The 72089-nt window shown below is 32.9% G+C and overlaps 3 protein-coding genes and 1 pseudogene across 4 annotated transcripts; 3 read left to right on the forward strand and 1 right to left on the reverse strand.

The window, feature by feature from the left end:
* Nucleotides 1-25634: 25634 nt before the first annotated feature.
* LOC105797091 (putative transcription elongation factor SPT5 homolog 1) lies at nt 25635-33830 on the reverse strand. Of its 2 annotated transcripts, XM_012627018.2 has the most exons (22): nt 33371-33823; nt 30653-30891; nt 30389-30535; nt 30136-30294; nt 29973-30056; nt 29693-29763; nt 29252-29606; nt 29001-29156; nt 28824-28921; nt 28700-28748; nt 28465-28617; nt 28239-28382; nt 28058-28151; nt 27755-27916; nt 27627-27675; nt 27441-27535; nt 27240-27318; nt 27078-27132; nt 26882-26999; nt 26664-26804; nt 26216-26313; nt 25635-26013 (listed from the first exon to the last, which is right to left on the reverse strand). In XM_012627018.2, exons 1-22 carry the CDS (start codon nt 33702-33704, stop codon nt 25774-25776), a joined length of 3120 nt encoding a protein of 1039 aa, XP_012482472.1. In that variant the 5' UTR covers nt 33705-33823; the 3' UTR covers nt 25635-25773. The 2 variants fall into 2 exon arrangements, with proteins under 2 accessions (XP_012482472.1, XP_052484058.1); XM_052628098.1 differs by lacking the exons at nt 25635-26013; nt 26216-26313 and having other exon boundaries at nt 26882-26995; nt 33371-33830.
* An 8828-nt stretch (nt 33831-42658) lies between these two features.
* LOC128039903 (bZIP transcription factor 60-like) lies at nt 42659-44191 on the forward strand (annotated as a pseudogene).
* A 490-nt stretch (nt 44192-44681) lies between these two features.
* Nucleotides 44682-49129, forward strand: LOC105797092 (probable glucuronosyltransferase GUT1). The gene is made up of 8 exons (XM_012627019.2): nt 44682-45154; nt 45257-45403; nt 45490-45554; nt 45642-45711; nt 46858-47076; nt 48188-48331; nt 48419-48554; nt 48641-49129. Exons 1-8 carry the CDS (start codon nt 44801-44803, stop codon nt 48868-48870), a joined length of 1365 nt encoding a protein of 454 aa, XP_012482473.1. The 5' UTR covers nt 44682-44800; the 3' UTR covers nt 48871-49129.
* Nucleotides 49130-57757: 8628 nt separating this feature from the next.
* LOC105797094 (psbP domain-containing protein 4, chloroplastic) lies at nt 57758-60725 on the forward strand. Its single transcript, XM_012627020.2, has 5 exons — nt 57758-58228; nt 59646-59749; nt 59837-59948; nt 60046-60273; nt 60396-60725. The coding sequence occupies exons 1-5, from the start codon at nt 57913-57915 to the stop codon at nt 60458-60460; spliced, it is 825 nt and encodes a 274-aa protein (XP_012482474.1). The 5' UTR covers nt 57758-57912; the 3' UTR covers nt 60461-60725.
* The last annotated feature ends 11364 nt before the right edge of the window (nt 60726-72089 follow it).

The following is a 72089-nucleotide window of genomic DNA, read 5'->3' on the forward strand; positions in this document are numbered from 1 at the left end:
TATGAACTTACCTGGAAAAATAGTAGACAACAAAACGTCAGAAACTAATCTGAAATTTTCCATTTTTCACGATTATCGTCCAACTGAATCAATTTTCGATCTAAATCATAATTTAATTCAATTATCAATACCAAACATTATTTAACAGACTACTATAGTCATGTATCAATTCAATTTCATTTATCAGATGTTCCCTCAAGCTTTGATTTTATGCAATTTAGTCCATAAAACTAAAATAGTTATATCTTTCAAATTTAAGCTTTACTTTCCAATCCGACTTCAATTCCATCCTTACCTAACTCACTAGTAGCACATATAATAGAATTTTCATCCCACTGTTTGCAAATTTTACACTTTAGTCCTTTACAGCAAAACTAATAAAAACTCTTCACAAAATAGTCATTTTCTCATTTCTAAGCTTAAAAGCTATCATTGAAACACGAAAATCTTCAAAAAATCATAAATGGAAACTTTCAAAACTTTGACAGTTTCACGATTTAACACCCGAATTAGCTAAATCAAGCTACAACGATCTCAAAAACATAGAAATTACAAGAAACGGATTAATTTAAGCTTACAGTGCAAGCTAAAAAGATGATAGCTTCAAAAAATGGCTTCCCTCGCAGTTTCTTGATTTTTCGGGTGAAGAAGAACATAAAAATGGATGAACATACTTTATTTTTATGTTTTCTTCCTTAATAATAGTTTTGTTATTATAAAATTAATATTATTCTAATTATTTAAGTTAACAACCATCCACTATAAGCTAAAATGGTCTAATTGATATTTAAAACCTTGATTAATTTCTATTTAAGCCATTTATCAGAAAAAATATAGCGATTAGTTTTTACTACTTTTACAATTTAGTCCTTGTACCTTAATTAATCACCAATTCAACAACATTACCTATCCGAAATTCAATTCATGTATACAATAACTTTGTAAATATTTAATAAAAATATTTACGAGCTTGGTTTATGAAAATGAGGTCCCGATACCTTTTTTTTCGACACTAATGACTTTAGGATCAAAACACTAATATCTTAACTAACTATCTAATTAACAAATTTGTCAGACCAAAATTCAATATAATAACATAATTAAATAATAAATATTAATTAATAATATTAACGGACTCAATCATTGAAGAATAGCGTTCCAAAACCACCGTTTCTGGCACCACTGAAAATCAGTTTGTTACATTGTTGGGCTCAAAATGACTAAAATAGTGCAAGGGCACTATCCAGGGACCTAGGTACCAGAATATAAAACATTACATATCAATTTTTAAATATATGAAATCAATCTAAACTTGTTCAATCTAATTTACATAACATTAAAATGTTGCGAAACAAATACTTTTATAAAAGATTTTTTTTTTACCTAAGTTTGAAAGTGCTCTAGTAGTAGTGCTCTAGTAGCACCTCCCACTTGTGTGCTACTCGAGACGAATGGGGGGTGTTACACTAAAGATCAATTACAATCAAATCCCTTAGCTATAAAATAGAAAAAATAAAATATACTAATAAAGACCAATGTAAAGAGACCTGTTAGAGATGCCTTCTTCAATGGTATCTTCCATGTTATCCCGATTCAGTCCAATCTTCAAGGAAAGTTCCTTTAAATGGATTGGTCTTTAAATTTGAGCTTGCATAAATCCTGAATACTAGCACCAAGTATTTTTGAATAAATATATCATTTACCTCCCAAAAGAAAGAGGCAAATGGTGTAACCTCTCAAATTCGACCTAAACGTTATGACCAATTCCAAAGGTTACATTAGCCATTGAAATGGCTAACAACAAACGTTCGGTTGTAAAATCACTATTTTATTAAGTTTCTGGAAAACTTAGCGTGGTTGCATAAATCTTGTTAAAAACACCGGTTAATTAGGTTGTCTTTTGTTAAGCTTAATTTATTAAAAGGTCGTGCCATTTGAAATAAAGCTTAGTTGATTACGTCAGAAAAATCCTTTATTAAAACCTTAATTTTATCATTGTTCAGTGGAAAAGTTATTGTGTTTCATTTTCATAGAAAATTACATATTTTAAGTCATATTAGGCTAGTTTCCAAATTTATTCAGTTTCCGTCAAAACTTGTGCATGTAAAAAAAAATCCCAGTTCAAAATGTCCCATACCACAGTCCATACTTAAATAAAACTTTGAATTCCAAATAAAATAATATCAAAATAATTAAAGTAATTTTTTAATAAAATGTTCATACCAAAAAATCCGTAATGAGACCTCAGAATGTCAAATCTGAGCCTAGTCCTGAGGGTTATCTGTAAGGAGTAAACTAGGGGGTGAGCTTAAAAAGCCAAGTGTGAGTCCATACAGTATTAGTATTTAATCAATCAAACAAACATTCATTTATTAAACAGATTAACCAATTTGTCATGGCATTACAACATTTGAGTATGGCATGCTAAATGATTCAATGCAATAATCTTACCCATTCATCCGCTACACACCAAATGCATAATTTCATGATTAACCATTCAAGCATTTTAATCCCTATATGCACAATTCTTCCTATACACACCACATCACCAGTTTGATTTTGAATTGGATATGTATTTAGTTACTAAATACATAACCAATTCAAAATCACATACAAACATTTACTAAATGGTTCATACCATGATTCCTTTTCAACACATCCTTTTCATTTATTAACCTTTTAGGATAAAAATCCTTTCAACCTTTTCATTTGATATCTATTTTGGATATATCCTTTTCAACCTTTTCATTTTATATTTGTTTCAAATATCTAATGTAACAACTTGTTTTCAAAGTGAAATTGGAACAAAGGTTTTGGGACCACAAATCCAATGTGAAAATATTATTTTATTATTTTAGAGTCTAGAATATTAGTAAGGTCATATAAAAATTTCATTAAGAAATTTTATCATTTGAATGCTTAATTTGGTAAAAAGACTAACTTGCAAAAGGTGTAAAATTTGAGTTCTACAAGCTAAAAGTACTACAAGGCTATGATATTAATTAGTTAAGGGATTTATGTGATAATTAGACCATTTTGATTATGGGTGGGCAATTATGTACATATTATTAAGTGATTTAATGTTTAATAATAAGGTTCATTAATAAATATATGATAGTAAAATAATTAAAACAAAGCCATCATCTTTGTTTTGTCCATCTACCACCGAATTTAGTCTAAGGAAACTCTATTAAAGGAGCTTGAAGGTTCGTCCAAGAATACATTGTGCATGTGAGTGAATTTCAATCCCGTTTTTAATGATTTTTATGTTTTTGGAGTCATTGTAACTCAGTCTAGCTAGCCCATGAACTAATTTGCAAAATTTTTTAAATGGTTAGGGTTTTTGTATGAATGTATTCATGTGGTTTTTTATGTTTGATGGAAGAAAATAAATCCTTGTTGATATATAAACAACTTTTGTAAAGTGATCTTTGTTTAAATTATCAATCAGGGATTTATTTGTAAAATGTTTAAAATACATGGTGAAAAGTGTGAAATAATGAATTGTATGAGTTGATATGGACCTATATGAAATTTGGTTAGCTTGGGTAAGGATGAAACTACATGAATTTCAAATTACGTGCTTAATGACTAAATTGAAATAAAATTAAAAGAAAAGGGGCAAAAGCATAATTTTATAAAAATATGATTTTGGATTGAATTGAAACTTTTCGACTACTAGAGCGGACATTACATTAGAGAGGTAATCTCCATGCTCACCAACCATTACAATCTCCACATCATCCTCAATTTTTAGAGTTACCCTCTTAGTCGCACAATCCAAACTAACTCGATACTCCACAAGCCAGACCATATCCAAAATTAGATCAAACTCCTCGAATGGTAACACCATCAGATTAGTCAAAAACACAACACTGATCTTTAATGGACACCTCCTATACACCTTATTAACATGTACAGACTGACCCAACAGACTAATCATAGAAATCCCACTAAAAGTATCCTCAGTAGGACATACTAGCTATGTATGAATGTGTAGAACCAACATCAATCAATGCAAAATAAGAAAGAGAATGGATAATGAATGTACCGGCTATCACATCAATTGTATCTTTGTCTTACGGCACCTTGCCGAATATACTAATGCAAGTTGTCTTGCCTTAGTCTGATTAACACCTCTACTCGGTGCTCTTTGCCCACAACCTATACCATTACAACCCCTTACTTGACCATGGCCCTAGGTGGCTGCTAAACTGCTCTCTGTGGCTGAACCAAACTCGGAGCTGGAGCTTGCAACTAATCAACCCGATAAGGACAGTCCTTAATGCAGTGCTCCATAGACCCGCACCGAAGGCAAGCTCCCAACCTCCTCCAGCACTCATCCAGATGGCGTCTACCGCACTCACCACAGATTTGAATCCTCACAATAGTAATCGGTGCCTCAACCTACAGAGGTCTATCAAACCTGGCCTATTTCTTGGGCCACTAAGTAGAACTAAAAGGACCTGAATCCCTCCTAGTCTTATTCTAACCCCTATCATTATCTCTTCTTTCGTGTTCCATATGCTTAATTTCCTCGATGATCTTAGTCTTCTCCAATATCGTTTCGAATACTCTCTCTTGCTACGGAGCCATTAACACTTTTAAGCCATATCGCAATCAATTCTTAAAGCGAACACTCTTATCATAGTCCATCACTCCCAAACTCTAAGCGTACCTGCTCAGCCTCAGAAATTCGGCCTCATACTTAGCCACAGTCCTATCACCCTGAGTAAGCTCAATAAACTCTAACCTCCAAGCCTCAATATACCTCGCCCCCATATACTTTTTCAAGAATGGCTCTAAAAGAAATCCCAAGTCACTAGCTCACGTTGGGTGCCCCACTCAACAGATTACCACCACTGATATGCTTCACCGCGAAGCAGGGATACCACCCCCTTTAGTTTCTACTCAGGGGTGCAATCTAAATCATTCATAATCCTCTCAATGGCCTCTAACCAATACTCAGACACTGTCGGGGTAGTCCTAGTGACACCCTTAAATAACTCAACTTCATTCGATCAAATTCATTCAGTTACCAACCTTCGGCACTCATATCCAGTTTGGGCCCCAACAACACTCTGAAGCACCTTCAACATGACTTGGGACAGTGCGTCGTCCCAAATAGTCTAAGCCCAAGACTCAGTCTCAGCAAGTAGGTGTCCCAGCAGTCTCGCTTGTATCTAAATTGGGCATGCTACCCAACGAAGATGGCTCAACTCGAGCCCCTCTACGGCGCCCACTGCGCCCACGGGTACCACGTCCACGTGTTCATTGCATACTCATTATGCTTAATTGTCTACAATTCAAGGTTTTATGCATTAGCTTAGGTTTATTATTAAAACCCTAAATCTAAAGTTTTATCAAATTTATCACAGTTTCTTTTCTAAAGAAGAAGAGTTTCTACTCTACAATCTCTACAGTTTTCATTTAACTAAAGTGACTAACTTACTTAGGTCGGTGCTAGAGACATGAATTCACTTTTTTAAAAAATTAATTATCAGAATTAATCAAAAATACAAGTTATTTAAAAAATTCGTAAAAATTTTGAACCCACAAATCACAGCCCAAGTTTTGAACTTGGACTCTAATACCACAAAATATAACACCCCACACTCGGCCTAGATGTTATGGCCAAATCTTGAGGAATTACATACGTTCATCTTAAAACCAGAAATTAAAATAAAAAATGTAACATAGAACAAAACTTGGTAATGATATTTTCCAGTTTTAGGGAAAAAAAACTTTTAAGTTAGTTCATTTTAATTGCAAAAAGCACTTATAAGATCACTTAGTTTTGCAACGAATTCTTTAAGTTATCTGAGTTTTGAAAATTGTAGTTTGATTTGGAATTCAACGATTTGCATTTTGGAATAAAATAGTTTAAATACGTTAAAGCATTTCAAAAATGAAAATTAAAATCCAAAACAATTAATAGTTCCCAAAAAGTCCAAAACAATCTAATTAGAAATAAAAATTTAATTTAACCAAATTATAAAATAGAAATTTAACCTGAGCACTTGCTACTTCAATCGTCCTAAGTTTGCTAGTTACCTGAGAGGATAACAAACAAAGAGTGAGCTAATGAGCTTTGTGTGTAACACATCCCAAGCAACATATCAGATACACATAAACATATATGTTTTCAAATACAATTCAAATACAGATTCAAATATAACCTCAGATACAGAATCATATGCAATGTCAAATACAGAATCAGTTCCTACCCCAATCCGCTACACACCATATTCGTCCATCCTTACACACCAGATAGGGTATCAAATACTCATCCACCCCCACACACCAATGAGTGTATGTCACTTTTCAAAAATAGTGCAGTCAAGCTGCAAGTTAATAATACGCGATAAACCGCCAAATTCAGATATATATAGTCAAGCCACCAGAATAGATATATGTGGTTTTAAACCACCATATAGAACATTTAATTAAACTATCAACACTTCCTCTGTCATATCAATATTCCCACCCCAATACCCATGCAAAACTAAAAAGTTATTAGATGCACATATTACATACATGTTATTCACTTCAGACAATTGTATCATGCTTTCAGTAATCACATAAACAGAGACAGAATATCATATTACATATTCTTATCACATACATATCATATTTCAGAACCTACGGAGTGTCAAATTTCATATCACACTCTAAAATCGACCCTAACTAAATCTTACAAAAATTGGGCTCACACGTTCATGTGGCCCACACGGCCCAACTCGTCCAGCTTATATGGTCCACACGGCTTGACACACAGCCAACACACACCCATGTGGCCCACACGACCTATCACACGGTCGTGTGGCATCGACATTCCACTTTTTGGCATTGCATCATTCGTTGTTTTATGAGTTTTTCGTTACGTACCTAGTTAGTTTTCGAAGAGCACACCACAACAAGAATTCCAGCACCTAAACCAACAATTAAAACCAACCATTTAGCATCATTACACTATATTTAAGCCACTAATTCAACCATAACTGCTATCAACAAAACTTAACAAAATCAGTCAGCCTCTAAACGAAGACTTTAATCACTTACCCTTGATAGAAACAATGGTCTAAGGCACCTACATCGCTGGAGGAACGTCGAACGCCTCGCAGTCTTCTCCTAATAGCCCATCAAAACAATTAGTCCAACAAACCTACTTCTTTGCGATGAAACAATGGCATACTAACATCAAAATATTCAAAACCTTACCGAACATTACAATATGCACAACCAATCCCAACGATAGAACCACAGCAAAAAAAATGACACAATATGGCAAAAGAAAGCTTTGGGGGAAACAAATAAAATTAGCACAGTTGTTAATTCACAGCAGCAACAAGAAAGAAAGGAAAGAACAAAAATCTGAGAGTCTCTTTTCTGATAGCAGTTGACATGAAACAAAATGAAAAGAATGAGGAAAAGTGGAGAGGTGGATGATTGAGTGGGGGAGTATTTTGGGGAAGGATTTTCTCAAAAATAAAAATAAAATAAAGTTTAAAAAATCCTAACTTATTAGATTTTCTGCTACTTATCAATGGACCAATGTTTGAATTTGCCCCAAACTCTAGCCATATAGGCGGCACACTAAGAGGAAAGTAAAAAATATTCTCATTTGCAAGCGCAAGGATTCAAACCCAAGACCAAAGGGTAAGCTGACACTTTACTACTGAACCAATAGGCTTATTCTATCATTAGTTGAGCAAAAATAATTTATAAACCAAATGTTCACAAATAAGGGTTTAGACAAAAATTTAAGGAACAAGATTCAAACCTAAAACCTCTCACACACTCACAACACTTAACCACTGAACCAAATTAATCACTTTGAAAAATTCTAATAATTCAAAAACTAACATTTTTGGGGTGTTACATTGAGAATGTCTATAGAAAATTTTTTATATAGATTTCATTTAATCGATCGATTTAATAGATTTAATATAGAATGATCCATCTCGCTCAAAGCATAGGTACTTTTCGGGAAAAGTTTTTTTCTATAATATCACAAGCTGTCTCAATTTTCAATTTTTTTTTTGTTGTGCAAGATAACCGTTTTCACACCAAATTTTTTCAACCATTAAGAGTTTTGAAGGAATAAAGAAAGGTTTTGAGACAAAAAGTGACTGAAGTACAATTTTACCACTTAAGTGCATTTTGGTTATTTCAAATGTAATCTACATTGGAAATATTATATTTTGAGATATTAAATCATTGGGACTAATTTGGAGCCATAAGATTGGATTTTAACATGGGGATGAAATTTTAACCCCACATTTTAGTAATTTTGATTTATTGGCTTTAACCCAATTTTTATGGTAAATAAAAAGAAGAAAGATAAGATATTTTCTAATCTTTTCTCCCTTTTTTTTCCAACAGCAATGTGAGAGGGGAGGAGAGCCTCTCCTCCCATTGTTTTCTTCTTCCTTTCTCTTCCAAGTAACACCCCCTAAAAACCTAAGTTTTGTTCCATTAAATATTACTAGAAAACAACCTTATTGTTTAATTTCCACCATCATCTTCTCCATTTGAGGCTAGGTTTTCAAGTAGGTTAGAGAGAGAAAGATATGTCTAGAGAGAAAGATCCAAGCAAAGTAAGAAATTGAGATTCCACTATCTCCATCTTTGATATTAGATATTTTTGTTTAAGAAAAGTTATTGGAGCTCATAGTAATTACTTTTATATGTATGTATTTGTGTTAAAAGAAGGATATTAGTGAAAGAGAAGGTATCAAACTATATTTGGAGTGGATCCAAGTGTTGAGAATGTGAAAATAAGTTTTGTTTGGAACTTTTTCTATTAAAGAGGTAAGTACCATGGATTCTCATAACTTTCTCTTAATAAGATGGTTGTGAAAATTGCTAAACTAGTGAAATAAAATATATATTGACTACATTTATTTCAAATGAGGTTAAGAGTACGATATGAGAAAATAATGGCTTAATGAGATATATGAATGGCTTAGTTATGATAAATTAAACTAGATAAATGTCATGAGACTTGATATCATAGCCAAATATGGAAGAGTGAAAATTGTTGCTAAAATGAACGAAAAATGAGAATTAAATCATTACTAATGTCTACATTGTTATAAATTAAAAAAAGGTTAAATTGGGTTCCTATTTAATAAGTCAAATGGTGAAAAGCACACAAATTTTAATGTGTATGTGGAAATATCATTGAGAGTGTTATGTGCTTGAAATATTAATAAATGATTATGTGATTTGATCTGTAGTTAAAATGTAAGACAATAGATGGATGCTCAAAGAGCTTCAATTGTGTGGATTTGAGATGTGCCTTATATTATAAAATATGATATGCCTTTATTTGTATGTGAATATGAGAAACATGTTATAAGTGTTAATGTGATTATGTGGTAAATTGAAATTTTCCTAAGTGAATAATAATGTAATACCCTAGTAAAATTAGTGATTAGTGAGCATACAATTGACATGCCATCGAGTTATTAGCATATGTATGTTAGAAGATGAGGTTTCAACCATGTTTAAATCCTTAGGGCCTAGATATTTTATGTGATATGGATCCATTTCTTCGATCTTCAGACATAAATGCTTTTACCATGTTATTCTAAGGTGTTTGGTTGGGATCCCATATATCCAAATATTGTCTTACTAAGGTTTTCTAAGGGAAAAATGAATTAAATTCCCAATGATAATATTTTATTATGAACATGAATTTCCATAAGTGGAATAAAATGATAAGAACTAAGGGTGGGACACTTGGTTTATGAGAAAACGAAACGAAAGTTTAACATATGTTAACTTAAGCGTAAACTAAAATGAGGAACCCATTAAAGCTAAGTGGTTAAATTATGGGAATTAGGCATGATTCAAATAAGAATGATGTAATTATAATGCCATAAATAAAAGCTCACTTTAAGAGCAAAAAGATCATAAGTGAATCACCCTAATTGTGTATTGGTAATAAAAGAAATAAACTAATGTTAAATGGCTAGAGTATTAATTATGTGCTAATAAAAGTTATGGAATGAAGTTTACTTCATATATATATATATATGGCTTAAGAGAACTTTTACATAAAACTTTACAAAAGACTCAATATACTAATGGTTAAGGCAAGCTAGGAGAGTCCACGAGTGTTTACTAAGCTTTCGAGCTTATCGCATTAGTTGTTTAAATGTGTAGATGAAAATTATTTCAAGAAGATTGTACTTGTGGCTTGGAGGTTTGGCATAACCACTTAAAGATTGGAGAGGGTTAGCCTATGTTATTGTATTAGAATATGTTAGTAATGGCATGTACATAAAGACTTAGAACCTTGAGGATTTTGTAATTATTTGTTTTATGCTAATAAGTAAAAAATAATGGCATGTACATAAAGGCTTAGAACCTTAACGATTTTGTAATTATTTGTTTTATGCTAATAAGTAAAAAATGAATTTAAATTTGATAATTTATAAGTTACACTTAGATTTTTGAATTTCTCTAGCATGCTCTTGTGATGACTATGGGTTTAAATGTCATTTGAAAATGGTTTTAAAAAAATTTACAACTTAATGATATATTATGATGTTATTTTAGGTTAGTTTAAAAGTGTTTTGTTCTGCCCAACTACTATGTCATTACATCATTCCTCGTAATGTCATGACATTGAACATACAAAGAATAACACTGCGACATCAACCCTCACAATGTTGTAACAATGGGCATGCAGAGAGTGGTGTCGCAACATCATGTAATACAGTGTTGAAAATTATATAATATCACAACACCATGCACCAAATTTTCTCCCACGTCGCTGTTTTGACTCAATTTGACTTTTGGTGGCTCGAAATTGACCCCGAACACCTCCAATCGCCTAGAAAATGTTTCCAAATCATTTTAAAATGGTTCGTAAGGATTAAAATTTGATTTTACCTAATTTTTATGGTTTTATTAAATTGTTTTAAAGTTTGAATTCTTAAATGGTTTTGAGATTTTCACTATGAAATGTTCTCAGGACTCCCCATTAGTATTTGATGGCTTAAAAACAATTTCAAATTATCTATAAATCTTCTAAATGTGTTCAATTTATTTTAAATAATAACAATATGTCATGGAAAGGTTATTTTCATAATAGCCTAATTTCGTATAAGCTTGGAAGTGTCATTTTAACATCTCATATACGTGCTGATCGTCGAAACGGATAAAGAGTGTTACATAAACACTTAGTCAGTCGCTTTAAAAACTTGTCTCAACATAAACTATGTGACATCATAGTGGACTTATCCTGTTTACATGAAATACAAGCACAGCAAATTTGCTCTACTAATTTAAGCATGTTAGGTAAAAAATTGCTCATGTAAGATGTCATAAGCCTTAGTGTTTACAAGGAATACAAGTAGAGCAAATTTTCTCGTACTAATTTGTGCATGTTAGGTAAAAAATTGCTCATGTAAGATGTCATAAGTCTTAGTGTTTACAAGGAATACAAGTAGAGCAAATTTTCTTGTACTAATTTATACATGTTAGGTAAAAAAAATTGCTCATGTAAGATGTCATAAGTCTTAGTGATACCAAAATGATCCATAAGCCTTACTATGGGCTTCTCTAACTAACAATTCTCGCATGGAACAATTCGGTAAGCATAGTCCACTATTGCAAAAAAAATCCATCATGCTTAAAGATTTTTTTTTTGAAAATGCCAACTGATGCTATTAATGAGAAAAGAAAGTAAATCGGTTATAGACCTTAAAGACTAATGACCCTACAACTGTCCATCCTTAATTGATCACCAAAAAGATGCTTTGAAACTCGCAAAAACAAAACAAAAAGTAATGGAAAGCACACAGAACAAACACAAACTTGAAAATGAAACAAACAAACTCAAACTTAACAAAGAAAAAAATCAAGCCTGGAATCCCATTCTTTTCTAGCATTTTAAACAACTTCTTTTGTGCATCAGCAACTCAAGAGACTGATTACCCATGAACAACCAATTTCTAACCTTTCATGCCCCAATATCTGTCAAAATTCTCGAGTTCATCAGACAGACCAAACGTCACATAGTCCGGACTCAACTAATCCAGTTAACCGCCATCATCTCAACCATTCCTAACACGGTTCACCAGTCCTTCCACCGTACGCGGTACCTCCTCCATCCAGTATTGGGGGTTTTCATATATTCGTCCTTCCAACGCCATCCCATGTGCCGCTTTATTGGCTTCCCTTAGTACATATTTGAAACACATTCTTCTAAAATTGGGTGTTCTCCCCTTGATTTCTTAAATCAGACTGCTAATACATGATCTATCTTCTTCTGCAGAGTTTAGTTTTTTTATTACGGTTAACGCGTCTCCCTCAACACATATATCTTGAAAGCCCATTTCCTCTGCCATTGTAAAAGCCTACAAATACGCCCTTGCATAGGCCATAATCAGATCTGAAATATTCTCCCATGGGTAAGTACACGAAGCCATCACCAATCCTTCCTTATTCTGCGCAATGATTCCTGAACATGATCTTCGAGAATGCTAATTAAACGAAGCATCAAAATTAATTTTTATAACATCATCAATAGATGGTTCCCATATAAAAATTTTAGTCTCATGCATATTCTTCAAAATCTCACCTATTTACGTTATTTCTAAACAATAAGCATTGATAAATCCCATAATTTCATGTGCTCGCTCCCTTATACCTTCATGGTAAATTTTGTTGCGATTGTACCAAAAAGCCCTGAAAGAAATAGCTCTGATTTTGCATGCTTCATTACTATAATTCTTAAACTCTAATGCTAACCATTTTTTCCAATTGGATTCTCTATTGGTTGTTGAATTAATCACCTCCAACTCCCGCAATACCTATTGAGTAAAGATGCAGTCTCGAAAAAGGTGGCTCACCGTTTCCTCTTCTGCTCGGCATTCTGGACAAAGCGTGTTCACCACAAGCTTACGGGCTCTCAAGTTTTGCAGTGTGGGCACAAATTCATTAGTAACCCTCCACATATGTATATGAATCTTGCTTGGCACATTAAGAGCCCACATTTTTGTAAAGAACTGAGATAGATATCCATATTGTATTATACAATCCTCTACTGTAATTAGCCACTTATATCCACTTTTGACTGTATAAATCCTTGTATTGTAGCCTCTCCAAATTAACGCATCTTGTGGTTTACTGCTCGCCAACAGGATTAAGAGAATTCTCTTCAGCTGCTCCTCTCTAAATAATGAATGAATAGCATCTTACTTCCAGTTAATAGATTCCCTCTCGATTAAATCAAACACCTTAGAATATCAAATATCAATATACTGACATTTCACCTTACCATTTCCAAGCCCCGGCAACTAGGCATCATTCCAAATATTTACTACATTGTCATCCCCAATTCTCCATCCCACCCCCTCCTCAAGGAGTCATCTAGCTCCCCAAATACTTCACCAGGTATACGACGGGTAAGAACTTAATCCTGCACTCATGAAGTCCCTTTTTGGGAAATATTTTTCTTTCATTACACGTGCAAACAAACAATTAGGCTACGTAATAATTTTCCACCTCTACTTCGTCAACAGAGCCATATTAAATACCAATAGTTCTTTAAAACCCAACCCTCCCTTCGCTTTGGGGACACACATATCACTCCACTTACACCAATGAATGTCTTTATTGGTTTTTGAGTTATGCCACCAAAACTTACACATTATGTTCTCAAGTTCACGGCAAAATGAAACTGGCAACTTAAAACATTACATCACGTAGATCGGAATAGCTTGTAAAATGGCAACTTAAAACATTACATCATCTTAACAAAGCGTTCTTTAATTCCATCAAAAGCATGCTTTTTCCTACGTCCAACCATTGTTGGCAATCCCAAATACCTCTCTGGATTATTAGAAATCCAAACTCCCAAAATTCTCCCCACCTGATCCTATATTTCTTATTTAACTTTACCACTGAAATAGATTAGAGACTTATCAAAATTAACCAATTTTCCCGACACCATTTCATGCTCATTGATCACGTTTTTCATAATATTTGTACCTTTAATCGATGCCTCTCCAAAAAACACACTATCATCAGCAAAAACATAAATGCGTCACCGAAATACCACTTTTCCCTACCCTTGCCCCAAAGAGCCTCCCCTCCCTCCTGGCCATGTCAAGTAATCGTGAAAATCCTTCATCACAAATTAGAAACAAATACGGACTTAGGGGGTCTCCTTGCCTTAATCCTCTTGTAGGCCGAAACTTATCCACATGCGCCCTATTAATCACCACTGTATATAATACACTAGTGATACACCTCATTATAAGTGAAATCCACTCCTCACAAAAGCCTATTCTACGCATCATTTTCTCTAAAAAACACCACTCAACCCTATCATACGCTTTGCTCATATCGAGTTTTAAAGCAAAGCCGCCATTCGAAGTCCCTCTTATTCTCTTGAAAGAGTGCAAAATTTCATATGCCACAAAAATATTGTCTGTGATTTACCTTCCTAGCATGAACGTCGCTTAAGTGTCATCGATACAATAGTTAAGCACTTGACGAAACCTATTGACTAACACCTTCGAAATAATTTTATAAATCACATTACAAAGGCTAATAGGTCGAAACTGACTCATTGATTTCGGCGAAATCTCCTTAGGGATAAGAAAATTGTTTGTATGGTTCGCCTCCTCTATATTCCATAGACCATTTAGCACATCCTAACAATACTTGGTAACTTCATCCCCTACTAGATGCCAATACTTTTGAGAAAATATTGCAGGAAAGCCATCCTTACCCGATGCCTTAAGAGGAGCTATGGTTTTCATTGCCTCAACAACCTCTTCTGCTTTAAATTCCACCATTAATTCCTCATTAAGCTCTTCCGTAATACATGGTGATATTGCTGAAAATAATCTATCACAATTGCCGACCTTTTTTTATGAAAACAAATCTTTAAAATAACCTGTAGTAATTTTAGATATCTCATCAAAATCATTAACCCAATTCCCAGAATCACTCTCCAACCCCTTAATCATGCTCTTTTTCTTTCAATGAGAAGCACTCTTTTGAAAGAATGTCGTGTTTCTATCCCCCATCCGAAGCTAGTTGATTCTCTCCAATTTTTCCCAAAATAATTCCTCCCTATTAGCTTTGAAATTCAACTCCAGTTTAACCTCTGTAATCTCTGCCAAAAGTACGTTACTAATCTCACAAGAACTCAATTCAAGTAGTCTAGAATTTAAATATGTTGTTCGACGCTCCCTTAATCCTTTCTCCTTTTTTGCCCAATTGCTCAACCCTTACACCCATCTCCTTCAGCTTCACCAAAATATCCTGCTCGTTCAAGTTCCAACCATGTTTAACTCTCTCCTCAAAGTCTTTAGCCAATATCCAGTTGGAATTGAAATGAAATTGACACTGTCTTTCCCCAAATCGCAACATCCCATCCCCATTTGTATCCACAACCATCGGACAATGATCAAAAAAGCTATGCTGTAAGTGGTTCACCGAATACCCTGTAAAAAGATCCCACCATTCTGGATTAGCTACCCCTCTGTCCAGTCTTTCCTTTATATTATTTCTGGCCAACCTACCTCTCTCTCATGTGTACCATTTCCCAGAAAAGCCTAAACCGCTCATTTCATAATCTTTTAGCACTTCTCGAAAAGCAACCATTTGTCTTTCCTCACGAATTTTCCCCCCTTATTTTTCAAAAGAGAATAGAATTTCATTAAAATCTCCCAGAATCAGCCATGACTTATTATTCCCACACTTCAGATACCTTAATAACTCCCACGACTCCTTTTTAGCATGCTTAAAGAATTTTTGAAATGCATCATGTTCATGTGCTTCATAAATGCTTGCAAAATTAGATTCGGTGGCATATAAAATCCTTAATATACCCAAAACCTAACAAAAGCAGGCAAAGTATAAAGTAAAGAATACCTTGATAAAGCTCCCGTCACAATATTTTTCTTATCTTTCTTATATCAAATAACTAGAGGAAAAGATTATATAAATCTAACCCACATCATATATCGCTTGTTTAACTTATCTTGCCCTCTTAAGTTCTTAAATGATTCATGATCAATGTGAATCACAAATTCTTTAGGCAAAAGTTAATGTTGCCAAACCTCAAATCCCTTATCAAGGCATATAATTCTTTATGATATGTTGAATAGTTCAAGTGTGGTTCCTCGAGTTTATCACTAAAGTAAGCAATAGGCTTATTATCTTGCATGAGGATTGTGCCAATATCTAAAAAAAAAAAAAACCATCACACTCAATTTCAAAAGTTATTTCAAAATTAAATGAATATTCTAGCATTACAAAGTTTGTATTTAAGTTCATTAAAAGCCAACTCTTGTTAATCAATCCAATTAAATGAAACATTTTGTTTAATAAGTTTTGTCAAAGGAGAAGCAATGGTAGAAAAATTACAAGCAAATTTGCAATAGAAAAAGACTAAACCAAGGAAAGACCTTATCTCATAAATGGATTTAAAGATAAGACATTTTTTAATGGCTTTAACCTTTTCGTCATTGTCTTGAAATCTTGCAAAGCTTATTATAAATCACAAAAAGAAAAGCTTATCCATGAAAAAGATGCACCTCTCTAAATTAGCAAAAAGTCATTCATGTCTAACACATTTAATATTGATTTAACATGGAGAACACGGTTATCCAAAGTTTTACTATAAATCAATATATCACAAAAATAAATGACTACAAATTTACTTAATAAAGGTCCAAGTATCTGATTCATTAATCTTGCGAATGAGTTAAGAGCATTATCTAATCCAAATAATAAGACCTGAAAGTAAACAGGTATTTCAAAATAATAAGAAAAGAATCACTCTTATTCTCGCAATATACTTCATGCAATAAAAGAAAAACTTTAAAATTTATTCAATTATTAAAAGGGTTGCCTAAGAGAAATAAGCCACATTATAAAGGTTTAAAATAAATAAATAAATAATCTTAATTAAAATCTATAAATTATGTAAATAAAACTTCTAGAAACCAATAAAAACTCTTTAAATGCTTTAATACTGTGTTAACCAAGGATTTGAGGATTGATGTAGATAATACAAGAAAATTAAGTGTTCAAATCGGATAAAATCCCCTTAGGGTGACTGGCCACACTAGTCCCAATTCATCCATCTATCTTTCTATCACACAACTCACTTTGCAATTCCATTCCTCTCCTCCCACCTTTACTAACGCCATCATTAGGGATTATTATTTTCACACTCTAAAAGAAAAACAAAAACTACTATAATAGGAAATAGCAAAGCCTCAAACACAAAAACAACTAAAAAATCCCAAAAAAAAAAATGAAAGTGTTCCCACTATCTTCAAAAATGCATAAAATGCTAGCAAAAATCTAGCAAACTCTTTAACTAAAGAAACAAATCCAATTTCAAAATCCTAAGCCTTTTATTGATTTTAACAGCAATCATAGTGGTGTTAAAGCTTCAAAAGATACAATAATTCATCATACAGATGATATATTTTATGTGTGGAGAGTTAACATACATATTGCATTGCCTCAACCCTCGCTAAAACTAAATCACATATCTCGCTCATTAATGCAAAATATGTGAATTTCAGCACTCAAATTACTTGTGTGTAAGCAAGCAATACGCGCACCATATAAACACATTATGATTTTTGAGGATTTACTATTACATTCATAAAAAAATCTTAAGGAAAAAAAAACTCTTCAGCATTCACCAAAAAGCGCCATCTCGATGAAAGCCATTTTGTGACCTCCCCCTCTCTTTAATGGAAAACCTAGAAACCACCTCATCTAGAGAATAACAAACGGAGCCACCTGGTTAAAAGGCAACCTCGACACCTCTCGCCAAACACCATAGGGCCATTGACCTACGAAATTGAGGACTAATTATAAGCTTTGGGAGGTAACTCCCCTTCCGACAACAAGAACTTACTTTTATTACACATAAGCCTTCACCAAGTACATTAACCTGACTTAGGGACACCTCAACAGGACAACACACTCTTCGTTCACCTCCAAGTTCTCATGTTAAGCACAATAAAATTCAATTTTATTTTTATATATTGATTTTGGTTTTATATATATATATATTGAATACAAAATAAAATACCAATTAGCTTTTAATTTCACCCCATTCATCTAAAAATCAAATCTGAAATTTCTAAATAAAATATTTAGTTTTTTTAATAGTTTTAACTTCTAAAAAAAACATGATTCAATTTTCAAATTGGCTAATATATTTATAAAAAGCCTTTAAACTTTTATATCTTTGTGCAACAAAGCCATTAGTTTTAATTAAGATAAAACTGTTTTGGAGAAATCCTAATACCTAAGTTACAAAAAATGGTTGAGATATTAAACTACTTTATGCATGATATTGCATTGTTGTCATTCATATATTTTCTTCAAAACATTGTTAATTATATGGTGTTTTCATACCAATATCTAATCTTTAATCTTTTAATCCATTTCACCAGTTCAAAATTGAAACAATAATGAATAAAACTATTATTATTGGATCTCAATATCCAATCCTAAGTAGAAAAGCGAAACAAACATTATACAACAGTGATAAAAGCATTGAAGGTGATGAAGAAATGCTTTTAGAGGATTCGGAAATAAGAAACTATTCATCTAACCATATTTCTCATCAAGAATTTCATGAATAAAAATTAAACAAAATTGACTTATTTAATTAAAAATACTAAGGGTGTACTATAAGAGTTCTTTTAAATATATTTGTCTTCCAAATTATGTAGATTTAAGATAAATATGGTATATGATTATGGTTTTATGAGGGCCTAGTATTTTATAAAAGAATTCATACATCAACCCCTTTTTTTATATATACAAAGTCTAAACTATTCATAATTCATCTCTAATCCTTAAATAAAAGAATAATGTATTTTAGCACGCCGAACTTACGTCCTCCTGCATTGATAATAATGTCAATGCCAACCCAATTAAAACTCAATCAGCAAGCCCATTTTTTTATAATAAAAAAAAACAAATATTATTTTGAGGGTATTTATGTCTTTTTTATATTTTAATAAATCTAGAAGTTACATATTCATGATGAGAATCTTGATATTTAAACTCAAAATAAATTAAATTTTATTTTAACTAAAGTTGTATGTGCATTTTATTTTATTTTATAAATTTATTATATAATTTTTTCCACTCACATTATAAATATGCCACAATAAGTATATATAGGATGTTGATAATATATTAAAAAAGATATAGATAATACTAATTAATACATTTGCTTATGGACTATAATATATAAATGAACATTTTTATTCTAATCACAGTAAAGTGGCAAAATAAGAGTTAGGTGATCTTAGAAATTCTCTAAATAGAAGCTTACAATGAGAAAATCTATGATGAAGAAAGATGTGTCTGTTGGAAAAATCGGATTAGAAAACAGTGTTTATAAAGCAGAACGGAAGTTTACATCTTTTCTTAAAATCAAGTATTGTGATATTTATAATAATAAACTTTTAATTGAATACACGTGCTTTATACGAAGGCAGTCTAGGTTGTTTCCTAGCTGTCAACCAATCGATCTTCTCTGTTGTCCTCGAACCCTGAATTGCTTTAAGCGTGTTCTTAAACAAATCGAATCAAATAATAGAATGAAAACTTTACTTAACTTTCAGTGGGAAAATTATTTTTTTCTAAAAATCATAAACTAAGAGTATTTTCTTGAAAAATAGAATTTATTCTTTAAAATAAATTTTCACTTTTTATAGAATATCGGTGCTAGAAAGGTTAGCTAATATGTTAACTCATAGTTCTTATTTATAGAATATCGGTGCTAGAAAGGTTAGCTAATATGTTAACTCATAGTTCTTATTTAGAGAGAAACAGTAAAGAGTTATGTTCGAATAATTTCTAATTAAATAATAATATTTTAATAGAAAATATTGTATTCTACGACAAGTAGAATACAGATGTGCAGTGACACACCCTTATTAGGACTAGGATTTGTTGCCCCACACACATAGGATCGGGCTTCTAGGCCTATCTTGTGTATTGGGTACAATTATATGTGTTATATGAATTTTTATTCAATACTTATGATTTATCCAATCCAATAACTATTTTCTATTACCGAAAATATTAATTAAACTAAATTAATTTTTTAATTAAATTATTTTCTCAATCCAATTCTAATTTCGTTAAAGTCATGGAAACTTTACCGTATTAGAATCCATGAGGAAATTAATTTAATTGTGTTATTCAACAAACTTATGATGACTAATTAATTTAATTCTCACTTTGAACTTCAACTATTTAATTACAATCAATTAAATAATAATTTAAAGAAATTAAATTAATTTCCAAGTCATCTTTTGTACTTTTTGAAGAAATGTATTTACTGCGAATAGTGATACATGCGATCTGTTTCTCTTTCTTTTTTTTTTCCATTCATTCCACAATTTATCAATTCTATATGCAATTCATTTCAAGTTATCTCTATAACACCTCTCACCCATCCCCGTCGTTGGGATCGAGTTACGAAATGCTATAGTACAAAACAGAATAGTTATAAATAATTAACAATTAAAACTCAATAACTTTAATCACTTCAATAATTAATCACTTCAATAATTTAATACAATTTAAAACTTTTCCCTGAGTCTTATACGAGCTTACATGAGTTCTAAAGTTGACCCGAGAACAAAAAAGGATCAAAATGCAACATTTTCAAATGCAATCCGATTGAGCTTTTATTAAGCTAACAAAGGGACCAATTGGACATATACAATAGGCTCTAGTAATTGCAATTATGTCTAGAAGTATCGTTTCGATAATTCGCAATTACTTAATCATGGAGTCAGTCCACAAGAAGTATCATGATTGAAAACTCATTATTGTATACTCTTTATGAAAGCAATTCATTCAATTGCTTTGTCCAATGACCTTGTCATGTGTGTGTTACCCTCATATGATATCTTTGATTCCTTTGAGTTAAATCCATTCACTCAATAGAATCATATTTTATCTCATTGTCACCATTATATCTTCTTAATGATTAATATGATCACTGTCAACAAATGACTATGATTAATTGCTCGTTCGAGAACAAGCAACCCATGGTCACGTTCCATGTTTATCAATGCACACAATGTCAATGAGAGGATATCGTTAACTCTTTAATTGAGCTATAAATTCCACTATTGCTAGTAAATCATGCCATATACCCAACATATTGGCCATCGGCTGGATCATTTTTAGAGCATAAGCCTCCACTTATATCAAAGCACATGAGTTACATACGCATGGTCAGTGACTAACTCAGGATTTAGGTAAATCACACCATGAATGTCACAAGTGAATTAATTTACAAACGGATTCAGAATTAATTCATCTTGGGTCTAGTCTTTGTGAGGTTGTTCTTAACTTGAACCATTAGGGAGTTAGAATAGTTCATGAACTTCTTCGTACTTCCCCAACTGCCAAGATAGCCTTCGTAACGATCTTCTTAGGACCAGTGCTATTGACAGAGATAAGAGTCTTCTGACAAGATTCTCGATAATGAGTAAATGAACAAAAGTTAGACATTGCCTTCATTTATGGAGATAATGTTTCATTATCATTGAGACTCTGGTGAACTATAAACGCAATGCCAATGGTGACTCCCACCACAAGAATGACTTAAACCCTAACAATTATCACTTTTCTCAACATCTTTGGTTTTTTTTTTTTCTAATGAAGATACTATATCTCTATCATTGTTTAGAAGTGGCAATAACCATATAGTAGAAAAATTATATGATACCCAACCAATCAGGATAAATAAGGGGAAACTTTTATTGGGACATGAAGCTTCCCTTCCCTTTGTATTTGCTTCTGTTGTTTGATTAAAGTCATTATACACGATGATTGTGTTTTATAGCAAGTGGGAGCTTGTAAAATTAGGGCTTTTTGCATGGAAAAACGAAAATGATGCCTTACGGATTGTTGCCGACAGGTTATAACATATTGATTTTAGACAAAGTGTTTAATTGATAAGTGATTATCATCTTTAATTTTAGAAAAAAAAACAAGTTTGAAATTGCTCTTTGTTGGAGTGAAATTTTTTGTTTGTCTTAGTTTTATTTTTAATTTGTTTTGGATGGTTTTATTTATTAAGATGTTAGGGCTTGAAGTGCAAAAAATATTTTTCAGAATTCAATCTTAATGAAAAATGTACAAAATTTTGAATTTTATCGTATGCATTTACCCTCCTATACAATAGGAAAATTATTAATTTGCTACTTAAAGTTGTATAATTATAAAAATATCTCAAATTATAATAACCTAGAAAAGTTGTACACTTTTTAAATCATAAAATTATTTTAAAACCTCTCAAAATTAAGATTTTTTAATTATAAAAAATCTAAAATTATAATCGCAATACAATGGTAAATTGATTCTTTTGAAAGTTTTATAAAATTGTTAAAATATCTAAAACTTATGTAAATTCTCTGCAATTTAAAATTTTCAAAAAAGAAAAAAGAAACTGAAATTTATTATTATTTTTCATATTATAATAATGCAAACAAATCGTAAATTTGTGAACAGTGTTGAGGTGATGAATAAAGTAGAAAAGAAAAAGAGAGAAGCATTGCCTAACCTTTTCAAAGCTTGTAAAGCTTTTTCGCTTTTCAGTAATGTAAAACCCTTTTCTCTTTTCTTATGAATCCCATTGATGTCTCTTTTCTTGTTAAAGATGTTTTTCTTTTTTCTTTTTTGGGGTTAATACTTAATAGTAATACTTAGAGTTTAAATTTTAAATTTTTTTGTGAACTTATTTTTTTATTAAATGATTTTATTACCATAAAATAAAATGGATCTAATTAATTTATCTATAAATTACTCAAATTGATAAATTAATCCATTTACTTTAATTTGTTAGACTTTAATTCTTGTACCTTGCGAAGATTGAAAAGTTAGTCCAATTAAAATACATTGCTAAGCATTATTGCCAAATTACTAACCTAGAAACCAATAGTTCTATAATTTATATGGAAAGAATTAGGAACATAATCAATTGTGTAGCAATTTATATAATACAATTTAACAAAAAAAAAAACAGCAATTTAAGTTTATCTATTTATGTTGATTGAATCTTAGTTTAATTGGTATAGGCATTATTGTCAATGCAAGAGGACGTGAGTTCGAGTGCGCTATGGGTTGGAAAGGAGTTATGAATAATTTTAAGTATTGAATGAGATATGAAAAACTATGGAATGATGTAAAATTGATATGGTGATGGAATGGCATTAGGAGACTTAAGTTTGAAGTTGGAAGATTTAGTGATGATTTCGGCATGCAACCCTCCTTTATATCATGACCAATGCCCCTAACTAAACTAATTATATGCTTCATTTTTCCCTGGACAAGTTAGGCTTGGGTCCTTAACTTTGAGATTTGTTTTTTAATCTTTGGAGTTACAATGATTGAGAAATATAATGATGTGCCATTGTCTGCTTCATTTTTAAATTGAACCCGACCGTAATGGAGTCCGAGACCTCTGCCCTCTCCACCACCCCCACATCTCTCCAAAATTGCCTCCACTAAAAACAAGTCTATAATGGTGTTTGAAAAGATGTGGATTTTACGCTACATCTACCTCTCATTTCTAACCATTGTATGGTTAAAATTCAAATGAATGTTGGTAATAATGTGTTTCAGGTTGGAATATTCCCCCCAAGAGATCGACGGAAAATGAGTTTTGATTGGCCCCCTGAGTTCAGATCTTCAGCTTCTTCGACGGTGGGGGGAGAAGGAACGATGGAGGAGAGCGGTGGCGGGGAGGAGAGGGAGAGGGAGAGGGGTGGGGGAAATATTTTTTTTATTTTTTTAGAATTATTTTATAGAAATAATAAGGTTGTTTGCTTATGTGGCTTTTTGCCACGTGTCGTTTGGTGATTGGGTAACAGCAGACTAGCAGTTGAGCAACGTGGGAAAAAATTTAATTTAGGTACCCAAATTGAAAAAAAGAGTAGTTATTTGAGAAAACAGGTATAGTTTAAGGGGTAATTTTTAAATTAAGCCTTTAGATTAAACAGAATTTAACGTGAATCCCTAGTAAGAAAGAAGAAAGCAAGGAAAGGAAAAAAGTGGAAGAGAAGACGGATGCATGAAAGAGATGATGATGGGATGGCGAGGGCACAGTGTCTGGGAAAACAGGGCAAAATTTTGAAATGGTCTGTCTACATGGAAGATGGGTTTAGAGAGATAAAAGTGATGGCATAGGATAGGATAGGAGGCGTGCGGTGGACCCCATGGCAGTGGCCCATCCGAACACCCTGCCACCGCGTGCCTACCCCTGCACCTGCACCTGCACCGTTTCCACTCCATCAATCCTTCTCAACTCTCACCTTGGGCTCTTCCTTGGCCCCACTTTCCTACATTGTTGCTTCCTGTCTTTTCTTTCTCACCCTCACTTTTTTACTTTCAATTACATAAAAAGGCAAGAGATACATATTTTATTTTCTCCTTTGTACTTACTCCACATGTCTTTTATAATGTCACATTGATTTGTATAAATCCTATTACCCTAATCGTTACCAACAGTATTATCTAAACTAGGCACACCTAAAAACTATTATGTATAAAATAAACTTTAGTTTAAGTGGGGCAAAAGGTATTATTGTGAAAACACTGAATATATTTCATTTTTATTTAAAAATAAATTAATTAACTTTTATATATTAGATTAAAGGGTAAGTTAACCTTCTTTTGTATAAAATAAATTTATTTTTATTGTTAAAAACTATCGTAACTAAAAAATAATCAAATAGTTAATTATGATATACCACGATATCTCATACAGCCGTATAGTTGCCAATTTTAATAATTGAAATGGATGAAATATTTAACAAAATAATCAATTTTCTCTTTAATTCAAAATACAATAATTAATTTATCAAGTAGAGTTGACAAAATGTAATCTTAATTCTAGTATAAGGACGTCCATAATACTATCTCATAATGTGAATGTTTTTCTAAATTGACTTTTATAGTTTTATTCAAATATATATAATAATAATAATAAACAAAATAGTCTTTTCGACTTCTTAAAAACAATAAATTTTAATTATTTTCTAACTAAATTAATACAGTTTATCACCACACTTAAATATTCTATAAATAAATTGTTTATAATGAGTCTACCACATTTTTTTGCTATGTTTTTAGTGACATACATAATAAATTATGTTTAGATTGAATACATAAAAGAAACAATTCGTTATCGGTATTATTTAAATAAATTGTGGCTAAAAGTATTCAAATCAATATTTTTTAAACAGTAGTCAAATTCTAATTAGTCCGATTAAAAATTTTAAAATATTCAAAAAATTCAAAAATCCAGATTTGATAACTGATTCAACCGTCTGTTCAGTCAAATTTTAATTAATTTAACCGATTTGCATAGATTTTCAATCTAATCAATTCAAAGTCACTTTCAAAACGAATCGCCCAATCAGGTTCAAACAACACTGGTTCAAACTAATATATAATTTATGTTAGAAAAATAGGTATGTAATAAGCACATGAAAATGTTATCAAGAATTGGGATCGAATTTATTCTTTGTTGATAAAAACACAAAGGACTAAAAGAAATTGAAAAACTTAACAAAATAAGAAGAAAAAAGTAGAAAATTAAGGAATAATATTGAATTAAAATAAAAATGAAATAAATGATAACTTCCCCTAAGTAAAAGAATTAAAATAATCATAATTTACATTGTTAACTTGAATTTTTAATTTTATAAGTAGTTTAAGAGAGGTTGATCAGTGTAATTTTGCTAGTATAACCAAGTCTAATATCTTCACGTCAAGACTGTCATCTATCCTAACAATGCCATCCGTACCATCAACGCCAATTAACTTACCGGTTACACCGCGAAGTGAGCCGCCCATGATTTTGATCTTGTCCGATTTCCTCGGTGGCACTACCTCCATCTCACTAGGCATCGCAATTACTGTATCACCGCTGCCATTTGGACCCAGAGCCACCTTACAGGACCCATCCTGTGGTATACGAACCCATCAATCCTCAATATAAAATTCTTTGTAATATTATTTGAGAGAGTATAATCTATGTTATCTGAACTCAGATGAATATCAGGTACAAATGTGTGGTACTCTAAAAGAAATGAAATTGTATTGGATAACATATCCTATGTATGAGGTTTCAACAAGAACATTGTCAACAAATGGATGGAAGACGTACCGAAAGCACTTCTTGGATGACTCCAAGAGACTCATCTCCAGATTTGCGCATGTTGACCAAAATATCTGGCATGAACCAAGGTCCTTCATTGTCAGCACCTGCAAGCAGCCAGATGTTAAATTGGTTGGAGGTATACCTAGAGTTCGCATTTTTCTGTTATTTTCTTAAGAATTTAGACTTCAAAGCCCTCAACAAATCCTACATAAGTACTCAGACCTAATTTATTAATAACTATCAAAATTGGATCTCAAAGTTCACAACAAAAAAATTAAAAATTTGCCAGGATAAGCTCTCATCAGCAACTGGCACCAAAATGTCTTCAACATTAAAAGGTATGAATTAAGTACACGAGTAAATTTAAATCCCATAAATTATCTACTAGAAAATTTGGATGAAGATTGTCCAGTTCCCTGGGGAAAAAACGAAGACAAGGAAACAGAAATAGCACCTATTACTGGAGACATCATATCAAGACCAGTTCCTGGTGTCATCGGCTGCCCTCCAGGTGTACCCGGAATATAGGATCCTGAGCTTGGTGTCATAGGCTGCCCACTAGGAGTTGATGGCATATAAGGACTTGGAGCGTTGGCTACAGCAAACATTGAAAATGAGTAACACTAAAAGACACTAAAAGATTCGAATAGCAAAAATAGGATAAAATACTACCATAAGCTGAACTGCTATCTCTCAGTATTCCAGCCTCACTGTAACTACCGCCAGGAGTACTAGCCCAACCTGAACCAGGAGTAGGTGCTTCATATGCCCTTGAAGGAGGACTTCCTGGCTGAAAGAAACATTATTACAATTAAAGAAAAAGAATAGTCATATCATCGATAGCCCTTAATTGTGCAAGAATCCTTACCTGATACTGAGGACTGGTTCCCCAAGAGGCAGGGTTTCCTTCTTCCCAATTATCCCTATTTTGCAATCATCATTATAAAACAATGAGACAAAATACAGCATGAACATAAACAATGATTAATTAATATGCGATTCTCCAAATGAATGGAATCTTCAAAGGAACCTGGGTGGACTCATAGGTGCACAAGGATTCCAGGCCCTGTCACGCATGGGTGTTCTCATGCCATCATGGATAGGTGTTGCTGCGGAGAACATAGAAGTAACTATATTATTATTATTTTATTATTGCTAAATAATAGAATCATGTAAAATGGAAGCATCAACACTAAAAGCATAGGAAAACGCTGATCGCAATAAAAAGTACCTCCAGGATCTCTCATAGGAGTCATGTATGGATGTAATGGAGTTCGTGAAGGGTGCATAGGAGTTTCACTTCCCATACCATACCGGGATGACTCACTGGTGAAACAAAAGAAACATAATGTCAGAGAGATATAGCAACATGGGTTTTCTCCAATAAACTTAGGAATTTTGAAGAAACCAAATTTACCGGTGGGGTGTTGAAATAACCACGTTATCAGATATGGAATTGCGATCAACTGTAGACATAAAACAAATTTTATAAGCAATAAAGATACTAAAAAGGAGAAAACATTTCAAATATTACCCTGGACTTGCCTGTAACAACCTTCATTTGAGACTCCAGCTCAACTCGAACTGATTGACCTTTAATATCTACAACACGTCCACGGTAACCCTTATAAGGACCCTGGCGAATTTTCACAGAAGTACCAACCAAAGCATCATGCCCTCCTCTTCCGCCTCTGTGCCTTCCTCCAGCTGTTTTAAAGAGGCAGAAGTTAATAGCTTCAGCCTTCTAATGAAATTTAATTGCTTGAACCAAGAAAATAACAATTCAATGAAATTCAGTAACCATAAAAGTTTGTATAAACAAGGATGCTAAGACCACCGGCAACATACAATCAAATGGAGGACCTCCCCTAGAAAATCTCCTCGGTGAAGGTGGTACACGGGATGGAGCCTTGAAGCCACCAAATCTTGAGAGAGAACCACCCTAAAAGATTGAATCAAATATGCTAGAATGAGAATGATTCAAGTTATACATGAAATAACATTGAAAAGAACAACAAAAAAAGCTTACATTTCTGTCACCATTGGAACGTGATCCTCCCACTATACAACAAGAATCAGCTTTAGCACATATAAAGCCAGCATGTTCAAGGTGATGCCGATCATACACGAACAGGACTCCTTTATATATGTGCTCTACAGGACCTTGTTCCCCCTAATATGATAAGGGAGGACAGTATGTAAACTGTAAACAAGTAAAATAACTGATAAAACAAATCAAATTCAAAAAATCTTACTTTACAAGGGCCTTCAAGGATCCTAACTACATCTTTCACAGCAACAGTATTCCTATATCTGTCTTGCACATTAAATTTCTTATCAACCTTACATTTGATTTCCCTCAATTTGACAAGAGAAACCTCTGGTCTTTCTGGGACACCCTTAAGAACCTAAAAGAAAAAAGTACAACACTAAGAGCATATTCAAAAGATGACCACTCAATATCATGCCATTCAGGAGAGGTTGATGCACCTGAAACGCTTCGCTTTCTACACGTATAATTACACCAAAGCTATTGTTACTGCACCAACAGAATGAATAGATTAGGCTCCCAAATTAACACTAAATAGAAATTCTTCAACAAGGAACTACTTACTCTAGTAGCACAAGATCATGAAGCTCATACTCTCCAATTTTTGTAATACCAGTAGTCACTTCAGAGCTCTCAACAACATCATCAGCAAAAACACGAATCTGATAAAACAAATGCCAATCGTTTTTCTAATAAGATAATCCTTAGATCAGAACCAGACTCGAATGGTACTTCACTCACATGTTCCTTGGTCGTATCGGATAAAATGATGAGCACATGCTGCTCCACCTTAACAACCATGCCAGTTGCACCTTCCTTTGTCCCAGACACAACCTTCACATGATTCCCAGGCTCAAAGTACTTACACAGCTCTTTTTCGTTAACAGCAAGAGTTTTCTGCAAAACATCATTAATGGCTAAGAATGAACTTGCATGCACACCAGTAACCAAAATCTTAATTCAAAGAACACAAATAATGACTGAATTCTTACTGGAAGGCCTTTCATTTCTGGTCTGATATGGACATTCTCTTCCTCAACCTTTTCAACCCATCCCTTTAAATTTTTCAAATCCCCCTTGACAACAATCACGGCGTCACCCTTCATGAAGTGGCCTTTCTTCCTGTTTGCGAACAAAGTTGACAAACCAACCATTTCAACTCCATTCGTGCTAGGTGCCCGGAACTTTTCAAGTTCATCAAAAGTCGGTTTTATGTTTTGAGCACTAATTGATTTCATGGACACTGTTTTATACAAGAATCCATCTTTGAAAAGCATGCCATCAATATTCTCAAAGTAATCACCAGTAACTGGATCTCGCCTGCGTTCTACACGAATATGAAGTTCCCTAGGAAAACAATTAATATAGGTTATTATGAAGAAAGCACAAGTGTAGCAGATTTTTCACCAAAGGTTGGAATCATTTGCACCTACCTAGCCTCATCAACATTCAATAAACGAGGAGGAGGGACAAAGGCTTTCTTCTTTGCAACCTCTCTGCCTTCCTGAATAAAATAGTAGAGAGTGGATCAAGGATAGTAGAACCAGGCAACTGAACATTATCAGTTTAATATTTTCCTAAATCTGCAATTTCATATATAGACGGATAAAGCTCAATGGCTGCATAAGAAGATTAAAACAAAATTCTATTGTAAGGTTTAACATGCACAATCCATGAGATAGGCACCTAACATAAATGTAGTCCATTCCATACCAATTTATTTGCAAGAGCCTGTAAGTCAATCCTAGGGATCAATTTCACAGTGACTCTCTGCCTCACGTTATCCACATCAACTACCTGGGAAATGGAAATTAGGATGTCAGACTATAAAGTTTAAGAGAAGAACTCATGGAAGTGACATGGATAAAACTCATACTTGAGCAAGATCACCCTTATATGTCCCAATCTTCATTCTGACCCAGGTATCTCTTGAAAGATCAATTGCTTTACTTTCAACTGATAAAACATCAGTCATTTCTCTTATTGGAACAAGCATAATCTTTGCTGGAAATATATTACGTAGACCTTTGACAGCCTGAAGAAGATCAAAGTTAGTCAACAAAAACATGTTTAGACATCTAGCTATGCCACTCATGAAAAATAAAGCCGACGAAGAAATAATCACATACCTCTCGTACATGGGCTTCCTTGTCTGCTTCAATATAAATATAATTTTTGAGGTGATCAAGAGCAATAACAGACCTGATCTGCAATTCAACTCCTTTATCAATGAACTTCTGCATGAGGCAAACAGCAGTCTCTCGTTCACGACCAATCTAGCATACATAAAGATTACCTTAATTTCCATGAAAAAATGTCCCAATAGTCATTAACCACTACTGTCCATTTTAAGAATTCCAAAACTTATATTGCAGAGAAAATCATTAGCATACCGCACATTTCACCATCCACAGCTTTGGATCTCTTACTGATGGCAAAAGTGCTTGCTGTTCCACATCAGTTGTCTCCTCATCATATTCTGTGTGACTTGATCTAGCATACCTAGCCTGAATGCTTCTCTCAAGAGCTTCAACATCTTCTTGTTCATCCTCCCGCATTGGTAATGGGCGACGGTGCATCCTTCTACCAACATCTTCATCAGGAAGATCAGCTCCAGTCTCAACTATGAAGTCTGCATTTCCAGTTGTCAATATACCAGCAACATACAGAAAATTGAGGATAAAGGGGCCAGCACAAATAGAAGATTGAACAGTCACCAAACTCAGATATGCCATCAGACCATTTATAACCATAATGAGGGAAATAGGTTGCCATGAAACGATCCCATAAAGGTTTATCAATCATTTAATTGTGTTGATAATGAAATGCCTCTCCAGCTAAACTAAGCCGCACTTATCTTTTTGGATCAGGGCAGAGTGTGGGATAATTGAAAGCAATATAACTTTGGAAAGACATTAAAGAAGGTAAAGAACAATCGATATCAACCATGAGATACACATACATAGTTTCCATTCATCATTTCAAGCTGTTACTGCATGACCTCCTAATAACCAATTGATTTTAGGTGAAATTGTCATATATGGTAACCAAAAAGATTCTCAAGCACAATTTTCTAAAGACCAAGAGGCTTCATAGGGGAGGAACAAGAAAGTAAACCAATTAATTTAAATTCCAAAGCAAAGAAAAATTCTTAGAATTTGCAGAGAATGAGTGCTAAGCATCCCAACAGATGTACAGCTTACAGCAATAGAACTGCCACACGAGCGAACCAAGAATTACAGAGAAATGATTTTTTTTCCAGCCTGACTAGCATACAAATAGGGGAGAAAAAAGAATGCAAACCAATAAAATTCAATAGAATGATTTAAATTCCAAAACAAGGAAAAATTCTTAGAATTTGCAGACGAATGGGTGCTACATATCCCATCAGAGGTACAACTTACAAAATATAATGGAGTTCTTCGCAGAAAACTTCGGAAAAACAAAAAGTTGGAAAACTAACAGCTCGTTCAGATTTTGATAATTACCAAAGTAGCAAACTTCAAAAGCATCAGATGCTCAGTGTTCCAGCACAGTTAAAAATGAAACAGAACAGCAAAGAAATAGAGAAAGTAAAAGTATACACCCAGCAAAGTTTTTTTCCTGCCATGCCTGGCAAATAATAATCATACAAATGACTATGAATTCAATGAAATTAATCGGAATCTTTCAGGAGAAAAAAGTTCAGAAGAAGAATTGTTGGAAAAATAGGAGCTAGTTAAGAATCAAATAATTACAACAAAAGGAACTACTGATATTACTCCTGTGGTTCCATTCCATGATTGCATAGTTATCAAAATGACATACAACCAAGTAAATGGAATACTGTTATTTAAAAATTTTACTCGGTAAACAGGCCTTTCAAGAAATGTGAAGAATGAGACACAAAATGGATTCGATAAAAATTCAGAGAGAAAAATAAGGTTCAAACAAATCAATTTAAAATATAAGCCGTTCATGACTTTCAGATCAAAATAAAAAATGCTACATTTTTATATGCCAACAATAAAAATTTTCAGCGACATATTTTACAACTGCAAATGTTAGATTAATATCTCCAACAAATGATTCTGAATTTGTCAAAAGTTACTACACACAGAATATAAATGCCACATACATAACTAGAATGCAAACTTCAGCATCGTTTAGCAAAAATAAAACGGAAAGAAACTATATTCAATGCTGTAGATACCCATTTTCGGTTATTAACATTTCTTTCAATAGTAATGCTAGGAAATACTATCCCAACACTTCTTAAACATGTTAGCCTTGGGAACAGCTTTCATATTGGGTAACTTGTGGGGCTAAGCCTAAGAATTTCGGCAGGATTCTTGCGTCTCCCCACTTTTGGGATGTCTCGGAGGTTCAGATACAGACACTATTAAGAAGTCTACTTGTTAACCTTTCTCTAGAGTACAAGTTTTTTCTCCCTCTCCTCGCTGATTAAACCATGCACTTGCACTTAAGTTTGCAAGTAGCAATCTCATTGCCAAATGAGTTATATGAATGTAACTTCCATGGAACTACCATTATATCCACTATCTTCATAACTCTCGTTACCTATCATTCATAGCACATTCTTATGAATTAACTCACATATCTCCCACGTTCTATAAAATACACCATTTGTTTCATAAATGTTCTTTTGAATATAGGGAATCCAAGGTTTCATTAAGGGGGACTTTTGGATTTTGATCTTTTGGTCAAATTTGAGAACTTCAACATTCTCTGTGATTTTCTTTCTACAATTATGATAACCACCGTAGCTCTCACCTTTCTCACCCCACTATTGCTTCCATCACCACCACATTTCCTCACTTAACCAAAAGAACCCTTTACAAATCCTAAATTTTAAAATCCTAAGCGGATTCTAGAACCAGAATCAAGATAAAGAGACTTTTATTAAAAGGGCATGTAATTGCAATCTCCAAAAATACCATAGTGAACTAGCTTAAGCATAGAAAGTTGAAACTCATTTCTAAACAAGAATTAGATTCGGTTTCTTCCAAGATAAACTCGGATTAGAGCACACTAATCATCATTTCTTTTTCACTTCACTAGCAATTTCGATCCCAGTATGAATAAAAAGAAAAGAAAGAAGAGGAAATTACCGTCTTCGCCCTCCTCTTCTTCCTCTTCCTCATCGCTATCCACCTGTGCTTCAAGATCAAAAAACTGAGAGCCAACACGCGGAGCCTTGCTATGCTTTTTGCCACCGCCCCCATAAACCTCACCGTCGTCATCTTCATATTCATCTTCCTCATCATCCTCCTCCGCCGCGTCATCGATGAAATCAGATCTGCGTCGCTTCCTGCTTGAACCACCTCGACCTCTCCCTACGTCTTCGTCCTCCTCGTAATCCTCATCGTCCACTAACTGGTCCTCCTCATCTTCGTACTCTTCATCACCAACATCATCATCTTCCTCGTCTCTTCGTCTCGCCATCGCAGTAACTTAACCAGAGCTCTGAGGTTTCCCTTCGTTGATGATATCAAGTTCTGAATTTCTGAAGAAATGGAGAAATGGAACCCTAGAAATGGAGGGGTAAGCTTGTAATTTTATTTTCAATTAATCAGAAAGGTGACAGATATTACCTTTTTTTTTTACAGAGAAAGGGGAAGGAGACAAGGCGTTATTTTTTTTCCTTTTTCCGACGCCTGTAAAATGGGCCAGGTGGATTTTAATTGGGCCACTCTTACTTGAATTGTCTGTTAGATGTCAGAGGAAAATAAGGAATCCAAAAACTGCTTTGCTTGATAGTGTAGGCCGAAATAGGAAAGATGAAAAATCAAACCAAAAAAAAATCGGTAGGTGTGAAGAAAATTGGTTAGTAAAGTTTGAAAAATAAAATATTTGAAATTTGTTATAAAATAAGGAGAGATGGAGAGAATAAAGAACAAATAAAATATGAAAACAATAGATAATGTACTTTATTGATCAAAAAGGGTGATTATGATGTTTCATCAGAATCTCTATTTATAGGCATAAGAAGTATAAAAAAAATAGATATCTAATTCTAAAGTACATTAAAACTTTATCTTGATCATGATTGGCATCCACTTAATAAGATATTCATAACACTCCCCCTTGAATGTCCATTGGTAGATAATGTGCCTCGTTAAAACCTTATTAGGAAAAACTCTGTGAGATATAATATGCTGTCTTATTAAAAACCTTATCAGGAAAATCTAATGGAACAAAACTTAGGTTAAGGGAAAAAGAGTACAACACGTATTTACTCCTCCTCATGAAAACATCACATACTTTCTCATGTTTTACATTTTCAATCTTGAATACTAATTTTTCAAATAACTATTTGAATGTATAGCTAAGCATTTATATTACCATTCTTTTAAAAGTCATGAGTGATAGAAATTTGGGAAAATATATTTTAATCTCTTGGTGATTCAACAATAATCATAACAAACTTTAATCATGATTCTTTTATAAAAATACAAATAGGTATTTTGGATCATTTTATAATCATCTTTCAACTACTATTGACTAAGTCAAATTTACCACATATGTTCAATTATTTCAATTCATATAAATGAATAATTTCTCAAGAATTTCAATATGCTTCTAGCATTCTAAATCCTTTAAGGATTTTAATATAAACTTTACTATATAATGATTCATAAAAGGTTGTAACAATAACCATTAGACGCAAGTTAAATTTTTATGAATTATTAGTTTAATAATATATCTAAAGGTTATTGCATCCACCACAAAAGAATATTATAGTTTTTCATAATCAATGCCAAGACTTAGCGAAAAAATTCATATTTTTATTCCGCTTTTGCAAAACTTTAATTGCACCCTCATTGGCTTTATATACATTTAGATATTTGGACTTTTAATTGTACTTGAGTTGCGTCTTTCTATTTTGATCAATTTATTCCATATCTATATTTCTCAATAGATTTATTCAAGATCCTCCTTTTATTTCATTATTTCAGTAATAATATCGCATGCAAAATCATTGTCAACCGCTTTTATTATTCGGTTCCACATTTTCTCGAATTGACATAACTTATCGAGATCTCTTATTTTCATTATTGTAATCTTTAGTTTCAGGTACCTGAATCTCTTCTGGAGTTTTACTTATTAGTTATGTCATGGGTCTCTTCTAGAGCACCCGCCTCCACTATATGACCATCTAGAAGAATTTTCATCTTTGAAACCGATCAATCTATTATTTATTAATCTAATTGATTGTCCTACTGGGACTTTGGTTTCAAATTAAAATGTTAGATGGTATTTAACACTTGGTTATTCTCATTAAGTTTGTAAATACATCTAACAGTTAACTTGTAATAAGTTATCCTTATTGCATTTCTGGTTCAAATTACTCTCCCCTTAACTTATTATAAGTTATTATTTCTCTCCCCCTAATGTCGGGAAACTATCGAATCAATACTGTAATCACAAACCATGTCATAATTGAATCTCGAATACATTCAAAACATTTAATAATATAAATAAACTTGTAATTAATATATATTCCTAACTTTCTTTGAGGATTCACTCATCTTTGTGCGTTGTGGTGGAGCAATTGAAACATATACGCACATCCAAAAATTGTAAGATGAGAAATACTTGGCTCTTGACCAAAAATCAATTGTAATGAGGAGTATTTATAATTTATTGGCTTGATGCGTATAACACGTAAATCAACATAATCTCATGTTAAAATAGGAAGTTTAGTTCTCATAAGTAATGGTTTAGACATTAATTAAAGGTGTTCAATCAATAATTTCTCTAAACCATTATACGCATAAATAATAAACTTTTACAAAAGTTTTTCAAACTCAATCAATAAAAGACTAAGATATAAACTCATCAATATTAGCAAGATGAATTGTCTTAATTGTATTGTCTGAAATTAATTATTTAAATAAGCAATCTTGCAAACGGCAGGTTGCAAATTGATAATACATATGTGATTATTTTGTAGATGCATCTACTAAAATCATATAATATCAAATTCATCCACATGGTGGATGAATGTGCCCATATTCATTTCAGAAATGCAATACATTAAATCTCGACTTTAGCTAGTGAGTTTCTAAGAACCAATTTTTATTGAGAACAAGCAACAAATGAGAATTCTTTAAATTAAAGAATCTTCTGGTTCTTTAATGGATGTCCATATGAATTCTCAATTAATTTTTGCATCATATACAATCCATGATGGTCTAACTGGTCACGCCAAGTAGTAAACACATTTGTATCAGTAAACTTCTGGTTTAATTTAACATGTGTTTCAGTTGTACTAAATTGTAACAATTTGATAATTTTATTATCATTCCTTTTAATTTTTATCCACATATAAGCACTATTGTGACATTTACTACTGGAAATGTCTAAATTAATGTGAAGTCTATAATGCCACCAAGTTAATAAATATAATTTCCAAATAATTATATGCGATTCGCCTGGGAATAGCAAATTTTGTGCTTTTAGATATTAATATATTAGCTCTTCGGAGCTTTCAACTAATTTTGTACTATCAAATATTGGAATAATATTTGTTTGTTTCATACCAAATAAGATAAATATTTTCTATTTATAATGATAGAATTCATTACTACATTCTTATATCATTCCTCAAAGAATATTAACAAAACAAAATATTTGAGCATACGCCACATACGTGGCCAATAATATTTCATATCACATTGATAACATAAGTTATATTTACCCTTTGAAGAGTTATCTTGAGAACTCTTATTGTTCTTTTATTTATTACTATGTTCCCACTTTTAGGGGTCCATGAGTATATCTTTGATTTTTTTTTATATTTACATTCACTTCGGGGAATACAACAAATTTAGTAAGACAGACTTCTAAACGCCTCTATTGATTTTTTATTTCATAATTACCATCGTAAATATATGTGGATTTTGAATTAGAATCTATCCATTCATGTTGTCATGATTATTCTCCAATTATAATATATATGATATAATAAATAAAAAATAGTAAAATATACCTGAAGATCTTTAACATCATCGTCATCACCTTAACTATTATCACGAGCATCCATTTTGAGATTGAATCTTTCAACATCCTGAAGATTAATTTGTGGGACGACTTCGAAAGATTTTGAAAAAATAGAGAATCATCGTACTGATAACGTGTTATAAAATAAAGAGAGATGGAGAGAATAAAGAACAAATAAAATATGAAAGCAATAGAGAATATACTTTATTGATAAAAAGGTGATCACAATGCTTCATCGAGTCTCTATTTATAGGCATAAGAAGTATAAAAGAAATAGAGATCTAATTCTACTAACTACTAGAATTTAAAGTACATTAAAACTTTATATTGATCATGATGGACATCCACTTAATAAGATATTCATAACAAAATTTACATAATTTTAATTTAATATATATATTTTTTATTTTTTCTCTTCTTATTATTTTAATTTGAAATTATTGGTTTTTATACATTAGACTGGAAAATAATTATCTCTCTTAATTTTTTCCTCAGTTTTCTTTCCTATCAAACAAATTTAAATTTTATTTTATTTTCCCTTTTACATTCTCTTTGTGACACCCTACATCCGATCTCATCGTCGGCTTCGAATGTGCAATATTACATTACGTTGCTTGAGCAACTCAGGCTATCTCAAAGTAATTACGAAATAATTTAAACAATTAATCATAATATAATTCAAAACATTTTCAATCTCGCATGTAATCATACATTATTGATGTCAAAACAAACTTATATAACACATCTCAAGATTATTCAGGGTCAAGTACGGAGTCAAAACTCGAATCCAAACTCAATTATCAAAATTCAATTAAGTGTCTCGAGACATTGTGAGTCATGTCTCGAGACATAGCATCCAATGCATCGTCACTTAGTGTAATTATACCATTTATTAATCAAGCATAATTATGTTTATAAACATCAAAATTAAATAGTTAATTCAACTTTAGGACATTCAAATGTCCAACAAGTACCAAAACATATCAAAAGGCCCAAAAATGTCATTGAACCATATGACTCAACTTAAGTACATGCCTTTAACCATTTATAAATAAAAGAACACAAACTTGATCTGAGCAGAACTATTGAGTCTTGGATGCTTCGCGAAACTTTTAATCTATCAAAATTATGCTAAATTCATGTACAAAAATAAATAAATCTGTACTCTAAATATTAAATACTCAATGGTACTAACATAAAATGAAATCAACATTAATGCATTAAACCACAAAACATATTAACAACATTCAGTATTAAGTATTAAATCTAGTTCTATAAAATGTATTTCCCCAATTATATAGAGAACCATGTTACCTTAAAGTATTTTTACTTTAATAATATTCATATTTCAATATATCTTAATTTTTATATTACAATTCCTTAATAGATACGCATATAACTAGATTCATACTTCATAGCTAAGAATCACATTTCAATGTTAACTTTTAAGTTTCTTACCAATCTTATTATCATAATAATTTCATATTCATTTTAGAATCAATATGACATTTGATTACTAGTGTCGAATAACATTTTAGTATCAAAATTAAAATAACATATCGTTGTTTACTTTTAGCCCCTATTAACTGGATGCAAACACAAGAGCGGGTACACGAATTAATCCCTTAGCACTCCACAATAAGTATTAAAGTGATGATCAAGCATCAATGCACTGATCTCGCTAACACTCCACAAAATAAATTACACTAAAGTGCTAGAATGCTTCCTCCAACAACTTATATGAATCATATGGCATGCCAACTATACCCTTACTATGTCTAGCATTGTTTAATTAGACGATTTCATAATTTCATAGTACCATTACATGCAATATTCATAGTTTCAAATCTCTTATACCAACCATACATATATCATTTTCTCGATATCATTTTATAACCTTTAATCAACATGAACACATAATTTTACATATACAACGCCCTTAATCCAATCCAATTCACCAAATTCGAATCTCAAGTGGTACATCTCTACTATAGACTTGCATAAAACAATACATACAAAAGTTGGGCTTTTAAATCTTGTTTAAGAATACTATTCCAAATAATCTACAACTGCACGTACTGTAAATAATTACAACCATTGTATAAAACTTTTCAAATAGAGAGAACTTACAAGTGATTAATACAACTTAATTATATTGTTTTATCTGTTATAAGCATATTAGTCCTTAGTGATAATACTGACTACAATTGTGCTGCCAACCCGTTCTGTATGCATAATAACCTTTTTAGCCACCTCTGGCGTAGCCTTGGCGTAGACCCAAACTACTTACCTATAATATAAAACATAGAGGTAAGTTCATGATAACTTAATGAGTTTAAACTCCATTTACCTATTTCGCACTTATGCAACGCATCTGATAACTTTATTGATCCTCTCATTGTTCTTCGTTTGGTGGCTTGTCTCTAGCAAGTACAATTCTAGAATTCTATCCTTTGTATCGTAGACATCGTACCTTACCTTTAAGTTAAGTTTTCCCTTCATCCATCAATGTATTACTTATATTATTTGTTGGGCCCTTTCTGAGGTTCCTTAGCCATTCTCATTCTAAGTTCTGTACAAACTAAATAATGTTATTCGACTTGATCTTCAAGTCCATTTGACTCATACCTTGAATTTGCAACTCATTTTGGTGCGTACCAATTTCTCTGTTCATGTCTTAAATTCACATGGACCACGCCAAGGTATTTAACGGAACCATTCCTTCAGAGTTTGCCATACTTATCATTCTTTCAAAATTAGTCGTTCATACCATTCTCTCGGAGTTTCACTATACTTACCATTCTTCTTTGTTAGAGTCTACCACAGGGGTGTTCCCTTTAAATGATAGCTACAAGGGCCTTCCTCTAAAATGCGCCACGAAGGCGTTCTTTTCCTTAGATCGCCAAAAATGCCTCCATTTTCATAGATTACCATAAAGGCTTCCATTTTCACACATTTTCACAATAGGGATTCGCCTAAACTCATATTACGTGATGTTTGCCACTCATCACCTTGGGTCACGCAGAAGACCCATTAGGTAATAACTTTCCTTTAGAACTTTCCATATGACGCCATAACCCACCAGTTATGGTATTACATTATATGGTGCCATGGAATTTTTTTCGGATGATTGTGTTTAAAGTCCTGACGGACTCCTTCAGACGACTCAATCGTGGTGAACAGACTCAAACTCACTTGACAGACCTTCATGCATTGACTCCATTTAAGACTTAACATATTTCCTTTAGATTTATCCTATGTATTCCAGAATTATTCCTATAGCTTGGTTTCATTGCCAGAACATCCATCACATACTCGACTTATCAAATACTATATGGATTGCACATACAAAGCTCGTTTATCGTTCATACTACAGTTCTGGTTGGAATACTAAATAAATAATAAAATACTGACTGATTGTTTGGAATCGTGGTATCAAATCTACTGTTTTCGACGCCATTGAAAATGGGCTTTTACAAGGACTTTCCCCTATATATACCCTAAAGTACAAAAAGCTCGATATCGTTCTTCTTCCCCACAAAAAAAACCCTAATTTCACTAGCCTTCTTCTTTCTCACCTCCTTTGTTTCATACTCTAACTCTTCGCCTATCACAGGTGAATCGGCCTTCTAGTCACCACCACTTTCTCTTATTTATCTCCTCCTTATTGATTCCTTGTACTAACAAGCTGATATCATATACAACTAGAAGAAAAATATCTTATAGTTGGTCTTAATGATAGTTTTCAATCAACATACTCTTTTGGATTAGAGTAAAAAAAATTTATTTTAACTAAAGTCTTGTTTGCTTTTTACATTTTTTGTATAAATACTAGCTTTTAATGTCATATGCGTTACTAGAAATTTACATTCAATATTTAATTAATATTTAAATATTATTTTTAATTGTAGTAATTAACATAAAATAATACTTCTTATTTGAATTATTAAATATACTTAAAATATATTAGCTTATCAATTTAAATATTATAATATAGAAAAATTTCAAATGATAACTAAAGCAATTTTAACATATTCAACATGCAATATGGTTTTACTTTATGTAATTAATGAAAAGTAACATTATTCAAAATAATAACTAATTAACATAATTAAATCTAATATTAATTAAGTGATAAATAAGATGCTTAAAATTCTATTCAAGTAATAACTCTATTTAATATCAATGTTTGTTTATGTGAAAATTTTTAAACTAATAATTATAATTATCACAACCATTTCCTATATTTTATACTTAGAGTTCTATTTTAAAAATAAATTTATTTTAAGATTACCATAACTTTTTAACTAATAATTGTAATTCTTTTAAATGTGTAATTAGTACAACTTTGATTAAATTATAATTATTTTAAATGAATAATTATAACAACTTCTATTATATTTCAACTTTTTAACTAATAATTATAAATTAAATATTGTGATTATTTTTAAATCTGAAATCAATAATATGATAAAAATAAAGGATATTCTTGTCAATTCAAAAATTTCTCCAAACATATTCTTATATATATTATAGACATATTTTACATTCTTTTTCCCCAATGGTTTCATCATAATAAACATTTTCTTAAAAAAAAACCTAAAATGGTAAGAAAACCCTCTTAAAATAAATGAATACACGCGCGCAAATGAGTATCTAATTTAGATTAATGATGTGTATTTTTAAATAATTTTATTTTATAATTTCAAAAATAGTTATATAAAAAGGTTGATCTTTTAAAAAATTCCTAAGTACTTTTTAAAGAAAATTTTAGCAATTTTTCTAATGTTTTAGAATTTTTATACGGTAACTTAGATCCAAAAATAAAATATCTTTTTGAATAAAATATAAAAATATAATTCTTGGTAAGTTTTGAACAAGTTACAATTTTTGAGTTAATTGATATGTTTTATAAATTTTATAGTTTTATATTTTTTTGAAAATTTGTTTTTAAAATAAACTTTGTAATTTTATAGTAATTTTATATTTTCTTTGTTTTCTTTTTTTTAATATTTCTTAATTACTTGTCATTCGCTACTTCATCAACCAAGTCAAAATAAATTTAATCGTGTTAAGGTTCCATTAAACAAAGAAAATAAATTATTAAAGGGTAAATTTCACTGACACTCACTCAACTTTGGGATAGCTGACAAAACAATCATATTGGTTTCATTTCAGTCACTCAACTTTAGACAAATGACAAAACAATCCTTTTTGCCGTTTTCCGTTATAGACGTAACAACAAAGTGACATGACAAATGACGGCTTGCTTGGTGTCATTAATCGTCCAACTGGCCGGTTAGCACTAATTTAAATAGCCATATCAATAGCAAATTAGGGTTTATGCAATAGAAGAAGAAGAAGAAGAAGAAGAAGAAGAAGAAGAAGAAAAAATGGAGATGTCTGGAGATAAAATAGATGCAAAATATGCTCCATCCTCTGTAAATCTTATTAGACTTCAATTTCCCCTTTCATAAATCTTTAGGTTTTTATGGAGGAAATCAATTGGGATACCCTTTTGCTCGAGGTTGACTTACCCGATTTCGGGGATATCTTGGATAATGAACCGAAACAGGTAACAGAACCTCCTCCTCAACCTTGTTCGACCAGAATCCAGATGAACAATCGACGGTGTCTTTGCGGATCGGGGAGATCGAGAAGGTTTTGATGGGGGATGATAATTTTAATCACAGGGTTGTGACTCAATCTGTCCCCGATGATGATTTCTTGGCCGATTTACTGGTTGATTCACCTCCTTGTAGTGGCGGCGATGTGGTTGGCATCGACGGTGGTGATTTGCACAAACAGAGCCAGACCCACATCAACATCAATAAAGACGATCCCATTGCTAAGAAACCAAAAAGGTAATTGATATTCCTAATTTATCATCTTTGTCTATTGTTTTTTGAAACTTCATTTTGTTTCAATTTTTTTAGTTGCATGTCTATTTTGAGGTAGAGGTGTAACTGTCACGGGGCTAGACCTTTAATCTCGCAAACCGTGTGGCCTTAGGTGATCCGTTTGCTCCAAACTCGCCTAAGTCAGCCTTTACGCCCAAAAGTGAGGATTCCTTAGAACTCCTCCAAGGCACCAATTTGTATAGCGGAAGCGATTGTGCCAAAAGAAGCTACAAGAGAACAACAGAAAGCCAAAAAAAGAATGCACACAGAGTGTTTGAGTAAATGCTCAAGAATTCTATTACTTTTAAGAATTCAAGTTACAATGGATGAATACAAATGAGGGGGAGGCTCTCTATTTATAATTGAGCTCCCCCAAAACCGACGGTCAAGATACATTTACATCGACGGACGAGATTCACTATATCCCTTGATTTTAGGGATTTACAAGATTTGCCATATCAAATCTAATCTAATCTTTACAAGATATGATTCTCTCTATCTTTTAAGATTAGTTACCAAAATTAGCCTAAGTTGCCATGTCTTCATCATCGGGCCAACCAGGCTTCTCCAATAATTCCTTGAATCGGGCCAGTTCTCGTGGGCTAAATGTTCCCCATCTTATCAATGGACCTCCATGGGGCGCATCTTGTGCCATGGTCACGGGCTTTGCACTTTGGCCCGTGACATAATGGCTTACTTGAGGAATTCAAGCTCAATCTAGTTTTACTTTTAAAGCTTGATTGATCTTCCCAATTTTCATACAAACCCAAGTATTTTGCGAGTACCCAAAACTGAAGATAATAAATGGTATTACTGCAATTGATGAATCTGAATGATTTTTTTTTCAGGCAGTTGAGAAACAAAGATGCAGCTATAAGATAAAAGGAGAAGAAGAAGATGTATGTCAAGGATCTTGAGATGAAGAGTAGGTATTTAGAATGGGAATGTAGACGACTGAGCTGTGTGCTTCAGTGCTTCATTATTGAGAATCAAGCTCTTCAGATTTTCTTTTCCTCCCCCCCTTAATCACAATCAATTTATGTTGTTTTGCCCTAAATCAACCCAACCCTTCAGTTTTTTCCCTAAATTTGCCCAAAACCTTGACCCTTCAGCTACTTCACCAACATAGCAAGTTAACTGGCCACATCAGCTAATTAACTTGCCATATCAGCGATCCCGTTAAAATACTAACGAAAAATGTTAATAAGTGACTAGTTTGTCACTTTTTGATAATGTTAGTGACTGTTTTTTTATTTTTCTAAAGTTGAGTAACTGAAATAAAACCAAAGTGACTATTTTGTCAGCTACCAAAAATGAGTTACTATTGGTGTAATTTACCCATTATTAAAAGCATAATTCTAATCTTTTGAACTAGAGTACGGCCTAGGTTGGATCCAAGTAATTCTATTTTTTTTTTCATTTAAGCAAAGAAAACAATTGTATCTTTATTTACCTACGAAAGAAACGACATCGTTTCAGTCGCTGAAGCTAGTATCCTCCAGTCTAGAAGGCTGGAAAGGGTTTAAGCTCTAGCTCAGGAAAATCCATTTGATGCTCCACTCGACTGTTTGAGTCTGTGGGATTCCACTGTTTCTGAATCCAGATAATCGACGGAAAAAACTGTAAACAAAGCAAATGAGTCCCAAGCCTCGAATCTTCTCAGCGCATTCCCACACCGCTCCTTTATGCACTCGCACTCACCAGATCGCCGCTCTCATCCTCGTAACCGCCACTTTCTTCTTCACTCGTCTCTTCGACCAATCCTTCCCTCCGTCTCCCTGCTACCTCGATCGCCACCTCAATCTTCACGTCGCCAAAACCAATGACGCCGGCCACCTATTGTGGCCCGACCGAGGGTACGGCTCCCACCTCTCTCTCAAGATCTATGTCTACGACGAGAACGAGATCGACGGCTTAAAAGACCTTTTGTACGGTAGAGACGGCTCCATTTCCTCCAATGCCTGTCTCAAAGGCCAGTGGGGTTCTCAGGTAATGTTCTTCTTTTGAGATTTTATTTACTTTAATGATCTTTGTTTTTAGGAATAATTTCTTTAATATTAAAATTTAATTGTTAGTAAAAAAAAATTGTAGGTTAAAATCCACAGGTTATTGCTTGAATCTCGATTTCGAACCAGAAAGAAAGAGGAAGCTGATTTATTCTTTGTACCAGCTTATGTTAAATGTGTTCGGATGTTGGGTGGCCTTAATGACAAAGAAATCAATCAAACTTATGTCAAGGTAAAACCTTCATTTTACTTGTTGAATATATACATTAGATGATTCTTATTCATTTTTAGCAATAAATAACAATTGTTTTATTTCAGGTTTTAAGCCAAATGCCGTATTTCAGGAGGTCAGGAGGGCGTGACCATATATTTGTTTTCCCAAGGTATATCTGTTAATGTTTTGCTTCGTTAGGTTTGAATATGATTAACTTTGATTCCAAGGTTGTTTGTTTTTTATATGTCAATCACAGTGGTGCTGGAGCTCACTTGTTTAGATCTTGGGCAACCTATATAAATCGATCTATAATTCTCACTCCTGAGGTATTGGTCTTTTCTATCCAATAGATCTTATGATTTGTGTTTACCATATGCATTTTATTTTTCTAGGTTGTGATCGGTTGTATTGGGTAATGGTTCAATTTGGTGCCTATTAATATGCCTCTGAATTTGGGTCGCGATCGGTTATACTCAGTGGTTGAGTGTATTGTCTCTATTACATTCATGGGGCATAAAAGTGTCATATCACTAGTATGTCCCCAATTAAAGAAGCTGAACAAAATTGAAAGAATACGACTGATTGTAGGGTCATATAACCAACTTATGGAAAATTATCAAAATCTGTTTTCTTGTGGTTTGAGCTCCTGTGTTGGTTTAGATATTAGATTTTCTGTAAAGACAGTATATATATATATATATTTGTTTATATGCACCTGGCAGCTTTGGCTTTGTCAAATCTAACCATGGTAACCGGCTAGATGATTTCTTTTAAGGTCTTTATGCCACAGGGCAAAACAGCAGAAATGAATCTCAAATTCTTTGAATTGCTATCAGTGGAAAATCCTTAGGTTCTAGAACTGAGGACTCTTATCTTGAAAATAGGTGTTAAAGTTAGGTGCATGGGAGGAAACATTCACCTTTCTTGGTGGAAGAATTATTTTGGTCCAGGCTTAACTGCCTATATATATATATGTATCCATTTCTTTCTCTTGAAATTGCCAGCCTCACTTGTCGACCAGAAATTATAAATGACTGCTACTTATGTATTTGGTGGACGAAAACTAGTTTCATTGTTCCTAAATCTTCTAGGAGATGCAGAATTATTAAATGTGTTGTAGAATGATTATTAGCTATGCTTTCTACGAGAGAAAAATGGAAACATGGAAAAACTGTTTTTCTTTACTCACACTAAGTTAGTACTTTTCTTTTTCTTTCCAAATTGTAAACACTGCAGAAGGGAAGGAAAGAGGTTTTGAGTAAAGGATTATATATTTTTCCCCTTATTTTTTGTAAATTTGGTTTTCTATCTTACAAATGGTATATGTTAAAAGCCATTTTGTCTCAATTTAAGTTATTCCTAATTTTTCACATTTCAATTTTTCTTACCAATTGAAGCCTTCAGAATTGAAGTTCTCTTGTGTTTTATGTTGACTTTCTTAACAAAAGAATACTGATTTGTGTATTGTGCAGGGAGACCGTACAGATAAGAAAGACACTAGTGCTTTTAATACATGGAAAGATATCATCATTCCTGGAAATGTTGATGATGGGATGATGAAAACAGGGGCTACTGTTTTCCAGCCGTTGCCTCTATCTAAGAGAAAGTATTTGGCAAACTATTTAGGCCGGGCGCAAAAAAAGGTTGGTCGTCTTAAGCTGATTGAGCTTGCAAAGCAATATCCAGATAAGGTATGTTTCCCTTCTTTGTCAGTTTAAGTTTTTAAAAAAAAGCACTAGCCTGAGTGGAATAAAGCACAATATGTATATTATGAGTTTTTTCCCCCTTTTATTGCATGCAATTTTTCTATTGGTCAATATGCACGACTTCCTTATGGTTGAATCCTTGAATATTGAGAAGTATAGAGTTTGATACTATCCCTTTCTTTAAAGTAAAGGTATATCTAAGAAAAAGGTGAAAATGGATGAAATAAAACAGAAGTTAGGTTAGGCAGGCTGTTTTTTTATAACTATTGCATTACAGGAAAAGTGTGTAGGTGCTCCAGGCTTGTGCCTGACCAAATGAGCCTCACCCGAAAGGGTTTGAGGTGCTTTACGACTTCCTTATGGTTGAATCCTTGAATATTGAGAAGTATAGAGTTTGATACTATCCCTTTCTTTAAAGTAAAGGTATATCTAAGAAAAAGGTGAAAAATGGATGAAATAAAACAGAAGTTAGGTTAGGCAGGCTGTTTTTTTATAACTATTGCATTACAGGAAAAGTGTGTAGGTGCTCCAGGCTTGTGCCTGACCAAATGAGCCTCACCCGAAAGGGTTTGAGGTGCTTTTGTTCTCTACTGATAAGGAGTAAGGTGCAGGTGCACGACTATAGAACCTCAAAATAACAATTTAAAACCTTGGAATTGAACTTATACTTCTGGGTAATCTCACTTTTAATTAATTAACCAATTTAGTTTTCCAGTTCTTTGGGTCCCTGATTACTATGTGCATTAAGTTGATCATATTTCATTCATATACCAGAAAGAAATCCTATTAGGTCCATTGTACTTCACTGATCTACTAAGAATCTTTTTAGAATCAAGAAATTCTATGTTCTTAATATTTCTCATATTGTTATTTCTTTACCCCTATTTTACTGTTAGTAGAAAATTGTTGCCCATGCTTACTGTGGTTAAGTGTGTGTGAATGTGAGATAAGGTGAAGCTTCTTAATTCTATCTGCATCTGGATGATTGATGTGAAGTATGAAATCTCATAACTCTGTTAGCAGGCTTTCTTTTAAATACTAAATGGATTGATTTTTACTAGAATTTTCTCATTTATCTCGTGGAAAATATATGCAGTTGGAATGTCCAGAGTTACAGTTCAGTGGTCCTAACAAATTGGGAAGAGTGGAATATTTTCAGCACCTGGGCAATTCCAAATTTTGCCTCGCACCACGTGGAGAGTCATCTTGGACCCTCCGTTTTTATGAGTCGTTTTTTGTGGTCTCTCTCTCGTTCTCAAACACATGCACACAAGCATTTTGAGGCTGATGGAAGTATAGTAATTTGCTTTTATTTTTTCATGAACAGGAATGTGTTCCAGTCATCTTATCAGATCAAGTAGAATTACCTTTTCAAAATGTAATTGACTACACAGAGATATCAATCAAATGGCCATCCACATCAATAGGGCCTGAGCTTCTGGATTACCTGGCTTCGATACCAGGTCAGATATTCTATTTTTTGCTTCTTACTCTACTTATTGAGCTCTTTAGCATCATGAAACGGCCGAACTTTGCATTTGTGTTTCAGATGAGGTCATAGAGCAGATAATAGGTCGTGGCAGGCAAGTAAGATGTTTGTGGGTTTATGCTCCAGACTCGGAGCCATGTTCTACAATGCGAGCGCTAATGTGGGAGCTTCAGAGGAAAGTGAGGCAATTTCACCAATCAGCTGAAACATTTTGGCTGCATAATGGATCCGTAGTGAACAGGAATCTTGTTGAATTTGCAAAGTGGAAACCTCCTATGCCTCTGCCTTGAAAACTGGCTGCCTGGTTCTGGTTGGCACAGCGCTCCTTTTTGCTTCAAATTTAACACTTGCTGTCACAATCCTGAAAGGCTGTTGGGATTCACTATTTCTTCTATAGGTTGTAGAGCAATTCATTTTTCACCTTATTGTTGGCAACTTTAAAACAAAGTATTGCAATTCTAGATGTTGTAAAAATGTCACGAAATTATTTTGTACATTATACAGTGATGAAAGTTGATAATGATGATTTAGCTGATTGTTACAATTTAATTCAATCTCTTTCTAGATTTACTAGAATTTGTTACGAAAAAAAGGCAATGTGAATTTTACATTTAAAAATAATGCTTCATACATTTTTTGAAAAAATGGTAGATTGTCTTTTCTTAATGATGAGAAGTTTGGTGGTTTTAAATTTTTATCTGAATGTTATTTTTCTTTTGTAGATTTTGGGTATGTGATTTGCCTTTCGAAGTTACCTTTTTGTTAGTCATCTTTGAATTAGCAGTTTAGATTAAAGATGCATAAATAACCTATGGTTTGATCATCCGGTTATAAGTTTATTAGATTTATTTAAGATGGCACTTTGTGTTGAATTAGTTAGACTGGAAATAGAACTAAAAACAAACAAGCGGTCTTTAAAAAAGTAACTAAGAATTTTAACATCACTAATTTTTCATTTAAAGTCACCTTATATCATGATAAAATGATAAAATTTATTAAATTTATAAAAATATTAAAATTTATTAAAATTAAAATATATATATATAAAATGTATAGAAATGTAGAAAAAAATTTATAAAATTTTATAAAATTATAAGAAAGTTATAAAAATTGTAAAGAAATATAAATTTCATAAAACAAATTATAAAAATTATAGAACTAAAAGAAGCATTTTATAATTTTTCTATAACTTATTGGTTTTTATTTTTTTATCATTTTTGCCACATGTTACGCTGTGTTGCGACACTTGATGGCTTTAACTGAAAAAAATTGGGGGTCGTTAACTTAACAGTCAACGGTTAAGTTAATGGTTAAAAGGTCTTTTTGATACATTTATAATTTTTTTATTATTTTTAAAAAAAATTAAAATTTTTAAATATTTTTTACTAATATTCTAATTTTAAATATTTATATATTTTATATTAAATTTAATAATTTTTATAACTTTTATTGCCACATGTCATGTCGTGGTTGTGGTACGGAGTGGATTCAACTGAAAAAAAATTAGGAACTATTAAAGTTAACGATCAAATGACCTTTTTGATAAATTTAACAGTTCAAGTACGCAATTGAGTGAAAAAAATGTAGGGGCTTAATTTTTTTTTTTGAAAAATTTTGAGGGCCTTTTTTATACATTTTAAAAGTTCAATTACCTAATTGAGAGAAAAAAAAAGGGGCTTAATTGCTTTTTTTTGAAATAGTTTGAAGACATTTTTGATGCATTTTGAAAGTTTAAGTACCCAATTGAGTAAAAACAAAAAAATAATTAATTTTTTTAAAAAAATTGAGGACCTTTTATACCTTAAATTTAGAAAAAAAATAAAAAAATAGTGGTTAGAATTAAGTCACGGCCAAAATACTAAAAAAAGCCAATTTTTTTTAAATTTATCGAAATGGCCCCAGTATTTTATTATTTATCGGAATTGGCCCTTTTTCCTTAAATCGCGTCCACGTCAGCGCGATGTTAGGGGATATATCAGTAAATCGCATCCACGTCAGCGCGATTTGCTGACATGGGAACAAAGCGCGATTTGTGTCCACGTCAGCAAAGTGTGCTAACGTGGACACGATTTCGCGGTGTTTCCCACGTTAGGTTTTTTAGGGTTTTTTGGATTTTTAGGGCTTCGGAGAGAAATTAATTAATTAATTAAAATTAAATTACGTGGACGCAAAGAATTTGTGAAATCGCACCCTCCTGGACGTAATTTTGCTAGAGTTGGTCCTGAAAGAAATAATTTCGATTTTACGTTTCTGAGCAAATAGTATAAAATCGCTTCTACCAGGATGCTTTATGAGAAGAATTTGTTAAATCGCGCCCACGTGGACGCGCTTTTGCTACAGTAGGTCCTGAAAAAATTATTTCGAGTTGACGTTTCTGAGTAAATAGTATAAAAAACGCTTCAAGTAGGATGCTATTTGAGAAGCATTTCTGAAATTGCCCCCTCGTGGACGCGCTTTTGCTACAGTTGGTCCTGGAAGAAATAATTTCAAGTTGACGTTTCTGAGCAAATAGTATAAAATCGCTTCTACCAAGATGCTTTATGAGAAGAATTTGTGAAATCGCGCCCACGTGGACGCGCTTTTGCTACAGTAGCATGTTTGAGCTGAGGCTATAAATAAGGCAAAAAATGTTCTCAGAATGCATAAGTCACAGCAGAAACAATTTAGAGAGGCTAAGAAGGTTAGAGTTTCAAATATGAGTGAACGTATTAGTGCTGTTATTTACTACGATGGTGAGGTTTGCCACATCGAGAATGGTGTTGTTTTTTTGTCGGAGAATACGGTGCGACTGGTTTTTAATAGAGCATACTCACCTCTAGCCCATATGCATAATGTCGATCTATCTGCAGATGATGCGTTAGAGTTTCCAAATCTACCACACCAGTTGCGTGATCGTACAAGTTCGGGGGTAGATTCCGGTGAATTTGAAGTTGGTAATCAGTTTACCAACAAGGATAGTTTTATTGGTGCTTTGAAACAACATAGCATAAAAAATGACGTTAACTACCTTGTCGTTAAATCTAAATCTGATAAGTTTGAGGCGAAGTGTGCGGTCCAAGACGGTACATGTTCATGGAAAACCTACGCCTCGTTAAGGAAAATGACAGGGTTGTGGGAGATTAAAAAGTACAAATGTCCACATACATGTGCTGCAGATACAGTATTGACGGTTTCTGAATAATACTTTTATTATGCAATGTTGCATTATTTAATGTACTCGGTTTATAAGTGTTTCACAAGATCATCCCAAGATGGATTCAGCTATGTTAGCTAGCTTGATACTGCCCACGGTTAAAGCAGATCCCAAGACTTCAGTGCCGGTGTTAATTGCCAATATTCGTAGCCAAATGGGGTACACGCCCTCTTACCGTAAGGCTTGGATAGCTAAGCAAAAGACGTTGGAGAAGATGCATAGTGGGTAGGACACCTCATATAATGAAATATGACAGTGGTGTCAGGTGCTAGAGAGATACGTCCTAGGTGCCATCACAGACTTTGAAACGGAACATGCGTACTACAACGGTCGATTGCTACGTGGATGCCAAGTGTTCAAACCCCTGTTTTGGACCTTTAAGCAATGCCGAGACGCATTTCCATACTGCAAGCCGTTGGTAGAAATTGACGGTACCTTTATGTTCGGTAGGTATACTCATCGGCTATTGCTTGTAGTGGCACAGGATGGCGATGAGAGAATTCTTCCAATTGCATTTGCAATAACACTGGGGGAGTCGTCTGATGACTGTGATTTCTTTCTCTCTAGGTTAAGGTGGCATGTATGCCCCCAACCTAATATCTGTGTTATTTCAGATCAGGGCGCCGGTATACTAGCTGCATTTGATCGATAGGGAAGCTTATGGAAGCGTACACACCATAGATATTGCCTAAGACACGTTGCTTCGAACTACTACAGGCAATATCCATCTAAGAGCAAACGACGGTAAATGACCAACATGGGTATTTAGTCTATATATGTGTTATTTCGTTTGTCAATTTGAATTAGTTTTATTGGTAGAAGTGGTATAAATTATTCACTATGATCTTATATTGGCAGGGTATAAAATAAATAAAGACTGTTTTCACGAGATGTTGGCAATTTTACGTTCAATTAACGGAGAAGGGGCGGACTACCTTTGTAACATACGTTTTGAACAGTGGGCACAAGCATACGACGGCGACCTACGATATGGCCATATGACGTTGAACCTGGCTGAATGCATAAATTATGTTCTTAAAAGAATATGCCATCTACCAAAAACATCGATTGTGCAAGAGACATATTTTCGTTTGCCGGCGCTATTTCCAAAGCGAGCAACAAGTTATGCAGGCCAGATGCAGGGAGGTCATGTATGGTGCAATAAGGTAGTTCAAGAAATTAACAAGGCCAAGGCGAGGGCAAACACCATGCACACAGTGTGTCATGATCGAGACAATTTATGGTTTCGTGTGACAGAGATTGACAGACCGCACCAAGGTGTTATTGGCGGGCAATATCGCGTACGGACTTGTGACTGTGGGATGTTTGATGCACTTCGTTATCCATGCACTCATGTTATTGCAGCTTGTCAGAATCTCCATCTGGATCCGATGAGCTATGTGGACGAAGTGTACAAATTAGAAAACATGTACAGCGTCTGGAGACACGTTTTCCCACCGGTCCTAGATAAACGTAAGTGGCCGCCCATATCTCTTGCTCCTTTTAAGCTGTTATCGGAGAGAGAATTCCGTCGTAAACCAAAGGGTCGACCTTGCTCGACTAGAATACGTAACAATATGGATATCCAAGAAACTGCCAATCAACAGAAGTTGTGCGGATGGTGTAGGAATCCAGGCTATACAAGCCGATCATGCCCTAATCGGAATAGTTGAATGTAATTGTAAGTAAATTATATTTTTTCAATTATTTATTGATAATTGTATTAATTGTTAGTAACAGTCAAAATATTTTTTCAAATCTAACATTATGTGAATGTAAAAATATTAACTGATAATTATATTAATGGTTAGTATAATTCTCAAACAATATCAAAATATTCAAAATATTTGTACAAATTAATTAAGCTCATGTTATTACATTAAATAATATCAAAATAACTAAATTTTTTTAGTTTATTACATCAAATAAACTTCTATTTTATTACATCAAATAATATCGAAATAACTCAAAAAAATTTCTATTTTATTACATAAAATAATATCAAAATATTCAAAATATTTGTACAAATAAATTTAAATACGGTAATCAATGTCTATGCTCGGGGGATTCAGTGCCACATGGCGGCCGTCGACGGTTACGCGCTGGATTCCTCCTTTGTCTAGCTTCCGGTGGCGGTTGTTGTTCCTCCGTCGGGGATTCTGGTTCTTCCGGTACGACATCTGGTTGTCGGACTTGGGACGATGATCCACCTTCAAAGAATAGTGTATGTGGAGGTGTTTGCATCACGAACAGTGACGGTGTTTGAAACCCATACGTTGGTGGGGATTGGTAAAAAGGAGAGCTCTCCGACAGCCCCTCTTGCGATCCCTCGTGCGCCGCTGGCTTATACATCGGCGGTCCACTCGACATAACAAGAAATGAAGCTGAACTGGGCATTTGGCTCCAACCTGCCATAGGACTTGGAAAATGATACATATAAGGGTTATGATACATATAAGAGTTAGGAAATGCACCTGGCATCATCTGAAAAGGCAGTTGCGTGGGTATTATCGGTTGAACTGCTACGTCGGGTGACTGTGTCGGTGCTCTCGTTGGGCCTGGTGATTGCATGGCCGCTGATGATGAGCCGGGTGAATGTCTGGGCCTCGTTGAGGGGCTGCCTTTGTCGTCTTGTCTTCTTGAATTTAGAGGCCCGCGCCTTTCCCTTTGGACACGTATTTGCCACTGCCTCTCCTCTAGCGTCAGTAAATATGGTTTGCCATGGATCCTAAATCATGGCATATATTCCAGAACGCACGCTAACTTCGGAACGATGATTGGTTCCCGAGTAGGCATATATTCATACCAATCTTCCCACATTTCCATGTACTCGGACCAGTATCTCAGCCAATCCGTATTCAATTGCCGAATGTCAACTTTGTGTTGATCGTCAAACACCTCAGGATCCACGGGAATCAGTTGTCTACATCCAAACTGTCGTAGCACTCATCTCGGCAGTGCGACTCCACGTTGCGTAGTTGATCAACACGACTTTCACGTGCCAAGCTAGTGGATTTTGTAAGAACTTATCTGGAATTACTGCCCGAATTACCGGATTCTCGTATAGTGTCCATTGAAACTATATGAACATTATAGAAATATTAGTTATATACATAATACTAAATACTAAATACTAATTACCAATCGACTAGCAAATGATGGAAATATCAATTTTATTTAATACTTACATGTGCTTCCGACTGTTGGTCTAATAGAAGCCGTATATCTTCAAGTTCCGTAGGTAATTGAGCATGACTTGCCGGATGGTTCCACCTAATTAAATAAACTTTTAGCATACTTTTATTTTTAAATATCTCCATAATAATTGTAAACTCTAATATAAAATTTACATCGTTATGAGTGGGAATGTATATGGGTGGTCCACTCGAGAACATAGAAATGGAAAACGAAACCGTGCCCATAACTGCAGTAGTGACAGGCAGCCTCCGATTTTTGCTCTCCTCAGGTCGCGTCGCCCCGCACATCTCCCGATATAATGTGGCTAAGACGGCAGACCCCCAACTCAATTCACCGGCTGCTCTAAAATCAACGAGTTTCAGCAGCCATCTTAGATGTACGCGGCTCCGTGAGAAGTCTGGCATCAGATAACCTCCAATTAACTGAAGAATGTATGCCCGAACATATCAGATTCTTTCTATTTCGGTTGAATCTTCATCCGGATCCTGGAATGTGTCTCACAACCAGCCCATCTCGATCTTATCTCCATTCATTTTCTCTGGAATAGCGCCCAGAAGCTTGTAGCACACCGCTGACCAATCGCTAGATTGGGCAGACCCCGTGACTGGGTACCCGTCCACCGGCAATCCCAAATGCAGGCTGACGTCTTCCAAAGTGACAACGCACTCTCCACATGGAAGATGGAATGTGTGCGTCTCAGGTCTCCACCTCTCGATCAACGCACTGATTAGTTTCGGGTCCACCTTGCATCCCCAGCCTACCGTCGCCACGTGCCAAAAACCCGCTTCCCACAGGTAATTCTCTACCAACGGTGATGGAGGAGCATGCATATTCCGGATATTGCATTCCAATACCCGATCTACAGATTTTTATAACAAATAATAAATTAATAATTATCTAAAAATACATAAATAAAAAATTCTTAAATAATATTTAAAAATTATATTTAACGCTTACCATTTTACGGCCATTGCTGAAATCGTACAAAATTTTACGGTATAAAAAATTTTAAAAAATAAATTTTTTTAAAATTATTTAAAAATAGAGATTTAAGAGAAATTTAAGAAGAACTTGAGAGCAAATTGAAATTAAATATGGATTTGAGAGAAAGTTTGAAGGAATTTGAGAGCAAATTGAGAGGAAATTGAGAGAAAATTTGAGAGAGGATTAGTTTGTGAAAAAACAAAGGGGTAGGGGTATTTATAGTTTTTTTTTTTTACCGTTGGGAGGGGGCAACGGTCAAAAATTTGACCGTTACACTGTTTACGCGTGGGTCAGATCGCGGCCACGTCAGCGCGCTTTGTTGACGTGGACACAAATCGCGCTCCAGAGGACGCGATTTGTTGCCATGTCGAAAAAGCGCACCGACGCGTGGCGCGATTTCTGAACGATCCCCGACATCGCTACCGACGTGGATACGATTTCGGGGAAAAGGGCCCATTCCGGTAAATAATAAAATACTGGGCCCATTTCGATAAATTTAAAAAAAAAATAGGTTTTTTTTGGATAAATTACCCTTAATTCACCGCTAATTTTACTGTACCAAATATTTTCATAAAATAAATAGTGATGTGTAATTAGGGCAAATGACCAAAAAAAGCCTTTTTTTTTTAAAATTTACCGAAATGGGCCGATTTTTTGATTATTTACCGGAATGAGCCATTTTCTGCGAAATCGCGTCCACGTCAGTGCGATGTCAGGGTACGCGCCAGGATATCGCGTCCACGTTAGCGCGATTTGTTTACGTGGACACAAATCGCGCCTACGAGGACGCGATTTGCTGACGTGGATGAACAGTTTATGTTTTTAAGCTTGGAAAACTTTGAAAGGCCATAACTTTTCGCTCGGTTGTCCGATTGAGACGATTTTTTTTATTTCGAATAACTTTTCGTCGAAAAAGATCCTTTTTTGCCCCTAAATTTTGATTTTTTTGGTTTAAAATTAAATTTTGAAACATTCAAATCATTATTTTCCTTACTTATTTGAAGTAAACACTGGATCTTTTTTTACAGAATTGTCTTATATCATCCTGTTATAGGTATAAGCTCATTCCACTTTTGAGAAGTTCTCTAAAATTTTCCATTTTATTCAATTTAGTCCCTAAAACCTAAATAGTCATATTTTCAAATCTAAGCTTCGTTTTCAATTCAAATTCAATTTCATCCTTCCATAACATTCAAATATTCTTAAATACAAAAATTTCATGCTAATTTTGAAATAATTACACTTTAGTCCCTATACTCTTAACTAACAAATTATACTTTACAAATTAGTCCCTATTCATCTCTAAGCAGTTTGTCAGCGCGTATATCTCGAAAAGTTATTCGAAATAAAAAAAAATGTCTCAATTGGATAATCGAGCGAAAAGTTATGGCATTTCAAAGTTTTCCAAACTAAAAAACATAAACTGTTCATGCCACGTTAGCAAGTCGCGTCCTAGAGGGCGCTATTTGTGTCAACGTCGACAAATCATTGGCGACGGACGCGATTTCTGGCAGCGATACTCGACATCGTTGACGACGTGGCGCGATTTCATGAAATGACCTATTCCGGTAAATAATTAAAAATATGACCCATTTCAGTAAATTTTAAAAAAAAAAGACTTTTTTTGGTAAAATGGCCGTGTAATTAACCACCAAAGATACAGATAATTAAAAGTTAAAATATAAAAAAGAAAATTTGTGTGCGGAAAAATTATAGAGAGAAAAAGTAAATAAGATAATCCAGGTGTAAGGCTAAAAATAATGATATATTATCGGGAAGAATCCCAAAAATGCACTGAGATGCCACCTCCTTCACAAATATACCAATTTGACTTCTTCTACACTTCAAATCACAACTTCTCCACAACCTTCTTGTTATTGATTTCTAGATTCCGAGTGTAGGAAGAAAGGACTTCCTTTTTCTCTTTACTGGTTGAAGCTCAGCTCTATAAAAAAATATGGGCACCACATTGTTTTCCGGCTGTCGTAGCTTTTCATGGCAGCAACTATCTCTTTCTTGCAGTTTCGCTCACTCTTCTTCATCAGAAAATGGGATTTCAAGGCCAAAAGCTGTTCCCACTTCAAGAGGAAATGGGTTGGTTGATAAGGAAAAGGACAATTCATTGGGGATTTCGAGTAGACGATCCCTTTTGATCACTGGGATATCAGTAGCGTCATCGTCTGTATTAGGATTTCCAGGTGAGGGAATGGCAGTCGTCAAACAAGGTCTTCTAGCAGGAAGGATACCTGGCTTGTCTGAGCCCGATGAACAAGGTTAGTACAACAGTTTCAATACATCATGCATATGATATCATTACATTCCCCAGTCCCAGCATCTAAATTTGTGAAGAAATTAAAAGGAGAATTACTATTTCTTGCAACTACTTCCTATATTTGTGAGGATGATGAGAAAAAATCATTTTAATATCTTTTCTTCAATCTCTGTGGGTTCCTCTATAAATCAATCTATTAGAGATTTCTCAGTTCCTCGATGAATGAGCTTAAAAATGGGCGTTCTTGAAGAACCCCTACATTGCTTGGTGGGAAATCTGCGAAATATTGTTTATCATAGGTTGACATATTCCCTTAACAAATCTGGACGGTTTTGTCTCATAATTCTATCGATAGTGTTCCATATTTGATTTAGTGGTATTTGAAGTTATGTACTTGGACAATATTCTTAGGTAAGTGAGCTCACCTTATCTCAAGGAGGGCATTCTATGTTTTATCCTTCACCTGAGACAATAGTTAGACCTCATCACCCAGAAATTTCGTAGGACACTCTCTTCACTAGGTGCATGTTCGACCTCTTCTTAAGACATTTGGCATAAAACTTGAAACACTTGGTCTGACAAAATCCTAATAGAATCATTTTCACCTCAGGTAGGCTTCAAATATGGACAATTTGATCCAATTCAAGAAATTTTGCACATGTTGTAGCGTCACTCCACCTACACAGGAAGGTGCACGTAGGGCCTTGGCCTCCCCTAAATTAGAAAAATTACTATGCAAACCACTTCAGAAATATTTAATTATAAATTAAAAAAATATAATAAGTCTCTTTAAAAAATAGTGAAATCATAAATTAATATATAATAAAATTATATTTTGAGCTCTCAAAAATTTATAATTCAATTTTATCCCTTCTAAAAAATTTCTAAAATTGCCCTTTTACCTACACCTGATGATATGGACTATTAGCATATCTAAGCCTTAATCGTAGTAATAAGAGAAGCTTGCATATATAAACTAAGGGCCCAATGAGAGAGGCAAACAAACTCTATACCAAGCACTTTCCTGTAAATACTCAACAACCTCCAATCTCAAAATCAGTGCCTCCATCTGTCCTACTGGCTTGAACCGTCTTGAATCACCATAAATTCCTTCACGTATCAACACCATATATTTGACATATTTCCAGAGATGGGTGTCGGATATGATTCCAACCACACACCCATTTCAAGCACATGCTATGTACTTAACTAACATAGCCAAATAGAAACTAATAAAAGATGAGGCATCGTAAATTTGTGAAAAAGGTAAGCAGACTTTGCTTACACTGAACCAAAAAAAAAAGTGAATAGATAGATGTTAAAGACCTAGGCTAGTAGGGAGATAGAAGCAGGGCATATTCTGTATTTGTGGTTATAGTGAAACATCATCTTCACCAGCAAACAATGTGCTCAGACAGGTTGGAGGACTTATCGAAGGCCAGATGACAAGTCAGGAGGGCATGGTGTTGGATGGAGTCCTATCATCCCTTATTCCTTTTCAGTGCCTCAAGATTTTGAAGAGGTACTCAATTCAATTCCATTAACACATTCCCCCATTTCAATCTCTTGACTCTGAGACTTACTTTCATTATATATATCCCTGCAACAGGTTCCTGTATCTATAGCAGATTTAGGCGGTACAGAGATTGACTTGAGGTTTGCTAGCTCGAAAGAAGGACGATTGTTTGTCATTGTTGCACCTGTTCTTAGATTTGCTGACAGTAAGTTTTGCCAAACACTTGAAGAGTGCTTCTCTCTTTTCACTTCCATGCCTACTTAAAAACATATGAAACTTGTCTGTCTTGTGATTGTATATAGATCTTGGTGACGATGCGACGATTCAAAAGATCGGACCTCCGGAGAAGGTGATCAGTGCATTTGGACCAGAAGTGATTGGTGAAAACATAGAAGGCAAGGTTCTAAGCATGAACACAGTGGAGCACGGTGGCAGAATGTATTACCAATATGAATTGGAGCCACCCCATGTATTGATTACCGCAACTGCAGCCGGTAATCGCCTTTACCTATTCAGTGTAACCGGAAGTGGTATGTACTTGTATCTTACTCCTTAGTACTGTTTTTTCCAAATCTGTAATCTTTGAAAGCTTGTTCAACATGCATTTACCTATATTGCTTCAAGTTTTAATTATTTTTGCTGTTTTCGACAGGTCTTCAATGGAAGAGGCATTACCAGGATTTAAAGAGGATATCCGAGTCTTTTCGTGTAGTCTAGTTTGGGATCTCCCTGGATTATGACATGAGTAGATTAGTAGTGATGGATATTTTTACTCTGTAATTTAAAGTTGCAACAAAAACAAAGAGTGTATTTGCAGCACAGTTATAAAATGTGCAACTTTCTTCATAGTAAGATTTTTGCAGAAAAGCTATACAGCTTGCTAGAAGCCACTTATCTGAACTTGGGATAAGTGTCAGATCTGTGTATATATCCATTGCGGATGTACTCTATATATTTAAAAGATCATAATCTCATTTTCATATCAAGTGTGTTGAACTTGAATGCCTTTGGACTCAACTAATAACTTTGGTTACCATTGTTGAAAAAATTGAATGAATCGATTCGAACATGTCCTTAAGGATAATTTCTCCTTAGGGGTGATATGAATCTCACATAGGATCTCATGGTGTAGTGGTGAAGGGTGTGCTTGAGTCATTTGAATTGGATATTTCATCATTTATTGCAAGTTTTCTCTCTTTCTGTAATGTGCTAAGTTAAGAAGCATGTATAACCTAGGATGAAAGATAAATGTTAACTACAAAAAAAAAAAAAATGGAGGCCTTTGATTGTTGTTGCAATTTCAGTGAGAGAATTCTAATTGAGCCACAACCAACCTATGAATGACATTGCCCATTGAAAGCTAATTTTACCCTCAAATATCTCCAAATCAACCACACTGAGAGAGACTTGATTTTCTATATTTTTTCATGTATATGAAAGGTTTTTAAAGTTGTGGTATCCTAATAACCATATCCAAACATTTGGAGCAAAAAAAAAAAAAAATGAAGGTTGGGATTAACATAGCACCGGCCATTGGTTTGAGAAAGAAAATACAAGTGGAGTTGTTGAAATGTAGACAAAATTACATTCTATCCTGATTTGCTTACTTGTAAGATTGCAACTCTTTGGTAGGGAAAGACCATGAGAAAAAGCAAAAGGCAATTGCATGTTGATTAATTCAATGACAACCTAGTGTCACGGCTGGCAGATTAAAGCCCGTAACCATTACGCATAGAATGAATCATAGATGTTAACTTACTAAATAGAGCTCATTTGATTCATTTGAATTGGCTCAACTTGTGGATTAAATAGGGTTTAAGTCCTTTAGGACTTTCAATTGTAGATAGACTCTAATATTCACTATCAATGTAATTCAAATTATACCTTTGAATTTGTAGAAGCTCAACTATAACTAAAATTATGAGGTAAATGCATTATTTTCTTATGGCTTTTCAATTCTCTCATTGCTCTTTCCTTTCAACTTCACCTCCGTTATATTCTTCGTTGTCATAGAGAATTTTCAAGATTTTTATCCCTTTTTGAATGTTAGTCTAATTTAAACAGATTTAAAATAAAGAAACTATCTAACTCGCGCGATTTGTCAAATTAAAATGTTAACTCGTAACAATGTTATTGGATTTTCTTTTTATCTACAAATATATGTAATTGATGTGTGTATGAAAACATAAAGATTGGAACCCCTGGATATATATGAAAAAGGAAAATGAGAATGGGAGGGGATAATTCCAAATATAAAAGGCATAAATTCCATTAATCAAGATAAACCTGTTTTTGGCAAAGGGAATGGTTTTGGGGTTGTAAAGATACGACACGTGAACATGACATGCGTCTGTTCTAACCTGCAAATTATATAAAATAAATAAAACTTTGGGTGGTAATGGATGAAATTGGAAATAATTGAGAGATGACAAAACTCAGAAAAGAGTTGGTTTATGGCTCTCTTTTCACATCTCCACATTCTAAATCTGGGTTTGCCTACTTGATTTAAATGATTTCTTTTATTTTCAAATATTACTATCAAATATATTACCCTAATTCAAAAATACCTTTTAAATTATACTCGTTTTCTCAAATAAGTATCCATGATAGTCAACCATGATCAATGATGACGTGACCCAATCATCAATTAACACGTGGCAAAAAATCACATAAACAACCACCTTATTATTTTTATAAAATAATTCTAAAAAATGGTAAAATAATTTAAATTAATATTAATATATAATTAGAAAATTGGAAACATAATTTAATTTTCTTTTTATTTTCTTTGCCACGTATCAGTTGGTGATTGAATCGCATCATCATTAACTAAAATTGACTAACGGCTGACAACGGAGGTATTAATTTGTGAAAAAATAGTTTAGGTACTCAAATTGACCAAATATAAGTTTAAGTATTTATTAGGGAAAACTAGTATAGTTTAAGAAGTAATTTTTGAATTAAGCCAAATATATTAAACTATAATACACTCACCACATAGATGAAAAATAGAACTATGCAAAAATACATTTATAAAAATGGATATAAATAATAAATAAAATTTTAATTGAACCGATTGAAAATGGAAAAGACTTGGCTTTAAATATTATTATGTCTATATTTTTTTATATAAAAAAATATAAAATAATAAAAATATCCTCAAAATAATATAATTTACTTTCTAAAATAAATATATTTCAATTATTACTCAACTGATTAACATATTATATCAACTTAATTATCCCACGTTCACTAAGTAGGGTCCAAATCTGACCTAAAATATGGAAGAAATGGATCCAGAAATCATGGGACTTGCAAAGAACACCACACATGATTTTACTACTTTTTCTTTCATGCAACCCACTTCCCATGTTGCTTAAAATATAACAAAATGTTGGCTCAAAAAAATAATGTGACAATAACATTTTATAATCTGTAAATTTACTTCTATTTTAATAATAGGTATTATCATTTGTTTTATATGATTTCAAATTTTGAATTAGATCCAAATGTTTGAAGAAAAAAATTTTATTTGCTGGTGCTTTTTCTTTTCTGTTTAGCATTTTCAGTCTATAACTTCTATTTGACTCTCACGACAAATTAGTAGTAGTAGTTTTTACAAAAGGTGCTTGACTAGTACTGGTTCACACCATATAGGGTGTGGGAAAGTTGCTAAAGTCAGGGTGGTTAACACCGTGAAGGGTGTAGAGGGCCGCTAAGCCAGTGGCTTGAGCAAGTTTTGGAGCGGAATAGCAATGATGTCAACTAATATGAGACTCAATCTACTAATACAATCAACTTTAAGATCGACTAAGAAAATACATGTGAGATTTTTAATCTTAACCATAAATTAGAAATTCACCGTTGATTTATCAAATACAATCTCTTTAAGGCCGTGTATGAAAAGCTACATAATATTTGAATTTGAGTGCAATTGCTTGTAATTACACATGGGTGGCATGTTTGGGTAACTGTTGTAATTGGTGGATCCCATTGAATTAGGTATAAATGGAGCTACCCATTTACACTTTTCAATTTTCAGGGGGAAGGTGAGAATTGGGGTAATTAGTGGATAATTACACTTAAATCTATAGCTTTCCAAACACTTATACATGATTAAACTTTAAAAAATCATTAATTTTATACAAGTTTAAGTTATAAAATTATATTGTTAGCATGAACATGTATAAATGTTTGAGATGGTTATAGCTAATTTTTTTTAAGATTATATTATAAATCCTACAAAATTATATTATGAAAATTATGTATATCTTATAAAGTTATAAAAGAATATTATTTAAATCCTAAAATTCTAAAATTATGTCAAAAGTATATTATAAAAATTAGTTTACGTGTTATAAAATTGTTATAATTTACTTATTTATAAAAAGTTATGGCCAAAAAGTAAGAACATAACTTATTTACGTGTCCATGGTATATATTATAAAAATTAATATACTTATTTATAAAAAAGTTTTATAATTTTTTCCATAACTTATTTATAAAAATAACTTTATTAAATTATGGTAAAATTGTATTATTTACAATGAGTGTTATGAAGGTTATTAGACGCTTCATAAAATATTTTGTAAATGTTATATATTATAAATTTTATATTATCATTAACTAATTTAGATATTATAAAAGGTTATAACCTAGTATAAGTCTTTCTCCACATTAAGTTTATATAAGTTTTTATAATCAAAGCTATCAATTGTTTGTGTCGTGAACCCAAGTATTATGTGCTAGATGCTTGTTATGCAAATAGAAAATATTTTCTTGCACTATATCGTGGGTTTGATACCATTTGAGAGAATAGAGATAGACACAAACAACAAAGGCAACTTGTGACCTCTTTAATTCGGTACATTCAAAGCTTCGAAACGTGTTTAAGAGGGCATTTGTTGCTCTAAAAAATATTTCTCATACTAATAGCATCACCTCGGTTTAGTATAAAAAAAGTTAGGTAGTACTAGCATCAATTATACTTCATAACTTCATTCATAGGTGGAATTAGGATTATTCATATTTTGAAGAGTTAGAAGAAAGATATGTAGATAATCTTAATAATACATATTCAGATTCAGATGATGAAGAACTCGATTAGAGACCAATAGATGATGATAAGGAGTATATGTTAAATGTTAAGGAGGGAATAGCCCAACAAATATTGTAACAGCCCGTTTTCAGTGAAATCGGAACAGTGGTTTCAGGACCACAAATCCGAGTCAGAAAGAAAATTTATTTTAATAATATTGCATAATTTGCATTATGATAAGAAAGACGTATGAAAATTTTGATAAGAGAATTTTACCGATTTTAAATTTAATTAGGAGGGAAGGACCAAATTGCATAAAATGCAAAAGTTGAATTCTAGTAGCTATAGGTAGCAAATAGCTATAGAATTCAAAATTTGAGGTCCTTATATGACAATTAGACCATTGAGAGAAGTTACTAGATGTTTTTTTTGATGATTCATCCATGAAAATTAGAAAAAAGGACTAAATTGAAATTAAAATAAATAAAAGATGATAAATAAAATAAATATCTAATATCATCATTTTATATCATCTTTCCCAATTAAAAAGCCATGGAAACCCTAGTTTGAGAGCTTGAATAAAGAGAAAACTTATTGGGCCAAATTAGGTGAGTATTCAAGTCACGTTTTTAGTAATTTTTATATTTCTGAGATCGTAATAACCTAATCTATCTATTTTGGGGATTAATTTGCAAAGTTATCAAAGTATCAAAATTTTTCCATGGATTAATATGCTAAAAATTTGAAATTTATGGTAGAAAATGAAACGTTGTTGATAGATAAACAACTTTTGTAAAGTGAATTTTATTGAAATTGTGATTTAGGGACTAAATTGTAAAGATGTAAAATTCATGGAAAATTTCTGATTTTTGTGAAATACATGAGCTTTAAATGTTATATGAAAAATTCAGCTAGGCTTGGAATAAGGATTGAATTGCATGAATTTCATTTTTTGTGCCTAGGAACAAAATTGGAATTAATCAAAAGTATAGGGGCAAAGTGGTACTTTTGCCTAAGATGTGGATTAGGTTTATTTGAATGTGGAATGTAATAAATTTATGATTAAATTTATTTATATGGATCTGAAAAGACCAAATATAGAATTGGATCGAGGAAAATAAAAAGTATCAGATTAGTAGATTCTTGAATACGAACAAGTATTGAGGTAAGTTCATGTAACTAAATTGTGTATATTTTCATGTTTGAATTGAATGTTGTATATGTGAATTATGAACTTGTTATTTATGTAAAAATAATTATATATCTGACATGCCCGAGAAACGTTTAGTCCCGTTTGAATAAATGAAATTTGATGGATACCAGTTTCCTGATTGGTTGTGATCTAGCATATGTTGCGGACACACCATAGCTCAAAAGAGCGTCCCGTTATTAACCCTCTTGAGCTTCCCATTATATGGTTCTTGCGAGCTTCCCGTTATAGCTCTTCGGAGCGTCCTGTTACGTTGTGATCCTACATGTGTTGTGGACAGACCTTAGCTCTTATGAGCGTCCCGATATATGTAGTTCTTTGGAACTTCCTATTTATTGGCTCTTTGTGAGCTTTCCGATAGGGCTCGCTTGAACTTCTCGATATATGGCTATCCGGAGCTTCCCGATTGATGGCTCTTTGGAGCTACCCGTTAAAGGCTCGCATGAGCTTCCTGTTATACGGCATGGATAAGCTTCATGTTACATGGCTCACATGAGTTTCCCGTTATATGGCTCGAGTGTGCTTCTCGATTATGTGCTCTATTGAGCACTCCCAAATATGAATTGACGGATTACAGTTTTGTACACTTCAAGTGTACTGCCGATGTATCCATTGAAATTTCAAATAAATTCAACGGGCAAAGTTTCGATATGAAATAATCTTAATTTGAGATGAATTATTTTAAATGTAAAAGTTATATGAATATATGATGAGGAAAACATATGTATATGAAATTGTTATATGATGAGCTCATCTTTGTTACATGAAAGTACTTGGAATTCATGACTAACATGCTTGATGAAGATTTGTATGTGTTTAGGCTATTGATTTTATTGGTTTGGATGTACTATGAGTGCTTATTTTAAATGAATATGATTGGTAAGTAAATTTCCTGTTATACGAACTTACTAAGCATTATATGCTTACTCTAATTATTTTCTTCTGTTTTATAGTGCTCGGAAGCTCATAAAGGTTGGAAATCGGTCGGAGCATTATCACACTATCATTCAGCTCATTTTGGTACAAATAGCAAACTTATTTTGGTATAATGGCATGCATACCATGTATAGGCTAAGTTAGGCAAAATTGATGACATGTTTTGGTTGTAACTAGCCATTGGAATGGTTGATGCTAGTATGGTTAAAGTATATGTATGAGGTTATACTATGTTTGATATGTAAGTGTGCATGATTGGTATTATAGGTTTAAATATGCTTAAGTAAGAATATGTTCAATTGAGTAAGTTGGATATTTAAATCAATGTCATGATATATCATGCATAAGAATTTGGTTTTGACTTGGTTTAAATGTCTTGGATTGGTTGGTGAATGTGCTTAAATGCGGTTGTAGGTGGAAGACCAATTGGGTGAGAAAAGTGGCCTTGAAAATGGTCTATTTTCATCCACATGGGTAGACACAAGGGCGTGTGTCTCAACCATGTGTGACACACGGCCATGCGCACGAGTATGTGGTTTGGCGGTGTGTCCCCTGCACCTAATTTTTAAAAATTAAATTGTCCACATGGCCTAGCACACGAGCGTGTGATTGGCCATGTGACATAAGTCAGAGAGTTACACGGGTAAGGACACAGGCTGGGACACGGCCGTGTGCTTCATATTGAATGCCTACACGGCCTGGAACACGGGTGTGTCAATTCACATGGCCTGGCCACACGGGCGTGTGTCCCTTGCATCTAGGAGAAATTTTTAAAATTTCATGAAAAATTCTCTGAGTTCTCGATTTAGTCCTGACTTGTTTCTAACTCATGAATTGGGCCTCGAGGGTCCATTTAAGGGACAATATGATTGAATATGTCTGATTTTGGATATGAATATAATGATACGATTTAATTATATTTGATCTGTAAACTCCGGTAATGCTTCGTAACCCTATTCCAACAACGAATATAGGTTAGGGGTGTTACAAATATGAAATACAAGAGCAATTAAATAAAATTGCATATGATGTTTATTTTTCTTGTTATTTTTATTAGTAATCCTATTATCGATTACTTTATTCAACTAACATATTACATATGATAATTTGGTTTTAATTTTATTACTCATTTATATTTTTTTATCGTCTTGATGATTTTTATAGTAATTAATATTTTTAAAATATAAATTATATAACTTTGTAATTAGAATTTATAATTATAATTTGTACTACCAAACATAATATAGGAAATTGTGATGTAATTACACTCTGTTAGTGAAACACATCTAGGGAATTACAATATTTTTGTAACTACAAGAGAGTGTAATTATACCTTCATTCAACCGATTGGGTTTTAACTCGATTGGCATGAATATTGTTGTCAATGTAGGAGAAAGTGACTTTGAGTGCGCTGAAGCGCATTATCCTCATATTTATGGGTTGAGAGGAGCTACGGATAATTTTAAATATTATCTTAAAAAGAGTAGATATGATTAAAACTTATAATGAAATTGTTCTTATTTTATGCCATTATGATTAGATCGTATTATAAGTAGAACATAATGCCTTAGAAAGGGAGGTATAGCAAATTATAGCATCAAACTTACGTGATTCACTTGAATCAAACCCATGTGTTATGTTTCCTAGATATCTTCCAACATTTCAGCTTTTTGAACTTCAAACATGAATTATCATGCATGAACATTATTATAGTCAACATTGAATTTAATTAGGCAGCACAATTCAACACATATTATTAACTATGGATGGATGTCATGATTTTTAAGATATGATAAATAACCAGATCAAATGTTAGGATTTATAATTTAATGTATAATGATGATTGATATAATTTACTTTGCCATAAAAGAAGAGAAAAAGAAACGTGGCATCGAGAAGTTTGGATTTGCCCTTCTTCTTAGGGAACTAAGACATAACAAAAATCAAAGGGAAAATAAAGAAGAAGGTCATTGATTTAATACATGCATCCAATTCCAGCAGCTCCATTGAGATGGTAGCTAGCCATGAATGTCCCACCGTCCCTATCCACCGTTTCAATTATAAATTTCAATGGAGTTTTCCACTTCCTTTGCTTATATATATAAATTAATACGGGTAAACTTCTTAATTGGTCATCCAACTTTCACAAGTTTTCATTTAGGTGTTGGAAATAATTTTTTTTCAAATTGAGTACTGCCATCAACAATTATTTTCATTTTAGTCACCTAACTTTAATTAATTTCTATTTTAGTTACTCATTTACTTTTTGAAAATTATATTTTTCTAAAAAAGTTTTGATTTTTACTTAAAATTAAGTTATTCAGCTGTAAAGATGAAAGCTAAGTTTTCTTGATAATTCAATTCTTTGTAAAACCCATTTTATCCTGGGAAACCTACGTTCCCCCTTTATGGAAAGAAAATGAAAAATTAATTCTAAAAATAGAAAATAATTTTTTAAAATGATAAAATAATTTTTCCTGTAAAAACCTAAGTAATCTTTTGTAATACTAGAAGCTAGCTTTTCCCTTTTCCTAAAAAAACTAAAATTAATTCTAAAAATATAAAGTAAAAGAAATTAAAAGATAAATTGGTTTTATCCTATAAAACCGAGATAGTTTCCTGTAAAATCCATGTATTTTTCCTTTACTAGAAAAAATTAATTCTAAAAAGAAAATATAATAAAGGAAATTAATAGGACAAAATGGTTTTCCATGTAAAATTCAAGTTTTTTCAAAAAATTTAAGTTTTTCCTTTTACTTAAAAAACTAAAATTAATTTTAAAAAGATACAATGAGTTAATAAAATAAAATTTATTAATATTGGGTGAGTAAAATGAGTGTACAATAACATGAAATTAATGGCAGGTGGCCAAAATAAAAACTTATTAAATTTGAGTGGCTAAAATGTAAATGATTGTTAGTGGCAATGATCAATTTGCAATTTTATTTTTACTTTCGATGTTCAAAATAAAAACTTTTAAACTTGAGTGATCAACTATGAATTTACCCAAATAATATATATTTCAAGTAAAGAAAAGTTTTGTGACAGGCAGTCTTTCAGCCATTAATCACTTTGGAAAGAGTCCTTACTTGGAGGGTAATGCAGCCTTTCTATGGCCTCCAATTTTACTTAGGTTACCTTTAAAATTTTGAATTTTATTTATTATGTAAATAATAAGGAAGAAATGGGTTTTTAGATAAATAATTCAAATAAATTAAAAATTATGAAAATGACTCTAGCACTAGATTATTTAGAAAAATGACCTAATTCCTATAATGTTAAAGGATATTCATGGAGTTAATATGGTGGAGGCAATAAATTGAGTGATCTTCTTTCTTTCAAAAAAAAAAATGAAAAAAGGAAAAAGAAAAGAAAATTATAAAAATAATAGGGTGAAAATTTTTTTTGTGCCATCACTTCCCAAGGCGACACCCATATAAATTTTTTTGTATTTTCACGTGTATTTCTAGAGTTAATCGAAAAATATAAATTTTTTATTATTTCTGGTGCCGCCTCCTTTAATGGAGGCACTAAATTGGATTAATTTTTTTTTGGTGTCGTCTTCTTCCATGGAGTGACCAATATTTGTTAAAAAAAAAATCTCTCTAATGACTACTTTAGATGTGGCGGCATCAGTATTATTTTTAAGATTTTTTGGTGCCCCAGACACCCAATACTGTACCCCTGAATACCAATTTAGTGCCGCCACATCTCAAGTAGTCATTAGAGAGAATTTTTTTTTTTTACAGATATTGGTCACTCCATGGAAAAAGGCAACATCAGGCAATTTTTTTAAATCCAATTTGGTGCCTCCATTAAAAGAGGCAACACCAAAAATAATAAAAAATATATTTTATTTTTTAGATTAACTCTAGAAATATACGGGAAAATACAAAAAATTTATACAGGTTTCGTCTTGGGAAGTGGCGGCACTAAAATTTTTTTATCCTATTATTTATGTAATTATAAAGCAATGATTAGGTCATTTTTGGGGTGGTGCAGCCGTGAGAAGTGAAGGCACCTTTTGACACAGTAGAAATTAAATTATTATTTTTTAAATAATCTAGTACTAAGGTCATTTTCATAAATTTTTAATTTTTTAAGTTATTTATTTAAAAAACCCGATGAAATATATATGTTATGGATAAAATAGTTGAAATTAATATAATATATATTAGAAACATAAAAATAATATGAATTTGCCAAATTTAAAAATATTTTAAGAATATCAAACTCATTACTATATTAGCATCTAACAAATTTATAGATTTGAAAAATCATCATGAATATTACATTTCTAAATAGTTTACACTATTTTTAAAATCTAAATCTAAATTTTAAAATATTAATTTCCAAACCCCAAAATTTACCTTTTTTAATAATATTTGGAAAATATTTAAATGTAGGAAATAATTTTCTAAAAGAAAATCCAAAATCACAAAAATATAACCTCACGTTGCAACAATTATTTAAATTTTACTCTCAAATTGAGTAATGTCTCCACGAACATAAATGTTACCTTGGAAAGAGTCCTTCCTTGGAGGGTAATGTAATCTTCAAACCTACCGATACCATACTACCCAACAAATTATAATATAATCAACCCTAATAATCATTCATTTATTTGTCAAAATTTTAGTTTTAAATTTTGGAATTGATATTGCTGAAAGTGTTTTACTTGAATATCACTCTTGATTTAAACAAGATTAAGCTTAGACTGTAAAATAGATGAAATCACTTGTGATTATACAAAAAAATTATAAATATAATTAAATTTATTAAAATTATTTCATTTATTAAAATATAATTAATAGATATTTTATGTAAATTTTAAACATTTTATTGAAGTAATATCTTAGTTAAAATGTATTATTTTTATTTCATTTAGGAATAAAATTAATTTTACTAAAAGTTGAGACAAGATGCTACTGTAGAAAAATAGTTTACTAAAAAATGTACTTCATACTTTATGGTTGTTGTTATGGATGACAAATTGTTGAAGGAAATCAGCTCCTCCGGGAGAAGTCTTCGAAATGTTATTCTCGAAAAGCCGACCTGATTCCTTAACAATGAAAGGTATTGTCCCTCGAGGGAGGGTTTTGCCCCCATTTACAGAGAGTTGTGTACAGCTCACGGAGAAGGCGCCTCGACCACATATCCAC

Source organism: Gossypium raimondii, chromosome 3 (genome assembly GCF_025698545.1).
Source record: "Gossypium raimondii isolate GPD5lz chromosome 3, ASM2569854v1, whole genome shotgun sequence".
In the NCBI taxonomy this organism is placed as follows: domain Eukaryota; kingdom Viridiplantae; phylum Streptophyta; class Magnoliopsida; order Malvales; family Malvaceae; genus Gossypium; species Gossypium raimondii.

Excerpts from the sequence above, each read along its gene's own strand:
- LOC105797091 (XM_012627018.2), bottom strand. The coding sequence starts at position 33,704 with ATGGCGAGACGAAGAGACGAGGAAGATGATGATGTTGGTGATGAAGAG. Across the intron at positions 30,536-30,652 it reads TGTGGATGGTGAAATGTGCG|ATTGGTCGTGAACGAGAGAC; the intron begins GTATGCTAATGA and ends TATGTATGCTAG. Across the intron at positions 26,314-26,663 it reads TATGATGTCTCCAGTAATAG|GTGCTGACAATGAAGGACCT; the intron begins GTGCTATTTCTG and ends GGCTGCTTGCAG.
- LOC105797092 (XM_012627019.2), top strand. The coding sequence starts at position 44,801 with ATGAGTCCCAAGCCTCGAATCTTCTCAGCGCATTCCCACACCGCTCCT. Across the intron at positions 45,155-45,256 it reads AAGGCCAGTGGGGTTCTCAG|GTTAAAATCCACAGGTTATT; the intron begins GTAATGTTCTTC and ends AAAAAATTGTAG. Across the intron at positions 45,555-45,641 it reads CATATATTTGTTTTCCCAAG|TGGTGCTGGAGCTCACTTGT; the intron begins GTATATCTGTTA and ends TGTCAATCACAG.
- LOC105797094 (XM_012627020.2), top strand. The coding sequence starts at position 57,913 with ATGGGCACCACATTGTTTTCCGGCTGTCGTAGCTTTTCATGGCAGCAA. Across the intron at positions 58,229-59,645 it reads GTCTGAGCCCGATGAACAAG|GTTGGAGGACTTATCGAAGG; the intron begins GTTAGTACAACA and ends GTGCTCAGACAG. Across the intron at positions 59,750-59,836 it reads TGCCTCAAGATTTTGAAGAG|GTTCCTGTATCTATAGCAGA; the intron begins GTACTCAATTCA and ends TCCCTGCAACAG.